The sequence below is a fragment of the Barbus barbus genome, assembly GCF_936440315.1.
Source record: "Barbus barbus genome assembly, chromosome: 26".
Classification (NCBI taxonomy): domain Eukaryota; kingdom Metazoa; phylum Chordata; class Actinopteri; order Cypriniformes; family Cyprinidae; genus Barbus; species Barbus barbus.
In genome coordinates, this window is record NC_136754.1 from 29,199,043 (window position 1) to 29,270,591 (window position 71,549).

Below are 71,549 nucleotides of genomic sequence, written 5' to 3' on the forward strand. Positions count from 1 at the left end.
TGTCCAGATGATGCTTCACTGTGTCATACCGTCTGCTCTGTTTATTTTTATCTCTTTGATGCTTATTTTACATGTTAAAATGTATGATGACCTTAGAGAGCCAATTAGTGGACATTTTACGCAATTTAGAAATCCCGGTCGACACTTTTTTTAAGGTCTGAAAAAGAGGACATGTCTGGGAAAACATATGAGCACCCTACCTTTACAGTACATAGTGTTCATATTCCCCGAGAGGAGAAAAGCATCAATATATAAAGGCTCTGGAAGAAACATCAGTATTATTGTCACCATATGTTTTAAAAATGCAACATTTGAACAAGATTGAGAAGCGACCTACAGCATCACTAACTGAGCATGGCCCTTAACAGCTTGCTTCGGGGAGACTGTCCTATCTAATACATGTTAAATCACTTTTTAGTCATCCATTTTTCAAGTAAATATATTTACACTTATTATTTGTAATTACGATTGAAAGATTTTACTAAATATTTGTTAATTAATAATGTTTTCAACTCAAAAGTAAATATGCACATAATGTAGTTATTTTCATAGTATATGTCTCGCAATTCTGACTTTTATATCAAGCAACTGAGAGTTATAAAGTCAGAACTGTGATATAAACTTGCAATTCTGACTTTTTTTTCTCACAATTCTGACTTTTTCTTACAATTTCAACTTGAATTCCAAATCGGAGTTCTGACTTTACAAAACACAATCGCAACTTCATATCATGCAGTTCTGAGAAAAAAAAGTCATATTAGCGAGATGTTACTAGAAACACAATCACAGTTGTGAGATAAAAAGTCACAATTGCCTTTCTATTTTTTATTCACTGGTGGAAACCAGCTTACATATATATTTCAAAAAGACCTCAGGATAAAATCAAATGTCGTGACCCCTTTAATAAAGTGGTTCCTGCACAATCAGACTGTGTACTGTTGATGCCTCCAGGAACAGGGTTGGGAAACACTGCTTTAGTCTCATTAGTCTGAGAATCTGGTCTATTCTCTGTGGATTTCTAAACCCAATCCAGCATTTGCCATTTGGGGATTTCAGCAGCAGCAGCTGCCTTCAAGGCACATGTTCTCAATCTGGATTTACAGTCGAACATAAAATTGTCCAAATTATGAAGAACATATGCAACAAAGTAACACTCGCTCCGATAGTGTAGTCCAGTAGTTTCCCAATTGGCAGCTGCTTTATGTTGATGTTCTTCTGTAGGTTCATTTCTATTTGAATTGCATGAACATTTAGCAATATTTGTTTCTTGGAAATTAATTTCACCAAATTGCTTCTTTGAAAAGTTGACCCTTGTCTGTTTAGTACAGTACTGTGTATATTTTAATTTTCCATGAGTCACCTGCATAGGCATGGTTTGGATGGATGATAAAAAACTGTGACCGTTTGAGAGTTTCAGCCCATGATTTCTTTAAGTAGGCATATAAGAAGACAGAGAAGCTGTATTATTAGTGGTAAAAAAAAGGTGCTCCAAAAATTGTGAGTTACTCATTCACACCGTTTTTTCTACAAAAGAGAAAGTAAGGCAGAAGCACAGACAGACATGATGCACACTGAACAGAGGATCCCGCGGGGGAACGACAGCATGCTGTAGAAACACAGAGGCTTGATCTCATTACTACTGAAGCGCACCGCATGACCTTAGCTCATAATCGCTCTTCCTGTCTGATACTGGCATTTCAACACAGAGTGAAGCGCTTACATATCAAGCTTAGCTCTTTATTATTACATAATACCAAGTTAAACACAATATTGCTAAGAAATGCATGCCTTATAATCACTTGAGATATGACTTTGAAACAAATCAGTTTATTTAGCAAATTTCATTCAAGTGAGTCCAGGAGCTTTTCAAAGGAGGCCTTTTTCCCCTAATGTGCCTATTAGTATATTTCAAATGCTTTTCTAGTTACATCCAGTGGTGAGATCAGTGCACCATGCAGTTTTCATGATGACTAGTTGTGCAATGCTTTGTAGAACATGATCTGATTTATGGCAAATCGTCTTTCTTTTTTTCTAATATGTGACCATAATACTGGCAAAAAGAGGGATACTTCAGGAAGCCAAACACAGACATCATATATGAACTTTCTTAATTATCTCTGTGATATTTCACATAATTTATTAAACTGCACACACTGAACCATATACTACAGCAAACTGATTTAGTTTAATGCTTCAAGCATTGCTACCCATGATTCAGTTTTAACGACTCAAAACCACCATGATGATTCAGATGATACAAAAACACAGGATGAATCAGAGTTTATGGTCCTTGGCCTGTCCAGAAAACATGACAGTGAATTAGGTCATGCACACAAAGACAAAATACCATCAGGATGACATACAACACTAAAATAATGCAACAGTAACACAACAAACTGCACATTACTGATAACACCTGGACCTTTGCCTGTGATTTTGTAGAAAGGAATGAATGAACCTGCCTGCACTGTTTGATCGAGTAGCTAATAATTGGATTTCTTTTGGTTTTCTCATTTCAATTATGATTATCTGTTATTTTTTTTGCATGAATTTTAAAGTAAAGCCTGGGTTCTTGTTTTGGCTCTTCACATGTTTCATTTCAGTACTGTTAATGCATCCTTCTTAATCATAATTGCAGTCAGTTACACTGGATATATTTGCTGATTATTTTTATTACTTTGTGAATATTAATAATAACAATAGCCTACTTCAGACTGGATTTGGGAATGGAAAGTGGTATGTTATCAATTATGCGTTGCATATTATTAATATGAATTTCTGACTGGAATCAATTCAGTTGCAGATATATAATATAATATATAATAAGAATTTTAATGAATTACATTTTCATTAGTCAAGCATATTTGAATACGAGTTATAAACCCATTATATAGATAATACTTGTAAGTGATAACTACGATAAGAATACATGTGTTGATAATGGTAATTAAATATATTAAAGATATCTGCAACTGCAACTCAATTTTGACTTTAATCAGTTATTAAATGTAATTATGACCTGTGAAAATGGAAATAGCAAGTGTCTTTGTAATTCTTTCAAAACTGAAATTGTTGAAATTGAGAGAAACCGAGTTGAATTATGACTAGTAATGCTGGATCAACTTATCATACGATAGGTACTGTTAATATGTAAGGTTAATATAATTACATAAAATCTGTTTTTGTTACAGTTAACCCACTCACCTCATTAGATCTGAAGGGGCATTCATATTATAGAATTGCAGTTAATTGTAATACTCTTATCATTCTTATAACATTATTATTATTTGCTATAAAAAACATTAAAAACACTGCCAGTTTTAATTATTTGTTCATGTTGTTAAACAATTATTACAAGTCAACAATATAAGAGCGACAACATTTTAAGACAAAGAGGTGTGCTTTGGGTTTCAGTATTGATAAGGTGTTTATTCAAAGAATTCGTCACCAAAGATCTATTAGTTATGTTCAGCGATATCAACATATCTATTGCTTGTTAAAGGGGTCATCGGATGCCCATTTTCCACAAGTTGATATGATTCTTTAGGGTCTTAATGAAAAGTCTATAACATACTTTAGTTAAAATTTCTCAATGGTAGTATAAAACAACACCCTTTTTACCCTGTCAAAAACAGCTCTGTTCACAGCGAGCCGTTTCGTTGCATGTCCCTTTAAATGCTAATGAGCTCTGCTGACCCCGCCCCTCTCTTCCGTGGGGTGACGAGCAGACTGTAAACTTCAGCTGCCAAACTTGCTAACTAATACATTATTTGGAAAGGCGATTTGCAAAATTCATAAAAAACGTATATTCGCTTCTTCTTGATGTGAATGATTCGCGCGAACGTAAACGCATTTAAGCAGATCAGGGGTGCATTCCCTTCAGAAACAAAGGCAATCCTCTGCGTCTTCAGCAGCTCAGATATCGGGAGTAAATGATGACTGCTATGTTCATTTTTACTTCCAACAACAAAACACCTCAATCGCTTAGGAGGCATTCTTGTCTACATCTGCTCTGGCGGTGAAACAATGGCGGTCAGACTGTTACAGCTCACTCTGGGCGGGTCTAAGGTAATACAGCCGTGTCAATTAACAATCTGAGAAGAGCTTGATTTGAAAAAGGGGATACTGTGTTGAGTACATACACTTGCCAACACACATTTCAGTTCAAAAACATGTAAAAGTGAATTTTGCATCCGATGACCCCTCTAAAACTAGAGCTTTCCAGGCTTTTTTTCCTCAGCGGACAGTGTATTGGTGTTACAGGTAATAACAGCGCTTTGATTGCTGATCATGCCATTCAGCATGAGCGATGATGGGGACCGTGACAGGTGCTGATGTGGAGGCATGGACATCTTATGATGGTACAGATCACTGTGAAATTGAACAAGCAGTGGAGGTTTGGTTGGTAGTTGGTAGGAAAAATCGGGGGCTGGGATGATGGGAATGTTGAAACTGCCTTAACTTGACATTTTATTAGTAGTTCTATTATTTAGAAAGGTTAAAAACAAGCATTCATACAAAATGGATCATACAGGTGAGAAATGCAAGCCGCAACTGTTAGAGCATCCAAACTTTCTTCTAAAAAAACAAAAACATGTTACCATGACAGCTAAAATCTCAGCATTTTTGGTGTTTTTTTAAGATAACGCTTCATCACAGGCTGATGTTGAAGAACTTAAGTTCAGTTTATTTCACAAATGAAAAAGAAAATGTGGAATCAATAACTTGACTTTAACAAGACATAATGATATGACATGATAAATTTGATCAAGCTGGTAACATTAAAAAAGATGAGCAGTGATAAAAGACACATGATATGAGGGAAACTAATGCTACAACAGAAGACAATCAAGACAGGAAAAGACCAATGAAGATTACAATATAAAATCCAAATAAAAGCACATGAAAAAATAAAGGCATGAATAAAAATTGAACCCACGTGACAGTCGGAAAGCAGATTACAATCCTGTAAATTTGTCCCGATGAAAAACGTAAGCAAGCATATTTGAAGTGTTTCTCTGGCAATAGCCATGCTTGTCAGCTCTGACCCAGATGAGAGGCAGTGCTTGAGCAGCAGATTGAGCGGTGTGGTGACCTAGTTAAACGGCATTCATCACATTAAATCAGTCTTTTGTCAGACGCAGGCATGGTCTTAATAAAACCACATTGTTCCAGAGTGACAGTCCAGGCCTTTTCCCTTCATTTGATGTGAAGATGGACATGCACATGATCCGATCTGCTGTGTCTGATCACATGCAGTGTCTTTACTAACCTTCATCACTTCTTTCAATGAAAGGTTGTTTATTAATGATGCATGACTTCACCAGCAGAAGCGCTCGAGTCTTTGAAGAGCAGACAACAATGTTCTTCATTTTAGTGCTCAGAATTGTTAGATCTTTAAAGGAATATTCTTTAACAACTACAACTTAAACTCAAACCAAAAGGACATGGGATAACATGCACTGATGAATTCTTCACAATAAGACTGTGTATGTTTTAAACATGTAACGCCTGACATATGAAATAATACATAAAAAAAATATATTTTATTGGAAAGGTTTCACTGAACCTTTAGATAAAGTATTTATAAAAATCTAAAAAAACCTAAAATACATGTGTTGAGTATCATATTTGATACATCAGGCTTTTATGGATCACATAGTGTGATATAGTGAGAAAATGGACAAGTCTTTATTTGAGGAAATATTTGGTAATGCAATGCAATGATGAGATGAACAAATAAACATCCCTCAAATGCCTGATGATCATATTTTAGACTTAAAGCATTTGTTTTCTAAAAAATTATGTCTGGATGATCAAGTAAGACAACGTTGCTTCAGTCTAGCAAGTGTTCATCTTGAAATATTACGAACAATATTAAAGATTTTACAGCATGATTTTATGAAGCACGAGCTGAAGCTGGACGTACACTAAAAGGCCTTTTGAAAAGTATAAACTATCAGATGACAAAAGGCTTGATAATTTAATCATTTGTTTATTGTTGATAATTGTTGATCAGTTATAGGCCTTATAAATTTGTGAATCAGATATGATCCAGTTGGCTTTATTGGGTGACTAAAGAAAATCAGTTGACTTGATTGTTCTTCTCTCAAATCAGAAATGAGATGTTTAGCTTAGTTGACAGGGAAAGGACTTTAATTTCATTACATGTGTAACAGAATCTGTACTGTCTGTGATAAACACCTCTTTTATTTCTCTCTCCTCACAGTGTCTCAGCCGAGCGCTGATAAAAAACAATGCTGCGAAACTATCCGAGGAACACTGTTAAACTTCACTACAGGAATACACAGAACAAATACAGACCATCTCACTAACTGGAGCAGTTCATTCTGTCTCAATACTGGACGTAACTCTCAATACGTCAGCGTTGTGAATGTGTCTCAGAAGACTAGAGGATCCTACAGGATAAGCATCCACATGCTACTGAGAGGAACAGAGACTCGGGAGGATGTCAACAGAGGCAGAACTTCAAGCAGATGTCAAACTCAGCGTCAAGAAGGAGTCCAGAAGACGAGGTCGGTCCACAAGATTTCTTTCTTTCTTTATTTTGCTGAAAGTGCGGATGGCACCAGCCTGAATGTCACTACATAACTAGTGCAATTCATATACAGCACAGTACTATTGTCATCTGCCATCTCTCACACTTCAAAATTAATTTGATTAAGGAACACAAACATGGCTGAGAGAATGTGCAGAGCTGATAAAGAAGCTGAAATATAATATTTGTCGAACAGTAATTCTCATACATCCATTTGTTATTTCATAGTTTGGTCCCACTTTATGTTAAATCTTCTGATTTCACATTATAGCTTTGGGCGATGCGCAAACTGACATTGAACTCATAATGTATTGATTATCATCTTGGCACCATGTTGATATCATTTTCCTGATTAAACTTGGCGAAGGAAGAGACACGTCAGCAGCACTGGTTCTGGCATGATGTGTAATTATAGAAATTAGATGAGCTTGTAACCAATCACAACATGCTAATACCCTTGTAGTTAATTATTATAGGCTAACTGTAGTGATCCAGGGTGAGCCATGCTTTGGAAGATGGATTTATGTACTCGCTCACTATTTAGATTTTGATCAGTTCAGACAAAAAAAAAAGTTACAGTGAAGCTTTAATAAAATTCACTTGAAGTATATGTTTTGGTAAGGGTAGTATGTGAAAATTAACTTGTGTGTATTTATAGTTTGTTTAGTATTTATTTGAGTATTTTTATTGTATTTTTCCACAAATCAGAATAGACATGTGATGCATTTTTAGGTTGATACACCATATATTTTATTAGTGTGGACAGAAGCTGACAGGTAATTTGCCCACAATAACCTAGGCTACAAACAGAAGTGCATTTGCAAAAACTAGAAACAGTTTTAGATTTAGTAAGCCATTATTCTCCATTTTCATGAACTTTATTCTAGCATTTAGGCTCAGCCATTTCACTAAAATAATTAGTCAATTGTTATGCATAAGTGAAAGTATGTCTAATTTTCTCTTCATCATCTCATCTCAAATGCTCATACTCAAAGAACTGATTCTCATACGCTTCTCACATTTTGTTGTAAATGTAAAAATCTAGTTCAGTATTTAGGTGAGATTTAGAAACGGTCAGTGATTTGGAGTAGGATATGTTTGACAATGACTGTAGGATTGTGTGTGTCATTGGGGAGAATATATAACTCTACCCTGCAATAACATCTTGCTTCATGCCTGATGAGAGAAATGCTGAAGTTCTCGATCACTTAATGAGTTTACTGTATGTATTGGTACAGGTACTGTATTTTGTACATTGGCATTTTTTCTTTGTTCAAATTGAAAAACATGTCCGCGTTTTGATGTTGTGTCTGATGAGAGATTCAGTATACCTGTGGTCTGCTCTCTCTGCCCATAAATGATAAATGAAATTGCCTCAACCTTGAATTTTTTCCATCTCCATAGCAACTGCTGCTTGCTGACAGAAATCCATGTGAAAAGTAATTCAAACACACAGCTGTCATGCGAGCAACACAAACACACACACACACAAACACACATGCATGAATGCACACACGCACACACACACACATGCATGAATGCACGCGCACACACACACACACACATACACACACGCATACGCATACACACATACACACACGCACACGCATACACATACAGTAACCTATGGCAGTTCCGGCTGAACATCAAAGTCGTAGTAAACGAGCCACAGCCCTTTGAAATAACAGCAACAGAAATATCAGTCTGGGTTGAGCACACTGAAACACTTTCATTATATTCACACTTTAAACATGTGATTGTTACAGACATGCCAGGCTCTGCCACCTCCCAATCACAACGATCACATTCACCTGAGTTCTAATCACACTCACCTGTCCCGCATCACGTCCCTCATTACCGCCTAGCATAAAGCCACACACCACCCAGCACTAGATGTCCGATCTCGTTCATGAGAAGAGGACTTCCAGAGCGCTCACAAGCCTTTGCACTATTGCTGTGATACTACTTACCTGTCATTGTGAATATTACCTGTTCCCAGGATCCTGTTCCAAGTTTGCTCCAAGATCTCCGTGTTCCTGTCTCAACGGCTGCGGTGTGGGTGTGTGGCCAACGTTCACTCCTGGATTCCCCGTGAGAACCTGCAAGTAACAGATCAAGAGAACCGCTGTCAATTCCTGGATATCAACCCCGGGTTCATCACCACTGCTTACCTCTCAGCCATTCAGTCATTCAATAAACTCACCTGAACCTGCTAACCGTTTTGTGTCCTCCGTTCTGTAACAGAAGATCGGACCATAACAGACTTCTCCACCATGAGTTCTTCAGACCCCTTCCAGGAATTGGTGGAGTTATTAAAACAAACCCTCACCTCCGCCGCATCATCTGCTCCAGCGATCGCTTCCGGCATCAGCGCTCCGTCGACGGTTGCCACCCCCATGGCCGAACCAGCGCCCTACTCAGGCTCGGCGGAGGAGTGCAATGGGTTCCTTTTGCAATGTTCCCTTTCGTTTGAACTTAAGCCTCACAATTACCTCCTCACCGTCCCTGGGATTGCGCCATAGACCTCCATCCGGGTGAGTCAGTGCCCCGCGGCCGCATCTATCCCCTTTCAATTCCTGAGCAGAAGGCCATGGAGGAGTACATTGAAGAGGCTCTCAAGCAAGGCTATATTCGCCCTTCCACGTCCCCTGCCTCATCGAGCTTCTTCTTCGTAGCCAAGAAGGACGGCGGGCTACGGCCCTGCATTGACTATCGAGCCCTTAACCAAATTACCGTTAAGTTCCGGTACCCACTTCCCCTCGTTCCTGCGGCTTTAGAACATCTCCGAGGTGCCACTGTCTTTACCAAGCTGGACCTCCGCAGCGCCTACAACCTGATCCGAATACGTGAGGGGGACGAATGGAAGACCGCGTTTGTGACACCCACTGGCCACTATGAGTACCTCGTCATGCCATATGGACTAGCTAACGCCCCCTCCGTATTCCAGGACTTTATGCACGAGGTGCTCCGGGAGTTTCTCCACAAGTTTGTATTGGTGTATATCGACGACATCCTTATCTACTCCCGGAGTATGGCCGAACATCGTCGCCACGTTGCGGAGGTCCTCCAACGCCTGAGGGAGTATAATCTGTTCCTCAAGGCAGAAAAATGCTCCTTTCATCTTCCCTCAGTGCAGTTTCTGGGCTACAACATCAGCAACAGTGGTATCCAGATGGACGAGGGGAAGGTGAGGGCGATTTGGGATTGGCCCACTCCTGATACCATCAAGGGACTCCAACGTTTCCTGGGGTTTGCAAACTTTTACCGCCGGTTCATTCAGAACTACAGCACCATCTCCAGCCCTCTCACCAACCTGCTCCAAGGAAAGCCTAAAGCCCTTATCTGGACCCCAGCAGCCACCCAAGCCTTCCGAGAATTAAAGGATGCATTCACCAAGGCCCCAGTCCTGATTCACCCAGACCCCAGGGAACCGTTCGTTGTAGAAGTCGATGCCTCCACGTCAGGAGTGGGCGCCGTCCTATCCCAACGGCAGGGGACACCATCTAGACTCCATCCATGTGCCTTCTTCTCCCGTAAGCTCAGCCCGGCGGAGCGCAACTATGACATCGGCAACAGGGAGCTTCTGGCCATCAAGCTAGCCCTAGAGGAGTGGAGACATTGGTTGGAGGGTGCCCAACATCCATTCACCGTCTATACCGACCACAAAAACCTTCAATATCTCAGGGAAGCAAAACGACTAAACCCCCGTCAGGCCCGGTGGGCACTCTTCTTCACGCGGTTCAACTTCTCCATCTCATACCGCCCTGGATCCAAGAACGTAAAGGCTGACGCCCTTTCACGCCAATTTGACACCCAGGAGGATAGCCTTGAAAACCCTGAACCCGTGCTCCCTAAGCAGATGTTCGTTTGCCCCATCCAATGGGATACCGACTCCGCTCCCTCCACCAATGTTCCCACGAATCCGCCGCCGGGCTGTCCCCCAGAGCTACAATACATCCCCAGGTCCCAACGCACTCAGCTAATTCACTCTGCTCACACATCTCTGGGCACTGGCCACCCAGGGGCCAACAACACCCTCTCGCTGCTTCGAGACCGCTTCTGGTGGCCCAACATGGCCAGGGATATTCGGAGGTTCGTTCAAGGTTGTGCAGATTGTGCCATGGCTAAGAACCCTCGCCGACTGCCAGCAGGCAAGCTCCTCCCTTTACCCGTTCCGAATCGCCCCTGGTCACACCTAGGAGTAGACTTCGTCACGGATCTGCCTCCATCCGACGGCAACACCTGTATTCTAGTCGTTGTCGACAGATTCTCCAAGGCCTGCCGGCTACTCCCGCTCAGAAATCTGCCCACCGCCTTAACTACAGCAGAATTATTGTTCAACCACGTCTTCCGTTACTTTGGTATCCCGGAAGACATTGTCTCAGATCGTGGACCCCAGTTTATTTCTCGAGTGTGGAGATCCTTTTTCAAACTCCTAGGTGTGGCCGTCAGTCTCTCATCGGGCTACCATCCCCAAACTAACGGGCAAACGGAACGGAAGATCCAGGAGGTGGCCCGTTTCCTCCGAACCTTCTGCCATGGCCACCAGAACTCCTGGAACCAGTTCATTGGCTGGGCCGAGTATGCCCAGAACTCCCTTCGCCAGCCTACCACTGGTTTAACCCCATTTCAGTGCATACTCGGTTATCAGCCACCAATGTTCCCCTGGTCAGGTGACCCCTCGGATGTGCCTTCTGTGGATTTCTGGTTCCGGGAGAGCGAGAGGGTCTGGGACGCCGCTCACCACCACCTTCAGCGGGCAGTGCGTAGGCGCAGAATGACCGCGGACCTTCGTAGATCAGAAGCCCCCGTTTACCATCCGGGTCAGAAGGTCTGGCTATCTACGAGGGACATCAGGATGCGCCTACCCTGCAAGAAACTAAGTCCCAGATTTGTTGGTCCCTTCCCCATTGTCAAACAACTTAACCCTGTCACCTATCAACTTCAGCTCCCTCCCCGGTACAAGATCCACCCTACCTTTCACGTCTCATTATTGAAGCCTTATCACCCCTCTGTTCCTCTCTCCACAGAGCCTGGCCCTCCGGCAGAGCCCCCTCTCCCATTGATCCTAGAGGAAGGAACCATCTACCAGATCAAGGAGATATTGGACTCCCGACGCCGAGGCGGTCATCTAGAATACCTCATCGACTGGGAGGGATACGGCCCAGAGGAGAGATCGTGGGTAACCCGAGATGATGTACTGGACCCGATCCTCCTTGAGGAGTTCCACTTCAACCATCCTGATCGCCCCGCACCCAGAGGTAGAGGCAGACCGCCACGGCGTCGGGGTCCTCGGCCCTCGGGAGCGGGCCGTGGAGAGGGGGGTAATGTTACAGACATGCCAGGCTCTGCCACCTCCCAATCACAACGATCACATTCACCTGAGTTCTAATCACACTCACCTGTCCCGCATCACGTCCCTCATTACCGCCTAGCATAAAGCCACACACCACCCAGCACTAGATGTCCGATCTCGTTCATGAGAAGAGGACTTCCAGAGCGCTCACAAGCCTTTGCACTATTGCTGTGATACTACTTACCTGTCATTGTGAATATTACCTGTTCCCAGGATCCTGTTCCAAGTTTGCTCCAAGATCTCCGTGTTCCTGTCTCAACGGCTGCGGTGTGGGTGTGTGGCCAACGTTCACTCCTGGATTCCCCGTGAGAACCTGCAAGTAACAGATCAAGAGAACCGCTGTCAATTCCTGGATATCAACCCCGGGTTCATCACCACTGCTTACCTCTCAGCCATTCAGTCATTCAATAAACTCACCTGAACCTGCTAACCGTTTTGTGTCCTCCGTTCTGTAACAGTGATACTAGATCAGAAAAGCCTGTTGACTGCAGTCCACCTCAAAAATTAGTGAAAAATGTCATTTTTGGTGTCATCATTGGTTTTTTCAACTGCTTACACACAAAATCTTTACTTGTCACACAATTTCTGAAACATTGACACTCAAACAGCAGAAGCACACAACAAATCTGCAAAACCATACACTAATTCTCAGCCTTTGACTTTGAAAACACATTTTTTTGCAAAACACAACACACAATTCTCTATGTAACACATAAAAGTCTAACAGGAATTAATATTATGGCAAAGGTGTTTGCAAATGTTTGCTTATGGGATGTGTTTGTGATATTTTGAATGCAGTGCTTCATTTTGCAAGAGATATGAGACATTTTGCATTTTGAGTGGAATTCTTGGATTTGTGCATAAAGTTTTGAAAAAAAAGAGGCAAATTTTGAAAATGTGTGTAAGCAGTTGAAAAAAAAATGTAAAAACGTATCAATTTACCTAACAATTTATATAATACACAAATACAACATATTTTAATATAACAAATTTTATCCAATGCTCCCTATAAATCACTACCACAAAACAAGATATTGGGCTGAATATTCCTGCTGCTCTTTTCCATGCAAAGAAAATACAAACAATTATTCTATTTGATTTTATTATTTTATTTTACTGTTTATATTATTACAAGACGTGTGTGTTTTATGTAAATCACTTTATAAATAAATATAAACAAATAAAAAAAAATTATAAATCTATATAAATAAAGCTTTACATACTTAATAAAGCAAAGGGCACCAGTTAGTGGATTCTACTTAGACTGTGGATCAGTTATCATTAATTAATATTTAATGATGGAACCTATTAATATTTATTTATGCAACCACCAGTCCATGGTCAGTTGGTGACCTCTTCATCCTCAGCAGATGCTCTCAAACCTGTCAGGCCTCCTTTTATCAAAGCAGAATATCCAAGTTTCACTTAGTGACAACAATCTCCCATTTATTGATTGACTGATTGATCTTTGCCTGCAAGGTCAGTGACTGCATTAGTGTTGGACTTTAATGTCACTTCCTGTTTCCTGTGTCTTTTGTAGTCAGTTTGGCCGTTTCTCAATATGCGTACTTGTCTGTTCTTGTGGACTTGTGAAACGTCATCAGTCGCTGCCCAAGTACTGTTCCAATTCAAAGTTCACATCTAGCCAAGTCCAGTTCAAATCCCCGGATGTGTTCTTGATCCGCCCTTTTACCGAGGATGCATCGAGAGGTGACTTGTGCGGACTTGATACGGGCCATAACCCAGAATTCAGTTCGTCCTCCCGTCCTCGAGAGTTCGTTCTTCTGAGTCGAACTTGGCAAGTCCAAACTCGAAAGGACGGAAGTCCAGACTCTGCGAACTTGGTATTGAGAAACGGCCTTTGTTCCTCCTTAATTTGTGTCCCCAGGTGTGTCTTGTTAAGCTTGTTGGCCAGTCAATGTTTGCTGGTAGTTTCATCTGCCTTCTTGTTCTCCGTGTTTAATAAACTTTTAATAAAGTCCTTACTCTTAGGTCCTCATCTTCTCCTGCATTCCTTCTTCCCCTTGTTACAATTAGTGGTATAATGGCTAATTTTGATTAACATTAATGTTCCTAAAGAATTCATATCAGACTCACAAAGCTATATTTCAACTGCTTACACACACAATATTTACTTGTCACACAATTTCTGAAACTTGACACTCAAACAGCAGAAGCACACACCAAATCTGCAAAACCAGACACTAATTCTCAGCCTTTGACTCAGTTTTCAATTTCATAAAACTATTTTTGGAAAACACAACACACAATTCTAACAGGAATTAACATTATGGTTTTTGCAAATGTTTGCTGTTGAGATGTGTTTGTGATATTTTGAATGCAGTGCTTCATGTGAGGTATTTTGCATTTTGTGTGTAATTCTTGGATTTGAAGTTTTAAAAATGTAAGCAGTTGAAAAAAACTGTAATACTGAAAATACATCAGACATTAGAAGTTGTTATAACTCCCAACTATGTACTATGTCTTTTTTTCTTTTTTTTCTACTATTTCAGTTTTTTAGTGTGTCAGCTTTAAAAAATAACTTAATTTCTCAAAGACTAAAACATTGATTTTAACAAAGTTTGCAAAAGCATAATTTTATATTTATACATCCTAACTCTCTTACCTTCTCTTTGGAACACTGTCGTCTGATTCATAATAAACCATACTGTATGTTCTGCATTAAATATGAGGCGTATCTGGTAATTTGTCTCTCGGGGGTTGAAAGGTCAATGGGTTTCTGTGTCAAGGCTCCAAAATCTAAACAGCCTCTTGACAGATTGGTGCGTCTGGAGACTCTCGTCCTCCTCCCCATATGCTGCCATCTGTCCTGCTCTCACAGAGCCGCTGAACATTTGCCGGCTCACACATGCTCCTCTAGGAGATTCACTGATCTACTTTCATTTCAACAGATCCAAAAGATTTACGTTGTCATCTGAGAATAGACCAAAATATTGAGCGAAGAAGTGGCTTTCAGCAGAGCATTTTCAGATGTCAAACCAGAACACATAAAGCTTTGTAATGAAACACAGGCTTTTTTATTGAAAACAATTTCAGTAAAATGGTCTTGTTAAAAAAAAAACAATATAATGATCTTAATGGGTCTAAAATAGGCTGTATTTTCTGTTTTTATTTATAGCAGAGATATGCCTGGCCATTTCTTCATGACATTCACCTGTATGCTTCATCTCTTGTTTAATTGATGGGTTTTAGTTTCAGTGCTGCACACATTTAGAAAATAAAACAGAAATATATATTAAATAGAAAAGAAAGAAATTCTTGCCTTGTTCTGGCTTGTTCAACCCTTCACATTGTATGAATCGGAAAATGGTGTATTATATAAATATTAATGAAAAAAAAACAATCTGTACATTTTACACAATTTAATAAGCATGACATTTTCATAGCGGCTTTCATATATAACCTAAGTCTATATAACCTAAGTCTCTTACCCCTGGTTTCACAGACAAAGCTTAAGCCTAGTCCTAGACTAAAATGTAAATCTGAGCTGTTTCAACTGAAAGAAACTTGCACTGACTGATTTTAAAATATATCAGCGCCTTTGTTTTGTGTTATGATGCACACCAGTAATGTTTTTTTCTAAGGCATGTTTATAAAAATTACTTAAACGTCCTGATTGAACTATGGCCAAATCCTGGCGTAGACTAAGTCTTCACTGAATCAGGTCACCATTATAAGCATTATAAGCAGTCTCACTCGTCTCTCTGTGGTGTTTGTTCAGGTCGGGATCGCAGCGAGCAGGCCCTGATTCAGCGCTTCAGGGGCGACGGCGTCAGTTACAAGGCCAAGCTGATTGGGATTGATGATGTGACGGCCACACGCGGAGACAAGCTGTGCCAGGACTCCATGATGAAGCTGAAGGTAAAGAGTCCTCAAAGAGCAGGAAGTGTGATTGCTTCAGTAAAGCTGTGTTAGGAAATCAAAGACAGCAGGACGATGCTTTGTCTTACACAGATTAAATACAAAGCTTCTGATGTTCTGCATTTGTTAGTCACGTTGGATAGAAGAAGAAACATCTGGTGAATGAATAAATGCAAATGCACATCTCATGGATGAAATATTCATTATATTGCTCTTAAAAGCATGAAATGGACATACGAAGAGTTCATATGCAAAAACAGATAACTTTGTTTTATACAATTTTCAAAAATCATGTTTTTTCATTGTGTATTCAAGTAATCTCAATCAAACTGCAGTTGGGTATCGCTGGTATTGGAAGCCACCCACAGTGCATTCAGAAAGTATTCAGACTCCTTTATTGTTTCACAAAGCAAAAAATAAATACATTTATTAAAGGGTCTGAACACTTTCCGAATGCATTGCATGTGTATATTGTAGTCAAGCTATTCAGTATTGCCTTGAGAAAGATATTAAGTTTTCAAACCTGCTTCAAGTGACCATGGAACGTGCTTAGAATTTCATTATAGAACAAAAGGCTAATAAAATGAGAACATCTGCTTCAAAGACTTCACCCAGCATGATGACTTTCTTTTTTGTCTTCAGAAGTCTGAGAAAATTAGCAAACTAGACACATCTTTCACATTTAGAAGTGCTTAAAAGTATCAGAAGTGACCTTACAAATGAGAAGAGTTGAGCAAACATCCTCTATGGCAACATATTGCTAATAAAGTGAGAATTTACCTTTACTGCAGACGTTTCTATTCATGCTTGCTTTTAATTCTTCTCTCCCTCCTTTATTCTCTGTGTATGCTACAGGGAATTGCTGCTTCAGCGCGGTCAAAAGGGAGCCACAAACAGAGGATTTTCTTAACTGTGTCTTTTGGTGGAATCCAGATTTATGATGAGAGATCAGGGGTAAGTGTATTCTGCAAGCGTGTAAATCCTAAATCTGTTTAACTGTGATCCTCGTTGTGCAGTTAAACACTGCTCTGATTGGATTTAAATGTTGCCAAAATGTTAAAATGCTCAAATTTTCTTGTCATGATTAGGATATTTAAGTTACAAAAATATTTCTACTAACTTTATTTTCACCCAGAGTGTTACATTTATTTTTTACATGCTAACCTTTTCTCTCGACGCTATAAGAACATTCATCAAGTAAAAATAACGTCCTGAGGACATTCAAAGAATGTTGTTTTTTTCCCTCAGCATTATGAGAACGTATATCAAATGTTAAAAATGTTGTAAGAATCTTCCATAAACATCATTACTTTAAGAATGTTTTTTCTTAACATTTATGTAATTTTGCACCAGCAAAGATGTTACATTTACATGACAACAATTGTCCTAAAAATGCCAGTAGTTGTGAAAATGAATGGCCAAAATGTATAAAAATGTTGTCCATTTTTATTGAAAACGATGTGGTGTGAACACCCTCTTAATTTAACTATAATTTTACTGCTGAAAAAAAAAAATTGAAGGTTGCTTTTCAGTAGCAAATATATTGACTTAAAGGGCTAGTTCACCCAAAAATTAGCCCATGTTTTACTCACCCTCAAGGTATCCTACATGTATATGACTTTCTTTCTTCAGACAAATCCAATCAGAGTTATATTAAAAATTGTCCTGGCTATTCCAGTCTTTTTAATTGCACTGGAGAGGTGTTTATTTTTTTTTTTCAGTAGTCCAAAAGAAGTCAAATAAAGTGCATTCATCCACAATAAAACATTCCTCACACGACTCCGGGGTGTAAATAAAGGCCTCCTGTAGCGAACTGATGTGTTTTTGTAAGAAAAATATGCATATTTAAAATGTTATAAACACTTTTCTCTCACTTCTGCTGACTGTCATATGCGGAAGCGTTCAATAGTCTTTTGGACTATTGAAAAAAAAAAAAAAAAACACCCGCCCAGTGCAATTAAAAAGATTGGAAGAGCCAGGACAATTTTTGATATTACTCCGATTGTATTCATCTGAAAGAAGAAAGTCATATATACCTAGGATGCCTTGAGGGTGAGAAAAACATGGCTAATTTTAATTTTTGAGTGAACTATCTCTTTAATTACACAAACTTCATTTCTAGGAAGGTTGGGACATTTTGGAAAATGCAAAAAAAAAAAAAAATAATCTCTTCAAAGGAAAAGGAAGTCTCCTCAACCTTTAGTTAACTGATGAAATTTCAAAGAGTTTTATTTATTATGTTATGCCTGCAACACACTTAAAAAAGCTGGGAAGGAAGGCATGTTTACCACGGTGTTACATCACCTTTCAGTTTAATTAGACTCGTTTGATTGAACTGATTGTTTCTCTCTAATTAGATTAGATTAGATTCAACTTTATTGTCATTGCACATGTAAGGTACAGGGCAACGAAATGCAGTTAGCATCTAACCAGAAGTGCAATTATACAGGATATACAGTGCCTACAATATGTTACATATGTACAGAATATACAGATAAGGCAGTAATATGGACATAATTTACACATTTTTAAACACTATCAGTATGATATACAGATGGGTGATATGAACATACTATACAGATGGATTATGCAGTAAATGTATGTACACAATGAGCAAAAACTATGAACATAATTACGAATTGATATGAATAAGCTATGCATTAAGATATATAAACACTAGTGCAATGAACACTGAAAGTGCATAGAAAATAAAAATGTCAGTACATAGTACTCAGTGTGTAGATGGATTTTTATTTATTTAAACCAATTTAGTGATGGGGAGGGGTGAAGAGTTTATAGTGGTGTGTGAGGGGGTATCATCGGGCAGAGTTCAGTAGGGAGAAAGCTGTAGGGAAAAAGCTGTTCCTGAGTCTGCTTGTCCTTGATCGGAGGCTCCTGAAGCGCCTCCCAGAAGGCAGTAAGTTAAACAGTCTATGGTCAGGGTGAGAGGAGTCCTTAAGAATGCCGCGAGCTCGACGTAAACAGCGTTTTCTCTGGATGTCCTCAATGGCAGGAAGTGGTGTCCCTTTGATGCGTTGGCCGGTTTTCACCACCCTCTGCAGTGCCTTGCGGTCAGCAACTGAGCAGTTCCCATACCAGACTGATACAGTTGGTCAGGATGCTTTCAATCGCACACCGGTAGAAGTTCACCAGAATGGCTGGAGACAAGTGGTTCTTCTTCAGTGTCCTAAGGAAGAAGAGGCGTTGGTGAGCCTTCTTGACTAGGCTGGATGTGTTGGTGGTCCAGGTCAGGTCCTCCGAGATGTGGGTTCCCAGGAACTTGAAGCTGGAGACACGTTCAACAACCATCCCGTTAATGTGGATGGGGTCATGTGTGCCACTTTTCTTCTTCCTGAATCCACAATAAGTTCTTTTGTCTTGCTGGTCACTAATTGTTGCAGTTTTGCAACTGCAATGTTTGCCCTTCCTTGCTTGATAAAAAAACTTAAGACATTCAACAACCCGTGTCCATTGTCATCTGACACTCCTCCTTTATGATGCACTATACATTTTCAGTTGGGACAGATCTGGACTGCAGGCAGGCAGTTTTTGCCAATAAGGATGTAAACAGACACCCCTTACGAAAATTAACCATGGTTTTACTACAAATAAAACCAAAAAAACATGGTTACTATAGTTAAACCATGGTAACCACAAATTAACCATGGTCTTGCAGCACTAACCATAGTTTAACCATGGTATTTGTAGTAAAACTGTGGTTATAAAGTCAATACACCAAGAAAACCATGGTTACTACAATTTTACTATAATAAAACCATGGTTAATTTGCATAAGGGACTGGCAAAAATTCAAATATAAGCACACTTTTTGCATGAAAAATGGTATAATATGACTGATTTTGACATACAGAATGGTGTGATCCACAGGTCTTACAGCACCACCACTCTGTACATGAAATCTCCTACATTGCCAAAGACACAAGGGACCATCGCGCCTTCGGCTACGTCTGCGGAAGAAAAGGCAACCACAAGTTTGTTGCAATCAAGACCAGCCATTCTGTTAGTGTTCATAGCTCTTAATATTGCTTAATTCCAACTGTTCTCATGCCAGTTAAATGCTATAACCTCAGTTATCCTCTTGTAGGCAGAGCCAGTCATACTGGACCTGCGTGACCTTTTCACCCTCGTCTATGACATCAAACAGAAGGAGGAGTCACAGAAAAAGGCTCAGAAAGACAAGCACTGTGAACAAGCCATCTACCAGGTAAGAGCCAAACAAGAGCAAGGCTTTCTTCAAAAAAAATTAATTGCCAGTAACTCTTTAGGGTCAAATTCTGCATGAGTTTCTGTTGTCCATATGCATCCTGCCAGACAGGGTGCCAGAAATGGCATATAAATCTCTCGTATGAAATAGAAATCACTGATAATGTAAGAGGGTGTTTTAAACAGCCCTTTCCTCTGCCACAATTGCTGTAAAACTTATTGAGCCCCTCTCAACGAGACTATCCTGACTCAAAAAGAATGTGAAAAGGGATTTTAATAATGAAATAGAATAGACTATTTAAAAAAAAAATCTCACAATTACTAAGTGCATTGCCTTTGTAGCATTAATATTAGGTTATTATAATAATTTTAGATAAGGACAGTCTGTTTCAAAAAGTCACGTTGATTGGCACATTTGACAAATAAACCTGCATTACATTGAGCTTCCTGTGACACAAAGAAAGCAGCTCCACTGAATATGCTAAAGGTACAATGAAATATTTTTATTTTTATATACTATATACCAACATGTGGTTGGGCTAATCAACATTACAAAAGACGCCAGTAAAACAACAACAGCAGCAGTGTCAGGAGTAAAGCGCATAGTGGTAACTTTTGACGTGATTGAAGTTCGAATCCACCTTTTGCCGAACTCGTTATTTTCCCTTTTCACATCACACATATTCAATTCAGTTCAAGTTTATTTGTATAGAGCTTTTCATGATACAAATCGTTGCAAAGCAGCTCTGCAGGAAATTAAGTTTCTCCAATATATTTAGTTGTACCTTATCAGTGGTGACTATGTCAAGTTGATGTACATATGACAAAAATGTATGGTACAAATTAGTTAATGATGTAATCAAACAGACGATGAACACTATTAACAGCAATGATAATATGCTGCAAACAAACTTATAGCAAAATTTTGTAGTTATGTATGTTATTTCAGGGTTAGCATCATCTGAGGTCCTCTGAGGGGTTGGTATCATCTCTTCTCAGGTGTTTGGTCATCTCAGATATTTTAAGGGTTGTAATTCCTAGTTACCATGGAATGTCAATCCCGTGGCAGAAACAGAGAAACAAATAGAGACACAATTAGCGTAGCTGATTAGCGTAGATAGAGGTCATGAATGCATGAACCAGCTTTTCTGCATCAGAAACAGGTAACATGTTTCGAAGCTTGGCAATGTTTCTAAGATGGAAGATTGCTGTTTTTGTAACATGGGAAATATGATTTTCAAAGTTGCTGTCTAGTATAACACCCAGATTTTTGACTGTAGAGGAAGTAACAGTACAATCCATTTAGTTGCTAATTGTAATCCTAGAGATTCTGTGTACTTTTTTTGGTCCAATAAGTAATATCTCTGTCTATCTTGGTCATGATTGGTCATCCAATATTTTAAATTTTTAACACACTCCGTTAGCTTAGATAATTAAGAAGTTTAATCTGGTTTTGTTAAGATATATAGTTGAGTATCATCAGCATTACATTGAAAACTAATCCCGTATTTTCTGATAATATTACCAAGGGGCACCATGTATATTGAAAATCACAGAGGACCTAGGACAGATCCTTGTGGCACTCCATACTTTACTGGTGATATCACATCTGAAAGGCATTAATGTTCAATAAAAATTAAGGAAATATTCGAAAAGTGGAAAATAAAGTGACTCACGGTTGTTTATGGAGTAGGGTTAGAGGTAGGTGTAGGGAGGACTTTTATATAATAATTTAATAAAAATGATAATTTACACTCAATACGTAATTATTGCACACTGTTATAATGTACTATAATACTGAGGTGTAGATATCTACCACTATTTGTAGTATAAGTAGCATCTAATACTACTTACACCTTTACTGACATTTTAAATAGTGTGAATAGAATATATCTGTCACGGTGCACACAGCAGGGAGGATCAAGGACACGCAGACGAGGAAGTAAACTCAAACAATAGACTTTAATGTCGACATCAGGACAAGGCAAGGCAGACTCACAGACAAGAAACACCGGGGGTAACGAGTAGACCAGATGGCATTACACTGAACAGACAGGACCATAAATACACAGGTAAATCATAGATAATTAACTCAAACACACCTGGAACAGAATAAACTACTAATCACATCAGACAAGGACAGGAAACAAACCAAATATGGGCATGGAAACACAGGGAGCACGACACAAAACACACACAACAGAGGTCTGACAATATCACTATTTGCACATAGTCACTGCCAATAATTATATTTATTGACCTTTGAGGGCTAGATTGAGGTTGTAGTTAGTTGATTATTTCACTCTATTGTTATTGTTTGTCACCGGTTGCAGTTCTTGCTGTTCTAACTTAGCATAAATTATGCATCTTTTAAACATTTTGCAATGAGTGTGTGTTTTAAAGTAGACACAATTAATTATATTTGGTGGTGATATCAAATTTCCAAATTTTGTATCAAAAAAACATTTATAATCGATGGTTTAAAATGTGTTAATATCATGGATATTGAGTCAAAATTAGCCTAGGTAATTTTCCTTTGTTTTTTGTATTAATATTATTCAAAGCTGTGCATCTGTAAGCTGCTCAGTAGCTTTTAGTTTCATAGTTGTAGTAACAACATTTTTTTATGTCCAGAAAATACATGGGATACTTCACGTATATCTTTGCTTTACATTATTGTCCTCTTTTCTGTTTTCAAACATAAGAGTTGTTCATTTGTGATGATTCTCGTTTTTTTCCCTTTATTAAAACACTACGAATAATGTTTTTCTTAATGGCTGACACAGACGATTCTGGAAGATGAGATTGATGATCCAGTGTATCAGGTGAGCGAACTCATTTACCACGAGCTTAACCTGATTTTATGAACAACTGACATTCTAGACTTGATTTTATTATCATTTAACTCCTCCATTTAAGTGTTGTTGATATTTTTTTGCAGTTGATGCTTACAGAACTTCTGTTAACCATTCAGTCATTGCCAGTGTATTGATATGCAGTCATGTTTTGTGGTTCTGTCTATATGATCTGTGGAGAGTCATAAACAGCCCAACTATATACTGGATGTTCTCTGATACAGTGGAGGGAAACAATTATTTGATCCCCTGCTGATTTTGTACGTTTGCCCACTGACAAAGAAATGATCAGTCTATAATTTGAATGGTAGGTTTATTTGAACAGTGAGAGACAGAATAACAACTAAAAAATCCAGAAAAACACATTTCAAAAAAGTTATAAATTCATATGCATTTTAATGGGTCAAATAAGTATTTGACCCCGTCGCAAAACTTGAATTGGTACTTGGTGGCAAAACCCTTGTTGGCAATCACAGAGGTCAGACGTTTCTTGTAGTTGGCCACCAGGTTTGCACACATCTCAGGAGGGATTTTGTCCCACTCCTCTTTGCAGATCCTCTCCAAGTCATTAAGGTTTCGAGGCTGACGTTTGGTAACTCGAACCTTCATCTCCCTCCACAGATTTTCTATGGGATTAAGGTTTGGAGACTGGCTAGGCCACTCCAGGACCTTAATGTGCTTCTTCTTGAGCCACTCCTTTGTTGCCTTGCCATGTGTTTTGGGTCATTGTCATGCTGGAATACCCATCCATGACCCATTTTCAATGCCCTGGCCCTGATGGTACATGGCCCTGTACATCGTCCCTTTGATGCGGTGCAGTTGTCCTGTCCCCTTAGCAGAAAAACACCCCCAAAGTATAATGTTTCCACCTCTATGTTTGTCGGTGGGGACGGTGTTCTTGGGGTCATAGGCAGCATTCCTCCTCCTCCAAACACGGCGAGTTGAGTTGATGCCAAAGAGCTGGAATTTGGTCTCATTTGACCACAACACTTTCACCCAGTTCTCCTCTGAATCATTGGCAAACTTCAGACGGGCCTGTACATGTGTTTACTTGAGCAGGGGGACCTTGCGGGCGCAGTGTGTTACCAATTGTTTTCTTGGTGACTATTGTCCCAGCTGCTTTGAGATCATTGACAAGATCCTCCCGTGTCGTTCTGGGCTGATTCCTCACCGTTCTCGTGATCATTGAAACTCCACGAGGTGAGATCTTGCATGGAGCCCCATTCTGAGGAAGATTCACAGTTATTTTGTGTTTCTTCCATTTGCGAATAATCGCACCAACTGTAGTCATCTTCTCAGCAAGATGCTTGGTATGGTTTTGTAGCTCATTCTTGTGTAGGTCTACAGTCTTGTCCCTGACATCATTGGACAGCTCTTTGGTCTTGGCCATGGTGAAGAGTTTGGAATCTGATTGATTGATTGCTTCTGTGGACAGGTGTCTTTTATACAGGTAACAAACTGAGATTAGGAGCACTCCCTTTAAAAGAGTGTTTCTAATCTCAGCTCCTTACCTGTATAAAAGACACCTGGGAGCCAGAAATCTTGCTGATTGATAGGGGATCAAATATTTGATTTCGCTCCTTAAAATGCAAATCAATTTATAACTTTTTTGAAATGCGTTTTTCTGGATTTTTTGTTTTTATACTCTCTCACTGTTCAAATAAACCTTAAAATTACAGACTGATCATTTCAGTGGGCAAATGTACAAAATCAGCAGGGGATCAAATTATTTAGTTCTCCACTGTACGATGAATCCAGTGCTCTCTCTCTCACACTGAATACAGACAACTTTAACCATCAGTTTAACACCCAGATTCATCTCTAACCAGAATCCCTATGATAGAAACTCTCAAAATGTCTTGCTTTAGTTTGGTTGAAGTAGCTTGGTTTAGTAGTTTTGAAGCTGTTGCACCATTTTGTGATGGGAAAAAAAGTGTTTTTACCTGTTGAAATAGTCATTTTAGTATTATTATAAATAAAATTTTTATTACATTATCAGATTTCATTGCTCATTCATAGCTCATGAGACGTATGCCGGCCATATGACCATATGACTCTAAAAGTTGTTGGATTGCTGTTCTTTCGCATTTACACAACAGTCTGTCATTGCAATGTCAATACCAGCCCAAACACATTTCACCCTGCAGGACTTGGATCACAGACAGGTCTAGATATTTAACCTGCTAAATGTCTCCTGGGCATAAGCAATGCGTTTGTGCTTCTCACAGATCGCATCTGTGAAAATTCACACTTGGCAATAGTTACTCATGTGAACAGGTCCTGATTTGCCTTCAGTTTCAGGCTTTTGTCACCGTTAACTGTTGTCATCAGGCAGGATTAATGGAGTTCTCAGTTCTGTATCAACTTGTACTCATATGTACACTACCGTTCACATTTTAGGATCAGTAAGATTTTTAATGTTTTTTTTGTTTTTTTAAATGGTGTCTTGTGCTTATCTAGGCTGCATTTATTTGATCCAAAATACAGTAAAAAACATAATATTGTGAAATATTATTACAGTTTAAAACAACTGTTTTCTAGTTGCATAATTTTAAAATGTAATTTATTCCGGTGATGCAAAGCAGAATTTTCAGCATCATTCCTCCAGTCTTCAGTGTCACACGATCCTTCAGAAATCATTCTAATATGCTGATTTATTTTCAATGTTGGAAACAGTTGTGCTGCTTCATATGTTTTTGGAACCTGTGATATTTTTTTAGGATTCTCTGATAAATAAAAGGTTAAAAAAGAACAGTATTTATAAAAAAAAGTCATCTTTTGTAAGAATATAAGTCTTTACTCTTAGTTAAAAAATAATAATAAATAAATGTTACATATCTTTGCTGAATAAAAGTATTAATTTCTTTTAAAAACAAAATGACCCCAAACATTTAAATTGTATTGTATGTTGTCACAAAATATTTCTACTTTGAATAATTCCTGTTCTTTTTAACTTTTTATCATTTTTAAGTATTACAATATAAATTGTTATTTTAAGTTATAATAATATTTCTCAATGTTACTGATATTACTGTATTTTTTTTGGTTTTTAATCCAATTAACATCTCATTGGATCAGGCTGGTGTTCCATCATGTTTTAAGACTGCTATTATAATACCAGTGCCCAAAAAATCCACAATAAAATGCTTCGATGATTATCGTCCGGTTGCACTCATGCCTATAATGATGACGTGCTTCGAGAGGCTGGTGAACGACCACATCATTCAATACGATTATCCCCCAGCAATTGGTAAGCAAACTGGGACCTTTGGGCCTTGGTACCCCCTTGTGTAACTGGCTACTGAACTTTTTAACAGACAGATCTCAGTTTTTGAGGGTTGGAAATCACACCTCCAGTGTCATCTCTCTGAGCACCGGCTCCCCTCAGGGCTGCGTCCTGAGCCCATTACTGTTTACTATGATGACCCATGACTGGTGGGTCATCATAGTAAGGCCGCATACAAGATTCATAATGAACAGGCCTATAGGGAGGAGGTGAGACAGTTTGTGGACTGGTGCAATACAAATAACTTGCTCCTGAATGTCGAAAAAACAAAAGAGATCATTGTTGATTTCAGGAAAAAGCAGCACAGGCACACACCACTTATCATTAATGCCACTGCGGTGGAAGTAGTCAGTAGTGTCACGTTTTTGTGGGTGTAGATCACAGATAGTTTGACATGGACCGTTAGCATCGCCTCTTTAGTGAAGAGAGCACAGCAACGTCTTTTTTGTCTGCGTCGGATTTTTCTATGAGCAGCACCAGATCTGTAAAATTTGCTTGCCATTAAATCAACTAACAACTGAGAAATGAATGAGATACCATTGCTGAGTTTCTATCCTGTGGAAACTAAAAGGGTCAATCTAGAGTTCTCACTGTTCTGGATAAAGATACACGATATTTAGCATTGCATTTTCTTAGTGTTGCCACTGTCTGATTGGTTCTACACAGGGCCTTTCTCATTTTCTTTTCCAACTCCTTGTAGTACATTGTGTTTGAAGCTGGACACGAGCCCCTCTGTGGTCACCAATCAGAGGAGAGCATTTACCAGGTACTTGCTTAAGCCACTCCCCTCTTCGCCCACATCTCTACAGTTACAGTATCAGAAAGAAACTGGAATCTAAAAATAGTTGTCCTATAATATTATCCCCCCGAATTAAACATGTAGTTCTCTGTGAGCTTAAAAATACAGTACTCAAGCATTTATAAATACCTACAATATATATTATGCAGTGCACATAGAATGAAATATTACTAAAGCGTAGCAGTAGTCTTGTGTTCTTAACTTGCTATAATTTATAGGTCCCCACAAGTCAGCAGAAAGACGGGATCTATGACGTTCCAAAACACCATCTTATGACTGTAGGTTCTCTCATGTCTCAACTTTCCCTCAAACAAACCTCTCAATGTTCTTCCCCTTTCTTGATTTAGAAAATGTAAAGCTCCCAAAGCAAATTGAAAGAGATCAATGTACTGAAAATATTTAGTTGTTGTTCGTGTTACGAATCTTTCATTATTATGTGACATTATACAAGGGAAATGAATGAGGGGAAAATCAAACAGAGATTTGTTTTGGGAGTTCACCTCTAGTATGAATGTACTGCATGGGTTTAGAAAAAGTTAATGTGACTATTGCAATGCATTAATGACAAGGATATTTATTTATTTTTTAAACCAAAAGAAATAAAGTTTGGCTTGAAAACATTATGGTGGACTTTTTCAGAGTGATGTCTACCTAAAATTCCCAGAGCTTATTATTTACAACAACCTAACAAAAAAAACATTGAAGATCGGCACTCATTGCAAAACCCCAGACAGACCTATAGAAGTCAAAACACAGCATTGCTTTCACCAGAATGAATCCATGTTAAATGATTGTTATCAGTCCATTTCACAGAGTGTTATTGCTTGTCTGTTCATTCAGTCGGAGCCTATCGAGCGCTTGGAGCTTTACTCACATAAATATCAGTGTCCCTGCTGCAATGTTTGCTCACACGTGCCAAACATTGATTTTGCCCGAATCTTTAAACATCTGAGTCTTCTGGTGTGATTTGCTAGCTTTGCTATAGAACATGACTGTTGTGTTGGCTTTCTTTGTTTTGCATACACAGTGGGTTCTGGATAAATGGTCATACATTTAGTTATCATCCATGTCATTGCTTGTACCTTTTGTTTTGTTTTATTAATGTTTGTCGCCTGATTCCCTTCACTTGTTAGTGTCATTGACATGTCATTATGTCTTCATCTGATAACCACTATAACGTGTAGTAGCCAAGTACTGTATTTCCACTATTGAAGCTTTATTTAATTGTTGGGCCCACTGATAGATCAATAACTATTCCACTGTGGGCTGCTTTGCTCTGTGAACACTGAGAAAAACAATCACTGATCTTGTTCAGATAATCTGTGTTGAGGAATGTCTTCCAGTATTATATCTTCTTTATCTTCCTCCCTGACTGTCTTGCAGAATATAAACCAGTTTGATCTTTTCGGTGACATGGCAACCCCTCCAGACATCCTTTCTGTAAGTAAACCTCGAGATGAACAATATATATATATATAAAACCAGAAATAGCCTGAATCCAATAATTGTTTTAAAGTAAATGTACTTGTTTTCTATCTGCTCTACTACAGGCCGAACTGGCCTTAAACCAAAAATATCCGCAGCCATTTGAAATTAGAGGCAACCACTGCATTTTAATCCCAAACAAAGGTGCTACACACATTTAGCAAGAGCTGTTTTTTTTTTTTGTTATTTAAATTAGATTGTATGTGTGTGTATATATATTCATTTTATTTTTTTTATTTATAGCAAAACCAGAATGGTCTGACTTTAGCTCTGTGAAATTATGCTGCATGAAACAGACCTGCACAAATCAATCACCTGAACATGTTTAAAGTAAAAAAAGCAAAAACCGTCCAAAACTGGGTCCAATTTATGTCCGGTCAAACGGTGCATCTCTAATTTTTATTATGATACAATAACTCATATCCAAAATGACATCCATGTGATCACAGATGCCAGCGTCGCCTGCTACCACACTGGATCCTGGAAGGAGGCGACGTCAGCACCGTCCCGAACTCTTCACTCATTTTAGCCCACCGGCTGTGCCCTCAGGTAACACACAGCAACAGCCTGAGAGTTTATCTTTTAATCAAAGTTCTGATTTTTACATAATTTTTAAAATGAATGCTATTAATAAAACTTATTCTCAACAATTTTTGCCGTTTCTCAGGCTATATGACCATGGGTGCTATCCAGGCTGCTCACTGGACCCAACAGTCATTTACTACCCAGGCTGCTCCAATGGCCTTCGGGGTTCAGGGACCATTGCAGGTGGCCCAGATGCTCCCTGGAGGCCAGCCTGTGATTTGGGGTCAGGCTAATCTCTTCCACTCTCCAGCCACGGGCCAACAGCAATGGGCGTTCGTACCAGCCCAGACAGTTGGCATGGGGGCGCATCCAATTCCAGCCGCAGTGCTTCAAGGTCTGGTTCCCATAGCTGCCATGCGCCCGCACTCCTGTGAACCACCCGAGACTTTGTCAAACATTATGAGCCCTCAGCACTGTGTAGAACCAACCCTACAGGAAAGTGGATCTAAGAACGCCCTAAACAAGGACCCCCAGGAGGAAACAATAGCTGTTCACATTTGCACAAGCAAACATGACACTGCACAGTCCTCTGGGAAACTGGAAATGGACTGCTGTGGTGAGCTTGATCTTTCACAGTTGAGATTGACTTCAGAGTCATCAATATCACCATCCCCAACTGATTCTTGTGAGTTTGACACACTACGACAAAAGATGGTTGAGGTTTAACATATGACAGGCATCATTCCCATTCTTTGATTCCCTTTCCATAGGTGCTACTCCTGGTCCGGAGCAGGAAACCATGTCCCCAGCAGCTGCCCCCTCAATAGAGCCATCGTCCCTGACTGCAAAAGACAGCTTAGTCAATGTGCCAGAAGCTTCGGTAATGGTTGTGTGTCATAGCTGTATGGATGTGATTTGTCCATTGCTAAAGTCTGTTTTGTGATTTGTCTATTGCTAAAGTCTATTCTCTATGTCTTACAGGAGGCATGTGCTCAAACTCTCGGCACTGATGAGATACCACCAGATGCTCAGAAAAACCTTCCAGACTCTTCACAGCTGGATGTCCAAAGAGAGATGTCTTCTGGGTTGGTTTTCTCTCTTTCTCACCCTCTTCTTCAAGATTGTATATCAGGGGTTTCCCAATTCTGCTCCTGGAGGGCCACTGTTTTGCAGAGTTTAGCTTCAGTCCTAATTAAACACTGTTGGGGAAGGTTGGAGCTAAACTCTTCAGGACACTGGCACCCCAGGAGCAAGACTGGAACCTATTCTACATCACACCATATGTTGTGTGTCACATGCTAAGACTTAGACTGCAGCAGTAGTACGAGTGTATGACAAGTGCTGGCTGGGGCTTCCCAACTCGTACACTCCTTTCTCTGTTCTTGTTGCTAAAGATCATTCATCAGTGAAGCCTGGAATAATCCCAAAGCTGCACCTCAGTTCAGTTCTGCTTGCAGGCCTTTTGCCAAAATACAATGCTCCAGAAACAGGCATCAGTGGTATGGTAGCAGTAGAGTGTGAAAGACTGGCACTAACATCCATGGGCGCAGACCAGGTGACTGAGTACCCACGATGTCCACAGAAAGAGCGTGAAAAGATAATTTAGTGTGTCAGATCTAAAATTCAGCTGCACTGGCAGCCTAACAAATGTAGTGCATCTAGTGTATTGCAGTGGCCAGAGGCCTGGTCACTCTGTGGAAAACCGTAAACCCAGAAGGCTAGGGTCTTATGGAAGTGGTCTATAGGCATATTGGGGTTTCTCTGATACTCCTTCACAGGCACATCATGGCAGAATTTTTTTCTAGCCGTCAGAAGGTCCGTCCTCCAAAGCCTCTCTGAGGATGTTGAGCAGCCCTCGTGGTCAGTGTCCATAGAGTAGCTCATACGGGGGAAAACCCACCAGAGGCTTTCAGGACCTACCATACCCTAAATAATATAAATAAATAAAAATAAAATTCCAGTCATTTGTCTCATTCTTTCAGGAAACTGAGCAATGAACTGCTCCAGGACTGGACCAGCAGACTGATAGTTTCCTTGATATTGTGTGCCTCTGCCAGTAACCACCGATGGCAGGCATCATCAAACTGCTAGGCCATTATAAATGGCTAACTGCTGTCCCCAGCTTGACTGACTGGAAATGCCATCTCAGGGTGTGGTTGACCTGCTGCAGGATGACCCGCTTAAGGTCGTCTTTATCCAGGAGGTTCTGCACAGGTAGCTGTTGGGCTGCTGCTTGACCTCCGGCCATCGGCCACCAAGGGAGTGACTTGCCTCTGCCGTCTCTTCAAACAGGTTCATACATGCCTCCGGTTCATCCTGTGGCCAAGTCTTGGTGAGTGGCCCATGAGGAACAATGAACACTGTGTCCGAAGCCCAGCCCTCCTAGCCTTTAGGAGCAGGCAGCAGTGCTCGTCTTGCTCTATCCTCGAGTCTATAAGGGCCTGTTGTGTTTGATGGAGACCGGGTACACTTTTAACCATCCCAGCAAGGTGTGAGGAGTCCATAGCAATGAACCTATCCCCCCATGTCACAGCATTGTAGCAAGGTCTAAATCAGGATTCCTCAAAGCTTTCCAATGCCCTGCAGAATTTAGCTCCAACCTTAATCAAACACACCTGAGCGAGCTCATCATGGTCTTCAGGATCCCTAGAAAATCACAGGTAAGTGAATTTGATCAAGGTTTGAGGTAAACTATGCAGGGCAGTGGCCCTCCAGGTCCAGATTTGAGGAACCCTTGTCTAAGTTGTGGGATGGAGAGGTCAGAGGTGATGAAAGAAATTCTACATTCTTTTATTGAACCCAAAGGAAAAACTGTACAAGGCACAATGAAATCAGCGTCTCAGCAGATCATGGCTAATATACTCTCTCCGCTTGTTACTAAGAGTGGAAACGGCTATTAGTTATCAGAAAATTTACCCATTTTCTCCACACTCATTGCCTTTAACAGACTCCACTCAGCCACAACCCTACTGTCACACATTGGCACCCGTTTCTCTTACGTCTGATACAGGGCTGTTGATGGCCATTAACTGAGAGCTGACCTTCTCTAAGGTGAAGTCCATATTTAGTATCTATTCACAACCACAATGCAGCTTTGGGTTTGGCCTGTTCTCAGCCTTGTTTCGTTCTTGTTATCTGTATCCAAAAGATTGGGTGAATTACTTTCTTTATCAGTAAGTAAGGACAAGCTCTTCATGGGTCTCCCTTTGGCCAAATCTGGCCTTCCTACCTAAGACACTTAATCCTGATACGATCAGTCAAGCAATTTACTTGAGCCCCTCACCTTCTGCTCAGTCTGAGCACTACACACCTATATTGAGCCTTTGCGACTCAATTGTTTCTGTGTTTTGATGAGAAAAAAATGCTAGTTGACCAGCTTCGAAACAGCTTGTGTCACTTTGGATAGCAGTTACTTTTGCATTTGCATACTCCATACTTGCATACGCCAGAACCATCACTTGTCACCCAGAGCACCCAGAGTGTTCCAGGCGAGAGGAAGTGGCTGGTTCATCTGGATGTATATAGGAAACAAACCCCTTAAAGTCAATCATCTGACTTTCTTTATATTTAGTATTGACGATAGCAGAATGGTACCTGCTACGGTAAGACCGTATTGACAGTCATCGTTCAGTCTCATAGACCTACAGTTCAGGAGGTGTTCAGAAACATTTTGGGTTGTGATATCATAAAATGGCGAATGCTGAGCTCATATTAATTTGGTTATGCATAAATAAACTAACATCTTTTGACAAAATCAAGTTCTCATTGCTCAGTAATTTACTGAAGCTGGCAAGAAAGGGGAAAAAGGCAAAAACTGGCAGATTTTGCTTATGATTCAGGCTTATGACAGACGTCACACTTTTGTCTCTCATGTCCATGAAATTCAGTATTTCTCAAATTTATTTATGAGCTATATTTATGATTTCATCCTTAGGAAGAATGAGCCTCAACATACAGAAGAGCACTGAGAGAATCCAGAAATCACAGTGATACTGATGGGACTTAAAGCTGTGTGAGCTCTGTGGGACATTTCACAAACTCTAATAACTGATAGAAAATAAATTCTATTTTAATAAATGAAGTGCACCTTTAGTTTGCGATGGACTTGAAAACTTGGACTTGTCTCCCTGTAGCCACTATCTAAGCCACTTCAGAAATGATTTTTGTAAAATAATAATAAACTGTCCCAGTATGAGAAATTGGACTAGTGAAATCAAAGTTTATCTGTGATGGACATTTGTTGGACTTGGGGATTGATTTCTGTTGTCATTTCTAATGGACAAGATCACCTGTGAAGCTGTGCAGTTGCATTCTACATTTGGAGAAGCCAAAACATTGGTTAGAATCATGCTACTTTTGTTTTTCTTGGAAGGAATTTTATTGAATGTTGATATTGTGATGAGCCTTTTCTTAAATAATTTTTTTTTAATGACCATCTGCATGGCTTTTCTTCTCTTTTTTTTTTTTTTTTTTTGAAAACTGACATGACAGACATTCTCTTTTAGATTTTTTACTATGACATGATTATTTAAAAAATAATTTTCAAATATATGTATTCTGATACTGTCAGTGTTATGTTTTTGAATGACAAAATGTGTTTGTTTTAAATCTCTGCTCTGGAGCTTTTGTTATAATATTTGCTTTACAGTGTTGCAAGCTCAGTGCAGTTCATAAGCAATACTGTATACGTATGTTTTCAGGATTGATGTTTGTTTAACTGGCACAGCCTCTGTGTGAATCTATCAGAATAGAAGGTCCATACCAAGGGCTACAACAGCGTTCACTGAATCAAGAAGTGTTGTAGTAGGTAAAACAGTTCAAAGACAATTACTGTCTGCATATCTTCGTTCGTTTTCTTGCAAAAATATCACTTTTTTGTACTGTAGTGATTTTCTCAAATGTGACCCTGGACCACAAAAGTGTCAATTTTTCGAAATTGAGATTTATACATCATCTGACAGCTGAACAAATAAGCTTTTCATTGATGTATGGTTTGTTATGATAGGACAATATTTGTCTGAGATACAACTATTTGAAAATCTGGAATCTGATGGTGCAAAAAAATCTAAATATTGAGAAAATCTCCTTTAAAGTTGTTCAAATTAAGTTCTTAGCAATGCATATTACTAATCAAAAATGAAGTTTTGATATATTTACGGTAATAAATTTACAAAATATCTTCATGGAACATGGTCTTTACTTAATATGCTAATGATTTTTGGCATAAAAGAAAAATCAATAATTTTGACCCATACAAATTTGATTTGGCTATTGCTGCAAATATAGCCCAGCGACCTAAGACTGCTTTTATGTTCCAGGGTCACAAATTATTATAATTTAAGAAAGACAAAGTGCCATTTTAATTTTTGTCCTGTTCTGTACTAATCAGACACTGTACTAAAGCATTTTAGTTTGCCTTATTTTGTCAACTAAAAAAAATATGTACCGATGTTTACAACCGTTTTGATGTCATTATTTTCGATTTTTTTATTTTTTTTTATTATTATTATTAAGGTATTATTAGCATCTTTTCTAACAACAGATTTTGCCAAATATGTTTTAGGATTCATCACACAGAATAACCAGTCATCATTATGAATGGCCTGCAGTAAAGATGTTTCTCTCTTCCAACATTGAGCACTTTTTCCTGTTGCAAAGGTTAAATGTTATGGCAACAAATTATATTCATTATCAGTCATAAATAAGTAGATGAAGACACTTATTCAGCAAATGCTTAATAAATTTCATTTTCTGTCTGAGAAAAAGGACTGTAATTATTTCACTTTGTGAGAAATTGTGAACAGAAATGCAAAAATGATTACAGCCCGTATATTTGAATGTCCAGTGTTTTTCTTCTGCTATATGCAATTTTCATGGTTGCACATGCAAACTAATTTCTTATCTCTGTGTACATACATAGTTAAAGCTAAACCATGTAACTTTTGGCCCTCTTGTGGTTGAAGCATAAAACTGCTAGATATTGAACAGGGTCCCTGCAAGCCTGGGAATTCTGTTGTAGGTCACATGACTTGACAAAATGCATTCATTTAGAAACATCCTGCAATGTTATCATACACTGGACCACTGCTGAGTCACACATATTGAGGAGTTTGAGATTTACATTTAGTCATTTAGCAGACGCTTTTATCCAAATGAGGACAATGGAAGCAGTCAGAATCAATAAAAGAGCAATGATATGCAAGTGCTATGACAAGTCTTAGTTTGCTTAACGCAGTACATGTAGCAAGGTTTTTTTTTATCATATAGTAAATAAAAAGAAAACAGTTAGAATAGAAAAAGAATAGAGCAAGCTAGTGTTAGAGGCAGTTAAGAAAACAAGGAGTTAATAGAGTGCGAGTCCAAAAGGGACAGTTTTTTTTTTTTTTTTTTTAAAGAATTGATTAGAATAGATTAAAACTACAAAAAAATTCAAATAAACACGTCATGCTTTCGGGAGGAGAGTTTAAGTGGTGCGTAGCCTAAGAACAAAATTAATGTATGAAGAGCTTGAGAAAAAACACTTTGTATTGAGAAAAGTATTTCAACAATCGTAAAAATAAATAGAAATGTCAACAAAGTCATTACTCAAGTCAGTAAATAAGATTATTAGTTCAACTGAAAGTCCAATGGTTATATTGCAACTCAAAACAAACATTTTCATTGATTTTTTGTGACTCACTTACGAGAAATACAGACTCCAAATAATACATCCTGGAAAAACCTGAATGCCTTTAGCCTTCATGAAAGACAAAAATTGCAAAATACATTACGTTATGTTTTTAAAATGCATCAATTATGTATTGGCTCAAATTAGTATTTCTATTGTATGTTGCAGTTTTTATTGCTAAATATTTGCTAAAGTATCAAAAATGAAGTATTTCATATTTCACATGTACACAGTTGAACTGCAGCCTCATCTGTTATTTCTGAAAGTGAATGAATAAGGCTGTTTTCACAGATGAGGGGAGGGCTTGCTGGGTCAGTTAGGGGTTTAAGGTCTAATACTGCATGTGGTATCTAGTCTACTATGCTATAGGTTTCCTGACACTATAATGCACAGTTTTCTACAAGCAAATTCAGCCTGCAGCAAAGCAATCCTTTGTCTCTGCATTATATGGTAAGTTGGAATATTTTATTTATAATATGTTGGAATATACTTTATGAGCATGAATGTGCAGCGTTTTATTGGTTTCCAGTGTTTTAGATCAATCTTCTGTTTTGATTGCTTCACTTTTTAATTGGTCAGTGCTCACCATTCAGAGAACTATTGTAGAATTCAGCTTTGTGATTTTAGTGTTTAGTGGTCTTTAGGTAAACTGGTCAAACTGTTATTAATAAACAAATTAAAAAAATCTGTTATTATAAAATACCACCTTTTCATGCAAACAAACTAAACATCATATATACAGTATAGCCTATATGTGTGTCATGTATTGTTCCTCAAGGTTTTTATCAGCATGCCGTGGGCTTTTTAAAGCCACAATTAAAAATGTAAAAAGTGCCATTAATGTTTAAGGAATATTGCACAAACATCCTTTTCAGTCAAAATATTTCACAAAATGTTTCAAAATATGAAGAAATAAATATACTGCGTAGACAATGTCTTGAATAGTTGACCAAACTGGTTGTTAAACTCTTCAGAACATTTTACTGTTAATGTAATGAAAACCAAATAATAAAATATTGTTCATATAATAAAGCTACAATACAATAAAATACAAATTTAAAAATGATCTATGAAAAGTCAAGTTAGTTTTCATAAAAGCTCAGATGCATCAGATGCCACCGGATTTGATTTTTGGATTGAATGCAATTAAATTCAGACATTTTCAAGTGTGACGTGCTTTAGGTCTCCCAAAGTATCCAAATATCTTTAAGCACCACTCTGTGCAATGTAAATTATTATAAGGGCCTGAATTCTGCAATTTGTTATAAATGACCTTACATGCTAAAAAGCATAAATCTGCTTGCAACAGTGCTGTAGTGCTCTGTCGTTCAGAAGACAGGACCGCTGAACAACCGCCTAAAGATCCAGTGGACTGTTCACAGTCTGAATGGTCCTCATGGACACGCTGTGACCCCTGCCTTAAGAAGAGGGTGAGAATGGGCTTCTGCATATTGTCTGATTGTCTGTCTGCTCATTAACACGTTTAAACATTTAAACATTTGCGACCCTGGAACACAAAACCAGTCTTAAGTGTCAATTTTTCGAGATTGAGATTTATACATCATCTGAAAGCTGAATAAATAAGCTCTTCATTAGGATAGGACAATATTTGGCTGAAAGACAACGATTTGAGAATCCGGAATCTGAGGGTGCAAAAAAATCTAAATATTGAGAAAATCGCCTTTAAAGTTGTTCAAATGAAGTTCTTAGCAATGCATATTACTACTCAAAAATTAAGTTTTAATATATTTATGGTAGGAAATTTACTAAATATCTTCATGGAACATGATCTTTACTTAATATCCTAATGATTTTTGGCATAAAAGAAAAATCGATAATTTTGACCCATACAATGTATTGTTGGCTATTCCTATAAATATACCCCAGCGACTTAAGACTGCTTTTGTGCTGCAGGGTCACAATTAATCTGTACAGCATAGCACATACTTTCAACATCATGTGACTGTGTCTTTATAAACATGTTTTTCTAAAAGTGAGAGATGAACCTTTTGAGTCTCACACACTTGTGTGTATCTTCAGTATCGCTATGCCACGCTGGTCCAGCCGTCTGAGTTTGGAGGAGATCCGTGTCATGATCAAGGCCGAGAGGAGGAAGCCTGCACCGCTCTGTCACGATACTCCTGCCAGAAACCCACTCCTCCATGCCAGGGCTTTCGCTGTACTGTCACAGGTGACCCTCACATCCCCATTAGTGCCTGAGCATCTCCAAAAACTACAAAAATAATGAAATGTCAAATTCCCTTATATATTAACTGTGCATTTTGGTCCAAAAACAATAAGTATTTGAACACAAATGTATGAAGGCAAAATGATAACATATCCACCTTTTTCCTACGCCCCTTGATGCTTCGCACGAATTATGAGAGTAACTTTCGTTAAACTGTAAACAATCAGCGAAAGGTTTGCTCTATGAGGGCAATAAGCATTTTGAAAAACTGGGACAATAAGGAGACATTATTCTATTCAACCTTCAACCATCAAATATTAAACTTGAGTTTAAAAAAGGATTAACATATGTGACCCTGGAGCACAAAAGCAGTCTTAAGTCGCTGGGGTATAATTGTAACAATAGCCAACAATACATGGTATGGGTCAAAACTATTGATTTGTTTTTTATGCCAAAAATCATTAGGATATTAAGTAAAGATCATGTTCCATGAAGATATTTTGTAAGTTTCCTACTGTAAATATATCAAAACTTAATTTTTGATTAGTAATATGCATTGCTAAGAACTTCATTTGAACAACTTTAAAGGCGATTTTCTCAATATTTTGATTTTTTTGCTCCCTCAGATTCCAGATTTTCAAATAGTTGCATCTCGGCCAAATATCGTCCTGTCCTAACAAACCATACATCAATGGAAAGCTTATTTGTTCAGCTTTCAGATTATGTCTGGTCACTCACTCAGATATGCCCTTATGACTGGTTTTGTGGTCCAGGGTCACATATTGTTTTCAACATACCATGAATAACAGGAATTATTTCTCCCACAACTGAAAATAGAATATAAAGGTAATTTACAGCTCGTTCAGTCAAACTGAGGGATCAGACTTATTTTTAGAGCTACATTGAAATGTCTTGATTCAATCTTTTTGCGTGGAACTTCACCGAATCGGAAGAGCATCCCATCATTTAAAACAGAGTAGAAGCATTTCATTAGATTCATTTCAGTGGACAATTTCCTTAGAAATTCAGGCAAAGTATTAATGAAACAGAAGCAATGTAAAGAAAAGGCTGTGTGTGGTGTAACAGGTCGCTGTGTGCTGGAGGCTCTGCGCTGTAACGGTGATGATGACTGTGGGGATGGCTCTGATGAACTGGGCTGTAATAAAGTGTACAAAGCCTGTAATCAGCCAACCGAGGAGTACTATGGAATCGAGACTCTTGCCAAAGGGTGCGTGTGTTTAATACTGACTTAATAACATATGGTAGTAAGGGCCTGCATTTCCATTAGTCCTGGTAATATCATGCTTCATTGCTTATGTTTTTATTCTTAGTGCATATAGTAGCTTTGTATGCAGTACTGATCATCTTAAATTGTTATATAAGTACATTTTTTAAAAAGTTTTAAAGTGCATTAGAAATCATGTTTTATCACTTGTCATGCTTTAGAGAATTACACTTATTTTGATATGCTGACTAACATACTAAAGCCATGTAAAATATTGATTATAATTGAAGTGTTGTTTGATACGGCATTTGAAGTTCACATATTTTAAAGGTACAAAATTTCAACTTTGCAAATGTTTAATGACAATTATATTTACATAGCATGCAAGTTTTAATAGAAATGACATTAAAAGACATTTTAGTTTACCATTAACGCTTGTCAGTACATTCAGCAGTACATTTTAATCATATCAAACACAATAGAAGTAATTTAAGTTCCTATCAACAGTATACTGACATTTGATTTTGATTTTTGCTTAATAATATGTGACTTAGTAGTAGATAACAGATAAAATAGATGGCATCATGCATAGGTTTTGAGAATGCATGACCTTTTCTGCAGCATAATAAAAGATTTGGCCTAGCGTTTGTTCAGTGTGTTAGGCTGATGATTCACATTACAGTACTTTATGCTTTTCCAAAATTCTCAGTTTTCATGCATGCTTATCATTTTTCATATTGCATTTCATGGTAACATTCATTAATTTAAGGATATTTTTGTTGTTCCTTTATTTGAGCCAAATGCAAAAACTGATTCTGTGCTATGGATCAGGTATTTGGAGATAATCTGTTCTTCATTCCCAGATTCAACATTTTGAGCGGTAAACTAGAAGCAGTGGTGCTCGATAACCGATACTATGCTGGCGGCTGCTTGCCTCATTTTATCCAAGATGTTCGCTACAGGAAGCCATATAATATACAGCAGTACACGATAGAGGTTTGTTGCATGTTTAAAAATGAAAGCTGCAGTACAGAAGATTAGTGTTTGGCACTTTTGAAGCATTGTGTTTCGAAGCACATATTAAACTGGCCAGGTCATGTGATTTCAGCAAACGAGGCTTTGTTGCTTCAAACTGTTTTTACAATTTGATGGTTCTTCACTAGAGGCATTGATCTGAACCTTGAACCATCCATCCATTGTCTAAAATATATTTATAACTCATCTTAGGTCAGTTTTATAATGTAGGTTGTGTATAATGAAACAGGTGTGTATAATGAAAATTGGAGAGTGTTGAAATGATGGATAGTTGATTGTTTCTAATTGGTCTAGATAACCACACCCTACCTAAAACACATAAAACAAGCACTACAATAAAAGAACACAAATTATTAGGGCGGTCACTATTATTTTGCTAACCAAGTAATTCGCAAATTAAAGGTGCAGTAGGAGATCTTGGAAAATGTTAACTTTAGCCTGATAGCTCTGAAAGCGAACGTCCCACCTTCCCTGCAATCGCCGTCCTAAGCCACGCCCCCTGAACGCATACGCTCATTACTACATCAGCGGTTCCCAATTCCAGTCCTAGCTAAACTTCAATGGATTTTCCCTGCTCAGGGAGTAGGGAGCAATGAACACTGTGTAGGGAGCATATCAATCAGAACACAGTTCATGCACGTAGCTCTCTTCTAAGGGGCTTGTTATCTGATTCAGGTGTGTTAACTATTCATTAATTTAAGGATATTTTTGTTGTCCCTTTATTTGAGCCAAATGCAAAAACTGATTCTGTGCTATGGATCAGGTATTTGGAGATCTGATTCAGGTGTGTTAACTAACCAAAAAATATGCAGAGCGGGGGGCACGAGGACTGGAATTGGGAACCGTTGGGCTACAACATGTCACTCCCCAGTGAGAAAACTTTATAGTACAGTTAGTAAAAGTACTACAATACCAGGAAGGAAGATCGGGTTGAGTCACCTGAGCAGCTAGAGTATCTTTTATACAGCATCTTTACTACTTCTCTTATACAAGTTACCATAGACTCTAGTAACAACTAAAGGCTGATTCAGAACTTTGGCTTCTGTTTTTAAACTATATGTATGAAATAGTTTTCTTTGTTGTTCGCAGACAAAAGGCTCTTATGATTTCACACTGGAGGTATATGAATCTTACAGTGAATACTTCAAGAGTGAAACAAAGGCAACTTTGTCCAAGACCAGCGTCTCATTTGGAGTTGCTTTTCCTAATACTTTTGAGTTCAGTTTTAAATATAATGACCACAAGTACAAGAAGTCAGCGACGAAGATGCGCAACTTTTCAGCGACGGTAAGTAGTTTTTCTGGGACTAAGGTGAAACTTAATTTGATAACTTAATTTGAACTTAATTTAATATAGTATACTTGCAATAGTTCCATTAGCACACTCAGATATACTTCAGTATGCCTTTAGTTGAACCTCAGCACTACTTCCACACAATTAAAGTGCATTAAGTACAAAATTAGTCGTTCCATTTTAGCAGACATGAAGTATACCAGTTTAGTGTACTAAACGTACAATTGCATGGTATTTTTATTAAGTACATAATTATGTAAATGTATTTGTAGTATTCTTAGCATGAAATAAATGTATTTCAAAGACATTTTAGTATATTTGTTTTTCACTAGGGAATAAATGGGAAAATAAAGTAACTTGCATTACCTATTTGAAATAATAACTCAGATATTTATTTGTAAATTTAAAAGAAACGTGTTACTTTACTAGTTACTTGAAAAAGTAATCTGATTGCGTAACTCACGTTACTTATAGTGCGTAATCCCCACCATTGCTTGCTTTAGCAGACACCATTATGAGAAAATAAGGAAATATTACTTCTTTCGCCACCAACATTTTTAATGGTTATTTTTTATGGGCTTTTATGCCTTTTATTAGGATATGACAGTAGTGAGATGACAGGAAAGCATTGGGTTGACATCGGAAAGCATCCTCGAGACAGGAATCAAACTCTGGTCGCCGTAAGGGCAGTTGTGCTGTGTGTCAGCACACTAACCATGAGGCTATCGGTGCCAACCCCGCCATTGTTTTAAAAAAGTTGCCAGAAATTTTCACAAAACTTTAAAAAAAAGTTAATTATGTTAATAAAAGAAGTCAGTGTTAAATTTGTGACCAGACTGTGAAACCAATCATGATTTTATTCTCTGTTGTCCTCAGAAAAAAAAATTTATCCGAGCTCACTCTGAACTTGAGGTAGTGCGCTATGCTTTAAAGACATCAAACCTGATGTTACACCCTGAATTCCTGTCCCGCTTGCAAGCCCTGCCACTGGAATACACATACGGAGAATATCGGCAGCTTTACAGTGACTATGGGACACATTTCATCAGAGAGGCGACTCTCGGTGGAGATTTTGAATATACTATTGTCCTCAATGATGAGACATTAGAGAAAAGTGGTAGGTAAAAGCATGTGATCAAAGCAAGGACAGCCATGTTATTCCAAAGGCTGAGCCTATACTGAATGCATTGTCTTTCATTATAGACTACAAGCTTGAAGAGATGAAGAAATGTGTACAAGTTGGGCTTAAAGTTGGAGCCCTAATTAAGGGGGTGTATGTGGGTGCAGGATTTTCAGTTGGTGGATGTAAAGGCCTGCTGGACGAGCTTGGAGGTAAGCAAAAGCCACAACTCAGAGGCTCAGATCGAAGAAATTATAAGGTGAAGTGTGCCATTGTTTGATGTTAAAATACTTTCTCCAACCTGTGCAGACCTCCAAATGTGCAGAGACTTCACCAGTGTTTAGAAAACCTGTTTGGAGACAACCATTAATTCTATTGCCTGCTTGTGGAGCACATTATCTTCTTAAATGTCACTAATGTTTATTTAAAGTCAGCATATGTGTTGGTTAGCCTCTTGATTTCGAAGAGGTGTGGCTTTGGAGAGTGATTTGCAGGGAGGGTGGGATCTTATGCTTTCAAAGTTAGCTTGCTCTTGATAGCCTCTCTGAAATCGCCTACCTTACCTTTAAAAATACTGTTTTGTCTGGCTATTCAGATTCCAGTAAAGCAAGGGAAATGGTGGAAGATGTGTTTATTGTGGTCAGAGGGGGTGACAGTGAAACAGTCTCACGTCTAGCTGCAAAACAGCTGCCAACTCCAGACATCATGCAGCTGTGGGGCGATGCTGTGTTCTACAATCCAGATTTTATTCGCAAGAAGGTAAAAGTTTTCACCCAGTATGTGTTTTCCTTTTTGTTTTTTCATATATATATATATGAAAAAAAAAATATATATATGGGGCGCCACAGATGCTCTGGCAACCAGCTCCTTCCATTCCTCCCTCTTCTCAGTTTTTCTCAAGATTAAATATTACATACGTTAATATTCTTCATTCTCCAAACCACTTGTCCTCTGTAGGGTTGCAGGACCTCTTTTATTGTGTGACTTAATTTTACTTTGTTTTTACAGATAGAACCACTCTATGAGTTGGTGCCATCCCAAGACCCAAATGCTAACATCCTGAAGAAAAACCTGAAGAGAGCTCTGTCAGAGTACCTGAAAGAAACCAGCTCCTGTCGCTGCTCGCCCTGTCTCAATAACGGCATGGCAGTGCTCAAAGGTGAGAATAATCAGAAAACACAATCTAAAAAAATAATAGTTATTTGTATTTGGAAAATTGAGAGTTCTAAAATGGTGTTTATAAACAAGATACAGTTCTACAAACAAGAGCATTTTAAATGAAAGCACACACTTATTAAGAAAAAAATAAAAAACTGAAAAAATCTCTTACTTTGATAAACGTTTTTAAATATCTAAATATCTCAAGTGTTGGAAGTTCCTTAAGAGATTTTTTTTCTTAGGCACAAGGTGTGTTTGTATTTGCCCAGCTGGTTTCAGAGGAGTGAGCTGTGAAATAACCAAACGAAAAGGTTTGTCTGTGTGGCCTAAAAATGCAGAAAGGATGCTTGTATTAGTAGTATGATCTTTTATTTCATCATTTGATAAATTAATGCTGTCATGGTCAATCAATGGAAATGATACAGTTTCGGTTTTAAAGTACTTAAAGTACTGTATGTGTGCATATACATATAGATATACATACTACATACATACATAGTACATGACATTGCATAGCATGAATATTGTTGGTTCTTATGAAAAATTGCATGTGATATTCTTCACTCTAAAGTCCCTTTTGACAAAAGCTTGTGCTAATATTGTCATGCATTTTCTTTTTTATTTTTTGGTATTATCCTAACATTTTCAGCATTGGCAGTAGATGGCAGTTGGAGCTGTTGGTCTTCATGGTCCACCTGCTCCCGAAAGACCCAGAAACGCACCCGCCAGTGTAACAATCCAGCGCCGCAGAACGGCGGAGTAGCATGCCCTGGGCCAGAAGAGGAATCAGCTGATTGCTTCTAAAATATCTGCCATTTATCAGTTTCACAAGTATCAGTAATAATGCAACAAATAATAGCATTGTTTTGAAATGGATAATGCATACTGACAAATATGGTGGGCATATGCACATAAACAGTTTTCTTTAACCAGAGCTGTAATAAATGGAAAAATAGATGGAAAAAAGTTGATTATTTGTTGATTATTAAACGTTGATGAAAAATGTTGAATAATGTTCATTATATTATTATATGAAAATATGTCCAGGTCAAATTACACCTTAAAACCAAAATAGATTATATAAGAAATTATATTTTAAACTATTATTATTATTCATTACTGTACTGTTTCCAGATGTTTTGCTTTGGGGAAAAATGTTGATAAAGTGATAGGTGTAAAGAGTACCAGCCATACGTAAGTAAAAGTTGAAATACCATAGGCTGATGATACACAGAGATTACAATCAAAGTGCACACATCCAGCAGGCCAAAAGCTCAATGTGAGTGCTCAACCACAAACAATGTCAGACAGGAAGAGCAACGTTGGCACACCACAGCTCTTAAAGTAGAATGATATTTATGTTCTCACCACAGGTGATGTTTCAAGCCTACAAGCTCTTCATCATACATGATATACGGGCAACGTTTTTGAGCAATGTTGCTTGGCACTTTCCCACTGAGAATGGGTAACGAATTTCTATCTGGATACTTTAAATCAGTCGTAGGCCCTGTGTCTCACCTGGTTGCGTGTTGATGCCAACATTAATCAAAGTTGCCCAACAATATTGCTCAAAAACTTGAAAAAATGATTTTAGTAAATTCTGTAGTTTTAGAATAGTGAAGTTGGTTTAGCATTATGAGTCTGCCTATACATATTTTTAGCCCTCTTGCTGACCATGATAGTCCAAGTCACATAGGTCATTCAGGCCCTTCTTTGTGTGACCAGTTCTCAGTGCAAGCTCATCCTGCTCAGAGAATAAAACAATATTGTTAGAAGGTCTAACTGTGAGAAATTATATCTTATCAATATGAAGAGTTCATTTGCAAAAACCGATAACTAAAATGTTAGTTATCGGTTATAACCGATAACTAAACTTTTTTTTTCAGAAATCACGTTTTTTATTGCGCATTCCAGGTAATATCAATCAAACTGCAATTGGGTTGTTTTGATTAAGTAATAATAACTTAAATACAGGTAATGTACAAAATTAAAGTTCACTGAAAGTATGTTTTTTTTTTTTTTAGATATTAAAAATTTGTTTTATAGCAACAGCAAATTATAGCTCCAACAGTCTTTTTTTTTTTTTTTTTTGCAAAAGCAGATTTCATGTTTTACAGTTTAAAAAAAACACTCGTTTAATCTTTGTAATCTCCTCAAATGACAATGTAGATGCCTGACAAACGTTGTTGTTGTGATCATAGATTTATGGATGTGATTACACGCAATACACAGAGCTTTTCCCTCACCATTGTAACACGCTGCTTTTGCAAGGCTCCGTGAAAACGTTTCAGCTTTTATTTTCCTTTTTCGCCCTGAAGAAGATATCACAGCTTCATCAAGTTTGTCTAAATTATCCATCCTTGATCACTTTTAGTCAGTTTTGACGAAACTCCTCTCAGCTAGTACGTCTTTTCAAAGTGAAAGTAGCCTTGTCACCTGACCTGAATACAGCGAGCCGACTCGCTGAAATGGACTTATCGGCTTCTGTTCAAAAACAACAAGGGCGCTTGTCGGCTTCTGCAGTAAAACGTGAACCCACGATGCCTTGAAAGTGGACAATACAGGCTTTTTTTGACAAAACATGTTTAAGGTTCAGATCGCGCTATATGTGGAGAATAATGTACAGCATTCAGCTCTTTTTTTTTAAAGTGGCGCTTATCTGTTTTTTTGCAAATTAACTCTTCATATGTTTCCTGATCTAGCTATAAAGCTCTAAACACTTCAACATTGAGGAAGCTGTGTGTGTCAGTGTCTTTTGTTACAGGAGTGAACCACTGGCATCCTGGAGTGCTGGAATGACCATATTAAGAACACTGGACATATAGAAAGGCTTTTCTGTTACCTGTATGGGTCATGTTGCTTCTAAACTCAGACTCCCTGCTGTCAAAATGATAATCAGTGGAGATATGCCAAGAAGTCCATGTCTAGAAATCTTCCAAGTTTATCTATGCTTTAATCAATCAGACTCATAAAACTTGAAGTAATGATAAAGTTTACTGATCTCTGTTAGAGTGTAATTGATGGGTGAGCAGAGTGGCCTATGAACTCTTTGAAGTTGACTTCTGCTGATGAAACTGCAAAATATTTTCTTCAGTAATGTTTTCCTTGATTGATTGGATCTCTCACTCTGGTCTTCATTCATCATAACTGATATTTTCTATACAGAAACCTTAATGGCCCATAGACTTCACTTTAAGGAAATATATTGGATATATATTACAAATACTTTGATTTTGGTGTGAGACAGACATACTGTTTTTTTTTTTTTTTGGGAAGCCTTGAAATCTCCCAATATACTAAATCCTTCAATTACATTGGGTAATGATGATCTTCATTACGTCCCACAATACTATCTTAAATTCCTAAACAGACAACCATGACCATTGGACCCACACTAAATACACTTAATATTTACCCACACAAAATGACAGTTATGTCTAGAATGACACTGTCCGCATGCTCTTTTGCAATACACAAAATAATTCACTGTCTTTTGTAAGAGTACCAAATAAAGGGACCAAAAGTAGTCATATGTTTATGTGCGCTACACCTGTATAAGGAACAGACCAACTTAAAGAAATTTCAGTTCCGTTTCAGTCTGTCACGTTCAATGCTATGTCAACACTGACGATAGGGATCGCACTTGGGAGCCCCAATCACCTCTGAGCATTAAAAGACATGTCCAATGACTTTTGGCGAGTGGAATCCCCCTACTCCCCCTACATACAGGTATAAATGATGGTGGCGTGCATCCACTCATTCAGATTTTTGCTTCGGAGTCGATTACTTCATGAGCAAGAGATTCCTCACATCAGCAGGTTTCCCTGCTGCATTTCGAACAGCATATTCAGTGGTATGTTCAGCCCTGTTCCTAGCACAACTATGTGCTGCGCTCATTCGGGGCTCCTGAAGAGGATGTGGATCACAGCATCAGAGAAGGACTTTTGTCTTCTGATGCTGAAGACCCAGCAATGGTGGCTACACACAGTCAGAAGCAGAGTTGATGGCCATGCTCCTCCGGGCCGCCAAGAGCATCGGGGCTGGAGGTCAATTCGCCTCCATCCCCCGAGCTCTCGAGGCTGGATGATTGGTGTCTGGGCACCGGACATGTCTCTCAGCCACGCTCCGCTCAGTACCTTTCTTCCTAGAGGTTCATGAAGAGCTCACTATAACATGGTAGGCTCCTTATGATGGTGGTGGCTGTCCAAAGCTTGTAAGCTGACCTCATGCCACAACCCTGAACTGCGCTGAATGCCGGGATACTTCTCGGCTCCTCAGCACAAACCTGGATGCACGCCACCCTCTTTTATACCCGTATGTACGGGGCGTGGCTTGGCATGCAAATTCTACTCGCCAATAGTCATTGCCCATTTCTTGTAATGCTCAGAGGTGATTGGGGCTCCCAAGTGTCACCCCTAACATCAGTGTTGATGCAACACTGCAACACTGACTTTTTCTTGCTTTAAAATCTCAATCACATTAGAAATCTCATTAGAAACCTCATTGCAATCAATCATGAGACATTTTTAAGTTAACTTTTCCTTAAAATGTTTTTTTTATTATTATTATTTATCTATGTGCTTTTCTGCCTTCATGTTGATATGACAGTATAGAGAGAGACAGCAATTGAAGGGGAACGAGGGGAACATGACCGGAAAAGGACCACAAGCCGGGACTTGAAATCAGGTCATCCAAAAAAAGTAACATATTTTAACTAAATTGAATAACATTAACTGGTAAAGGTAAACCCAAACCAGCAAACAGAAAGCAGAAAGAAGTGGCATTATGCTAGTATAAAATAACAGGACACTGTCAACATGAGTATATTTAGATTTTAGCAACGTTTCTTCTGATTACTGCTTCCGTGACAAGGCAGGCCACCATCTTTTGGCGGGGGGTTATTGCATTCCCGTTTTCGTGTCTTTGTTCCAGACACACATGGGGACCAGGAGCTCCAGCAGCTCCAGTCTCCATGTGTAGGACCTGTCAGAGGGAAAAAACCTTGCTTAACATACATGATCTGATCTTCAGAACTGAGCTTGATAGTGTATTTGAGGCTAACTATATCCTATCATTCATCATGTTCAGGAAACAAAATCCAGACACAAACAAAAGTTAAATCAGAAATTGCATATAACTTGGTTGCAAAACATAAGATACTGCACATTGTATTGGTGGAGAGATGAGTCTCCAAGCCCATTTGAACACTTGGGCCAAATACAGGAAATGCATCACGCAATTAATAAAAGCAAAGTGGTCAATTGCAAAGACCGTAAATGTGAGTATTTGGACAGACCCATTCTTTCCCAACCTCGAGATACGCCAACACACACATTTTTGACCTTTACTAATTAAACAAGATTGGGAAACCCAGGTTTAGGTCTAATCAGGTTCGAGTCATGTCCTGATCCCATGTCATTTACATTTCACCAGGTTAAAATCTAATAGCTCAAGCTTTATGCTTGATTTAGTTGTAACACCTTGAATTAAGTTGTAAACCCCCTCACTTGATTGTGCACTATTTTGGATAGACTATTGCTTATCTTGTCGTTATACTCTAGGTCTAGCTGTATGATATATCATAAACATGATAATGTTCCTTACTGCATGCTGCTATACATGTCATCCATTTCCATCTAATCATTCTTTTTGTTTTCACTCTTCTGATGGTTTTCAGCTTTCTCTTTCGGCAAACTGTATAATTGTATAGTGTATAGCGATATGACCCAGCATCTCACATACTATCAGAACACTCCAACACAGCCTCCATTCTTTGCAAAAGATGGATAAAAAGGCGCATGGCCGATTTGCAAGGGATTAAGATCAGACTAAAGGTAATCCTGTGCAAAAAGGGCTATAAACACAAACTTGTGATCTCATTACATCTCTATTAGGCTATGTTCACACTGATAGTGTTTGGGAGTGACAACTGGATTTACTTATAGGTGTGATTTTTGAAATGTCCTATTCACACAGCAGCTTACAATGGAGGCTCAAATACTGTCTGTATGAACATGCAAATGAAGTTATGCCTGTATTCCATTTGTGACTATTACCTGTTACAGTGACAGTGACTAAAGCAAATATCAAAGATGGCGACATCCAAAGCTGCAAAGTCTTATCACATTTGAGGCGACAAAAGGCCCTCCCTACTTTTTAAAAAGATTATAGATGTTCATTTAGAATAGAGTATTGCAGAGATTGCCTCTTCTGACATACTGCCAGTACTTAAGAGACATAAGAGTTACACTTTGGTAAAGTACATTACCTTTTCTTTCCGTCTCCTCACAGGCCTCACCTCTGTAACCATTTTTACATATACAACTGCAGTCTGTCCTGGAGAGCACAGGAATGCCATTATTCATACAGGGGGCGCAGAGACACGGGTTGAAGTTCTGCATGTACTCTTCCCATGCCATCTTCAGATGGGGCAGCTTTGTACGAAGCTGCTCGGCTGCTGTGCTTAAACGCACCAGCTCATATATCGGTGAAACCTGTGATAGAACCACAATGACCATTAATAAAACCATTAAAACCCTTGCAGGTTACACAAAGAAATAACAACGAATAGAATGTAGTTGATATGAAACATTACCAAAATAGAGTTTTGAAAGAAAAGCATTGCTGAAAAATGTGTAATTGTTTATTTTGAATAGTAAGTATGCATAGTGCCTTTCCCTTGCCTTAATTTAGGCTTTTTATTTTTTACATCTAAATGTAGCAGAGGCCAGCGGGTAAGTGCTGTGCAAGTTAAACCTCACTCCTCGATCTCAAGTGGCGCTCTAGCGGCTGACGCTAGAGGCCATGGCCTTTAGCCTCCTCGTTAGAGCGCCCACCTCCATGCCGGAGACCACGGTTCGAATCCTGCTCGGTGCGGGGCTAGTAGGACCGCAACATAAACAATGATCGACACATATACTTTGAGCATAACAAATATGCTAAACACCGAAACTCAATTGTGCACAAAAACCAGTAAGGTTCTAGCGTGTAACACACACATGTGTTTACCATATGCAATGCACTGTGCTTGTGTTTATATGTGACGTCATTAACAACAGTCTTATATCACTGAACAAACATGGTTCGAACAGATGGATGTGTGATAGTTCGAACAGAACTATCTTGTTATTCTATCTTATTTTCAATTTTTAATACTGTTTTAAATCCATCTGTTAGTCATATCCCAAATCCTTCCAATGCCCTCTGCGAATCCTTCTTGAGCTTTTTCATTGACAAAATTTCAAAACTAAGGCGATACTTCCTTATGTCGGCTCTTGTGTATCTACACAGCCGTTGGCCTCATGGGAGGTTTTTGATCCTATTTCGACAGGCGACTCTGGTACTCCTAGACTTATCTGCAGCCTTTGATATTGTCGATCACACATTGCTTTTATTACAATCCCATGTATAAAAGGTTCAGTCCTTAACTGGTTTTAAAACCATTAGGATTGGCAATTTTATCTCCTCTGCTGCTCCGCTCATATCTGGGCTTCCCCAGGGCTCTATTTTGTCACCATTGCTTTTTTTCTCTCTACTTGCTTCCTTTAGGTTCGATTTTGAGAAAGAATGGAGTATTGCAATCTGTCTGTTTTTAATGCAAGTTGTGTACATAACCTGTTCTTACTGATAGTCGTTAACATCTAATAACATTAGATAAACATGCATGTATCCTCCGTCGCTGCATGTTTTTTTCCAGCTTCATTCACTTTCTAAAATAAAAAATTTTCTGTCTGAAACATCTCTTGAGACGGTTATCCACACTTTTATCACTTCGTGTTTGTACTATTGCAATTCTGTTTTTCGGTATTTCCAAGTAGCTCGGCGTGAATTGGTTCAAAATGCTGCAGCTAAATTTCTTAAAATTGGGTGCAAATATGACTACGGCACCACCCTCATTTTATAAGTCCTCCATTGGCTTCCGGTCCACTTCAGGATTGACTTAAAAATTCTTCTATTTGTGTATAAATGCATACAAAATCTTGCCCCAAAATACCGGTCTGACTTACTATGTCCCTATAACCCTCCTAGAAGTTTAAGATCTGGCAACCTTAATTTATTGGCAATCCCTTGCTCAAGGCTGAAACGCATAGGGGATCGAGCCTTTCGTTGGTGGGTCCTCGACTATGGAATAGCTTGCAAGTACAATCTAGAATGGCCCCCTCTACTTAATTTTTACTTAATTCATATGCCCTGATATGCCCAAAACTTCATGTTTAATATGTCACAGAAAAACAAATGCATTCATCAAGTCAAATCATGGGCTTAAATAAGACTTCATCCAAGTGCAACACTATGCATAGTGTTGATTATCACTCTTTTAACAGTACAATGTATATGAAATAACTAAAGTATGAAACATCTACATGACAAGTACTGTAAAGTTAGCCAGGCACCTCAAACTCAATTAGCACAGGGTTGTATTTGAGACTCTTTCCCCAGTCCTGATAACTTTTGGCATCTTTGATAGCCAAACTTCCAGTGCTGGAGCCAGTGTTTCCACCCTTCACAAAGCCCACCACATCCTCAATAGCACTGCTGGACTGATCGCCAACTGTTGAAAATTAAAATAAAATAATATTAAAAAAAGAGGTTTACTGTAAAACCAAAATAACTGAAAATGCATGGTGCTCCAAGTTGCTTACTCGCTATCTTTATTCCAACTTTTCCACATAATTTTATTTTTGTTGAAATTGTTGTATGCTTTTCGACTGTCAGTCCCAAAGATTGACCAAGGCACGATCCCATTTGTAACCCAGTCATTTCTAATAGTGAAAAGAATGTGGTAAAGAAGTTAGTTTTTCTTTCGTAAACAGAGTTAGTAAAATACAGTTCAGTCATTTATTTGATACACTGTCCATTTTGTTTTGCTCGTAAATATACTTTTCATACCATTTCTTTGCATGGCATTCTTGTTCACAACAGCAACATAATCCAGGACTCCACCCATGGTACCCTCTGTGACATAGTGTGTGCCATATTCATTGAAAAACTGGGAATATGCACCAAAATCATACTGATCAGGCAGATCACCCAGAGCCCAGAGCATGTCCTCGTCCAGAGTCAAGTCTCTGCTTCTCATCTTAAACTGAGCTGTTTGTACTGTTGACAACAGCCTGACAAAGCCCACCTCCTAAACATGCAAAGATTAAAATGACTGAAATGATGCCGTTTCCAAGGCATTATCCAGACTATATAGTTAGGTCAGAAAAAGTCATGCAGTCATGCAGTTGGGGGCTCGAGCCCCTGCCCTTTTTCAAAATTATTCAAAAGTGCCCCTCTCGGACAAATAGCAATGATATTGTGGTCAATAAAACAAAATTCATTTGAATTCTAATTAACGCTCAAAAGTCAGAAAATTCCTGTTTATTTTTACATATCTGCCAATCTGAGGCATTGCTATGCCTGTGTTTTCGGAAATATTTCGAGCCATATATGGTTCTTTCAGTGAGTGCATATGGGTCGACGGAAGGAAAAAATAAACCAAACAATATTTTAAACATTTTTCATCAATAATCAAAGCTAGTGTGTCGATTTAATTAAAAATCCATATTACATATTTTAGAATATTACAGAATTCACCAGTGCCCATTAGTCATGCAGCTACACCAACCAATCATGATCTGGCACAAGAAGTTCAAAATGCATTGGACTATATGAAGTGGAGCGATATTCATAAATGGGTTGAAAATTACATGGGACCGACGAGCTTATTTGTGGAGCGATCTGGATCTGCGATTTGTCTAATTTTATAAATCAAATTACATCGCTGGGAAAATGTATGTTAAATGACTACAAAACAGTGCAGTGCCAAAAGTTTGAGCCCCTGCCCCTGAGGAACTCTCTGCACGTCACTGCTCTTGACTGAATAACGTTTGTAACTTTAATTCATCTATATTTCATTTATACTGTGAAATGTTGTTTTAGATTTTATTATTCAATTTCTGTACCTGAATACTACTAGACCAGGGTCAGAAATGAACTGATTTCCAGTGGCATTTTTACATTTGTGAACGCAGTTTTTATAATTACCTTATTATTATAATCTGCATACTATGTTGTCTTTAATGTCAAGTGCTTGCATTTACTCAGTTACTTTAATCAATATTTGACTGGTCTCTGTGTGAATGTCCACAAAACTGGATGACTTCTGAGTGTATATAAACCATAGGCTATTTTAGAAAAGAATATTTAGAAGACTCAATCAATTATGAATAAGCTATTGCTATTGTGTAATTAAATAATATGTAATCATGTAATCAATAAAAAGTAACTGTAGTCTGATTACGAGTATTTTAAAATGTAATGTAATCTAATTACAAGTACTTTATTTTTGGAATCTGATTATATAATCCAGATTATATTATTTTTTCCTTTTTATGTTAAGTAGATATATATTAGCCAAAATGTATTACTTTACCTTATTAGTGTATTGTGATATGTTGCGTAGAAACTTGAATTCAGCACTACCTTCCCGACCAATTTCCAGGAAACTGACTCTCATTGACACACCAGCGTTAGAGGATACTTCTCTCTGCCTTGCCTTGAGAAAGCTAACAGCATCCTCATAATAATCTGATGCTTCCTCGGTAGTCGCTTGTGCCTGGCAGGGACAATAACACAGTCAGTGGGTGCTTCTCTCTTAGAAGGCTGCGTCCTAGACTGTGTTCTTCCTAAACCAGTCCTTCTTAACATTAAATGCTAGAATGAAGGAGCCAAGTGAGTCAACTTGTGTCATAAAGGATTCCACCTTTACAGCTATGGCAGAAAAATACTATTAAAATTCATTTTGGTCAAATGGAAAGCACAAAACAAAAGTTGACTTTTCAGATTCAGGTGTCCTTTGATTATGATGTGGCAGCCCAGATATGCAGAGGTTCTTACCACATATGAATCCGCCATTAAAACCCCCAAAACAACACAGAGTTTAAATCAGGAAAACTGAACACAATACAGCCTCAACCAACTTGGTGCCCTTAATGCATAAAATACAGCAATAAAACATGAACCATTCAGTACGTTGTCTCTCCTTCGATTGATTGCACTATCCCTAAAGCAATATATGCCAAAATAGCAGTGTTTATTTATTTATTCTGAAAGGTTGCATTTCACTCAATAAAGCTAAGTTTCAGATAAAATATGTACCCCGTTTTTTTCTTTTAAGCCCTGAAAAGCACCCTCTTCTATTCTTTTCAGAATCCACATGCCATATTCTTCATGCTTTATCACAATATGGAATAATTTATAAAGTTATTTTATTAATGTTTTCGAAAGAAGGCTCTTCTGCTCGCCAAGGCTGCATGTATTTGATGACAAATAGAGTAAAAATTGTGAAATATTATTACAATTTAAATGTAATGTTTTATTTGAATATATTTTTAATGTAATTTATTCCTGTGATGCAAAGCTGTATTTTCAGCATCATTACTCCAGTTTTCAGTGTCTCATGATCCTTCAGATATCATTCTGTTGATTTCCATATTAAAAGTTGCATAAAAAACAAGCATTTCTTCTTATTATCAATATTTAACAGAAGCAATAATTAGTAATAATTGCTAATTGAAAATTAAGCACCAAACCTTTAAATCTTTTTCTTTCATCTTTCTTTATTTCTCTCTTTTCTTTCTTTCTTTCTTTCTTTCTTTCTTTCTTTCTTTCTTTCTTTCATCTTTCTGTTCTTTTTTCCTTTCTTTATTTCTCTCTTTCATCTTTTTCTTTCTTTCTTTCTTTCTTTCTTTCTTTCTTTCTTTTCTTTTTCTTTCTTTCTTTCTTTCTTTCTCTTTCATCGTTCTTTCTTTCTTCTTTATTTCCCTCTGAATATAAGGAACAGGTTCACATTTAAGTGATTAATCCCTCCAACAATGTTTTCATCAAGGTGGATGTACAGTGCTCTTTGGGTTTGAGATTGAGTTGTAAAATAATATAGAAACAATACAATTCTTGAAGGTTTTACGGTAAATGCTTCAAATTCCATTATTTAAAAGCACTATTATTTGCAGCACAATAGCACAGTGTCTCATATCACATAAATGACACCATCTCCTCAGAAGAGCCCTCGGGATAAACATAATACACATAAAATGCATATATGAATGGGAAAGAGACAGAAATTAAGTTATTTTGTGTGATATTAAAGTACCAAAGATATGAGGGCATACCATTATTTGATATGAGAGGAAGTTGTGAGGTTTCCGGTAATATTTTTCAGCATCATCATAACTGAGGTGTTCACAGAAAGGATCGTACGTGAGTTTCCTCCACTCTCCATTATAGATGTACTCACAAACGCCTCCAAAGTATGTTGGGTCCAGAACACGATTCATAAAATCACCAGATAAAGCATTATATCTGAGGGAATAAAACAAACTCATTTCAAGATTTGGATACATCATGTAGTATAACATATATTGAGATATAAAGATACCACACATGTGATTGAGTGGATGTTTTCTGGATGTGAAACCAATTCATTTGGTCTTGTACAGTATGTCAGTTACTGATTTAGTTTTCCACCAGAATTACTGATATTTAGCAGTAAGCACCCAAAAAATCAGTCTTCTACGTCTTACCCTTGAGTGGCTTTTTCAGCTCCTGGTATAGTCAACATGCCGGTACATTTGGTTTCTCTTCTGTTTATCACTTCACAGTCAGTCTCATCTTTCTGAGTTACACAGTCTATTTCATCATTGCATCGGAGCTGCTGTCCAACACAGCGTCCTGTGAGAACACATGCGGTATGAAAAGACATACAGACAAACATGTAGAAAGAAACGCAGGCACAAATATCGACCTTTGGGCCCACATGCAAACATGTCCCCACAGTGGTTGTCTTGTGGTTGACACTCGCCCTCTTCTGGACATTGTCTTTCATCCCACTGACTGTGCACACACTTCTGACCACCGAACTGAGACGCTCGTTCCAAGTACTGGAAACGAATCTGTCAAACATCAATAACATCACATCATAAATATTTATTTTAAGCTATCACCAGCTTATATGTGTGTTAACAGTTGCAACAAATATACTGGACAGTTAAACGTGATTTCATTAAAATGGCATTAAAATGGCATTAAAATGCTTTTTGCATATCACCAGAAATTAGAGCTGCTCTACATTTGCAGCAAATGTCTAAAATTATATATAAATTATATATAATTATATATGTAAAAATAAAATAAAAAATGCATATATGCTTATATATCAGAAGCATATATATATATATATATATATATATATATATATATATATATATACACACACACACACACACACACACACACACACACACACACACACCAATATGTAATAAATAAACAAATATTTTATTGCTGTCAAGTGATTAATCACGATTAATCGCATCCAAAATAAAAGTTTGTTTACATTATGTGTGTGTACTGTGTATATTTATTATGTATATATAAATACACACACATACAGTATATATTTTGAAAATATTTACATGTTTATGCATTTATATATTCTTATATTTATATATAATATATAAACTTAACATTATTCTTAAATATATACATGCATGTCTGTCTATTTATATATATATATACATAATAAATATACACAGTACACACTCATATGTTATGTAAACAAAAACTTTTATTTTGGAAGCGATTAATCGCGATTAATCACTTGACAGCACTAAAATATTTACAATTACCCTCTGCTGTAATGGCAGATATATAACTTCATTTTTACCATACTTTTTTGTGGTAAAAAACAAATATAATAATAATTTAGTTTAATAGTTCATGAAGGGTTAACAATGAAGTTGGCTGCTCTCTAGCACATTTTAATCAAGATTTTCTTTCCAGAATTAACAAATGTATCATTGCAATAGACACAAACAGAGACTTTCTTTTCCATATGTGTTGGAATCTTTGAGTTTTATATGACTTTAAAGAGTTTTTACCTTCCTATCTCGACATGAATCACACGGTGACCACTGTGTCCAGCTCTTGAGTTTACAGTCAACAGGAGCAGGGGTATCAGCTCCTCTGGTGTGTCTGGAAGATGCATTAGCCCTGACGAGACACAATATAGTAACATGGTACAACACGAAAAGCTTCTGAAATGAAGTATATAGTACCTGTTGCTTGATGATTGTAGGAAGTCATCAGTAAATCTGGCAGAAATATGGTGACTGAAACATGATAAAACAATTCCAAACGCACAAATAGAAAACACAAATCTGCACATTGCTGAAATTAGTTGGTTTGAGACTTAGGTCCAGTCTACAAATTGTTTTTCAGCATTATTAATGATTGACAGGGTTTTTGAGGGAAAAAACTCACTTTTGCCCAGAATGCTCCACCTCCAGGCAAATACATGACTTACAAGAAACCTTATCAACTTTATCATGAACAAATACAGACTTGCATTGAATTAAAATAAATGACTGGAGTAATTATCACCAGTTTGCAACTGCCTGTTTCACTTTGCACACACTGCATACTGTAAAAAAATAAAAAATCATAAAAAAAAAAGAGAGAGAGAATTACCAGAAAATGAATACTTCAATCATAAAACACAACACGATTCAGTGTGCAATTAAAAATCCGGTTAAAATACCTTTGAGAATTGCTTCATATCGGTTCATTGGACCGTATTACGTTTCTTATATGAAATATGTCATGTTTAATTGAGACTTTTAACTATAAATACATAACAGAACTAAATAAAATCATACTCTGTGGAAGTCTTGGCTCATGAATATTAATTAGGTTGAGTGTCGCCCGATAGTCCTGATTGGACAACATAAAGCAGAAAGATTTAAAGACAAGACTGGGCGCCAGTAGCGGGTAAATAACGTAATCCTGGTGATATATTATATTATATAATCATGAAGGTTATTTTATTTGTCCGGAACTGGCGCCCGCTCTTTAACGTCTCTATTCTATCCAATCAGATAGGAGCATCGATCGACGCACACGCAACGTAATTAATATTCATGAGCCATGCCTTCAGCAGTCTAGGATTGATTGACGACCTGGTTTAATCAATCAATAAGAACAATGTTCCGCTGTCTGGAGCTTTTTTGAAGATATTATGTAATATTTATGTGATTAGCGCTTGGCCAAGGAGAATCTAAAGGAACATGGAAGAGGTAAACAATCTGTTTGGGATAAACAACAAACTCCTACTAATAAAGACGCCGGACATGTACTGTTTTGCCAAATAGAGTTAGTTTTCTACGTGTATTTTGCTTATATGTACTTGTTTTATATTTAAATATATGTTTTTGTACAATAATCATGCATTTAAATGCCTAACTATTTGAATACTGCACTAAATTGTGTTAGTATGAGCTTAACTGTATATCTGTCATTAACTGATTGTATGTTGGTTACAGGAGGCCTGCACCAATTTCAAATCCATAAGGGCAAAGTTTCAAGAAGAGATCCAGGTGAGGTACAGACCTGTGGTTCATGAGAAACCCAAACGCCTCCCAACATCTGCCATAAGCCGCTCTGGTCTGATCACCATGAGCCTTTGCTCAGCTGTGGAGACCAAGACCACCGGTCAAACCCAATTCATTTTGAGAGAAGACCAGAAAACACCCTCAGGAAAACGCCCTGTATCATTCCCAAGCACAACATCTGAAGATGGGCAGAACAGGCCGTCACTTAAAAAGCGGCATTTGCCCCTCGTGTTGCCGCATGATTCTTCTGCACCTGCTTCAAAGGGCATCACCTCACCTCGGAAATGCATCATGAATCCAACTCCTACACCTTTCAGCTCGACCAGAGTTTCACTGTGCACTAAAGAAATGGGTAAAAATGGTCTGGGGCTTTTGAAAAACAGTGGTACTTTTAATGCTCCGAGGGAAGAGTCCACCCTAAAGACTGCAAGAACAGAAGCTGGGGAGGTCCAACAGATGAGGGTGTCAAATGCTGGATTGCTAGATCATTCAGCTCCTTCACCAAATGATTCGCTGACAGATTCATCTTCTGGAAGTGTAACTCATTTCTTTGACCAGCATGTCCTGAGCACGCTAGAGAAAGCCAAGAGAAAGCTCTGTCAGAGGAACCTGTTGGTGTGTGGCAGACCAAGGGGCTTCTACTCCAGTAAAGCTCAAGTGCAGCACACAGAAAGTCCATGTTCCTCTACTGCATCTGAAAGCTGTCACCCAGAGGCTTCGCCATTGAAGGTTAATGGAATATCACACAGTAAGTTGCATAACTGAGGAATCTTTTACGTGGATGCATATGAATGTTTGCAGTTGTAAGTTGCATGACAAAGAGTTACTTCAATGTAAGACTGAGGAATTTGTCTTTATTTTTTATACCTGTTCTTGTACTTTAGGCACCATCTCTGTAATGAAGCTTGGTGGAGTCATGCGGCCTAAAAAAGCATGCAAACCTCTTCCTGATCTGGCATCTTTAGGTCCTACACCCTCAAAGCCACCTAGACCCCCACGTGTGGATCTGAGCAAATATAAAACTGGATTTCATGTCTGTGAAGCACTTACTATTGGTTTGTAGAAGTTCTCTTCTTTTCTTTTTATTATTGTTCCTTGATTTTTGCTCATATATCAATGTATCTCAGTACTAGACTGAATACTGTGTCCGTGAGATTAATTATCTGCAGTAAGAGACCTGAAATGGTTGAAAAAGCTGAGATTTAACATAGAGAGGTGTTTATGTTCATGACATGTATTCTTTTCATGTATTCATATATTCTTTATCAGCAAGGCTGCATTAATTTGATGAACAAACATTAATAATTTTAATCTTGTTCTTTGTTACATCTTTCTTTCTAGAATCTGTACCCGAGCCTGAGATTGCAGCCACTGCTAATGCATCACTTGAGGACGCAAGCGTACCTCCCCCTGAATTCCCAGATTTTGACATTTCTGCACCAGAAGCCACAGACAGTAATGCCATAAATCTGGCGGCCCTGGATTTAGAGGCCACTGAGTTTCCAGGGTTTGATTCGTTGCCTCCACCACTGCCAAATGAAGACAATGGCCTGCATTTACAGGCTGTGTTGGGCCAGCATTGTCCAGGTCATTCTGGTCCAAAGAGCATGCAGTCAGAAGACACTCTCTGTCAGTCCTCAGAAGAAATGAGAAATGAAGGGACTTCAGAATCAGTGGCGTCTGACCTGGAAATGAATGGATCACACACTACCTTCAACCTGAGCAGTGAACACCCGCTTCCATCAGAGCAAATGTAAAAGCACAAGTTTAATTTGTCTAATGTAGGATATTCCAGAAATAGTTATCATGAATAGTACGACTCTAGTGTCTCTCAATATAGTTTTGTCATTTTCATTATACTGCAATCAAGACTCGCTGCCAACAAATGTAATGTTTTTCCTCAGGTCTTCTCAACAAAAGTGTCTCCATGAAAGCTTTGATAATGTTTATGAGGATGTGGAAACAGTCCCCAGGTTTTCTTTCGCTCAAAGCTCTTATAAGTGTAAAGGAGCTCCTAAGAGTGAGTATTATGCCAACATTAATTTTGAATGCAAATGATTTGTAGAAGATTAGATTTTGTTTTCCGTTTCAGATCCATATGCAGATAACAGCCTTGTGGTGAGTGATTATTTCTTAGAATTGGCATTTATTAAATTACAGATATAGTTTAGTTGGCATTATTATGATTTACAGGTCAATATTATGTTTTATATATTATGTAAGATGCCTTCGTTATACCATGTATGCTGGAAATTGATTTTAAAAGGTGATTGATATGAATTGAAAAAGGGTCCTTGAATTTGTTCAGAAAAGTGGAAATGCTTTGAACTTTTTGATCATTGATGAAGTTCTAATGTGCCTTCGGCAATGTTAATAATTAGTCTCAACACTAAATGTAGTTGTATTGATCTCTTAATTTGTTTGACAGAAAGAAGAAACATGGAGGAATATATGGCATGTCACTCAATGGTCTGTCAGCATTTATTTCACTCTACTGTTGTTTGTGAAATGCAGTCCACAGCTTACGAAATTAATAAATATGTTTTATTAACTATGTATCCCTTTACATTTTGAAGGTATAATGCAGCTGAAGATCAAAATGGCCAACATGATAGGTATTATGTTTTGTTACGTTATAGCTCTATAATGATATGTCATATATGTCAGCTTGACAAGCTTATTTGCAAGAAATGTGTGATTCTTTCAGAAAGAAGCAGCCGAGCCCTGAACATCATGAGGATAAAGAGCAGAAGAAGAAAGAGAAGCAGCGTCTGGAGAAGGAGAAGAAAGAACAGAAAGAGAAGGATAAAAAGAGAAATGAAATGCACAAGAAATTTAAAGTGAAGTCAAATGCATAGATTAAAGGCACACTTGATCTACTCTGTGGATGTCCGCAAGACACGCATCTAATGCAGTGACATGCGTTCAAGTGAATGTAGTTTCTGATTTGTTTCTCAATAGATCACTGGACTGGAAGAGCCCATGTATCATGCCAGAGTGCTGGCGGACGGCAAACTGCGAAAGTACGACCTGCCCGTCAAAAGTGGGGATCTCATCAGCATCATCCGAACAGTCAACTGCCCCAAGGGCAAATGGCTAGCCAGAGACACCAACAACAGATGTGAGGCTCTCCTGACAAACTCTTAGTCGTGCAGGATCTGAATGCATGTTCTTTCCGGCACCACTCTTTGATAATGTTAAAAAGGGCAAAACCATAAAGAGACATCAGCAAATGAATGTATTGCTATTTTCCATCTATTTGGGATGCAGATAATACAATTCCATGTTTTTTTTTTTTTTTTTCAAAACATGACTCTTATTTTTGATTTTAATGTTTGTATCTCCCAGGATACGTCGTCCCTTTTAGGGTTGAAATACACCTGGCCACTTTTGTCCAAAAACTCCTAATTTCTGACTTCACCTGAGAAAATCTCTTGCATGAGTTCATTTAAAATCACTCTTGTTGCTGATACAGCTTCACTTGTCTCACTGATGTGTGACCCTGGAGCAAAAAAGCAGTCATGAGTAGCACAGGCATATTTGTAGCAATAGCCAACAATATGAGTCAAAATTATAGATTTTTCTTTTATGCCAAAAATCATTAGGATATTAAGTAAAGATTATGTTCAATGATGATATTTTGTAAATTTCCTACCATAAATATATTACAACTTCATTTTTGATTAGTAATATGCATTGCTAAGAACTTAATTTGGTCAACTTTAAAGGCGATTTTCTCAATATTTAGATTTTTTTTTGCATCCTCAGATTCCAGATTTTCAAATAGTTGTATCTCAGTCAAATATTGTCCTAACAAACCATACATCAATGGAAATTATTTATTCAGCTTTCAGATGATGTATAAATCTCAATTTCTAAAAATTGACCCTCATGACTGGTTTTGTGGTCCAGGGTCACTTGTAGGGAGGCAAATGTCTTGATTCTGTGTTTGTGTTTATAGATGGCTACATATCTGTGATGAACATGGAGTTGAACATTAAGGAGATGCTTGAGCTCGGAAAAAAGGTATCACAGGCCGCTGGACGAGGCCAAACCGATGGAGATAACCTTAGTGTCAGCAGCAGGTAAATACAGCACGTTCATACCTAGACAAACATGCATTGGATTTAGTTCACACTGCAGGTCTTAATGCTCAGATTGGATTTTTTGCTGAAATCTGACTTTTTTGCACTGTTCACATTGTCATTTAAATGTGACTGCCATCAGTCTCATGTGTTAACCGTATACGGCCCTGAAGTGACCCGTATGCGCAGAAGAAGATGTGACGTCAGACGCAGCGCACTGTGTTTGCCGAAATAAAAACGGATTTGTGCTGTTCAGACTGTCATAAGAAAATCAGATATGAGTCACATTTGGGCAAAAAGTCAGATTTGGGCCACTTTAGCCTGCAGTGTGAATTAAGTCTTATATGCGTTAAATTAACAAGGTAGATCTACGCAGTGAAAGTGTACGGTTAACCCATTCTCTTTGTTGATTGAAGACCATATGTGCTGCTGCATTCTGGATCATCTGCAGAGGCTTAGTTACAGTGGCTGGAAGGACAGCCAATAATACAAATTAATAAATAATAATAAATATAGCTGCATGCAGCACTTGCTGCAGTTTTTGAAGCACATAGCAGGATTTTAGGAAGAGTGTTGTTGAAGCCATATTAAAAACAACTTAAAATTGCTTTTAACTAATGGCAAGCGCCGTCACCAAACCGGTGTAGTGTTGTCAAACATAGCTACAATGACACAAAGTTTTAGTTCATTTGAATGTTGTGTGAAAATCTGTCCATGCGAAGCGCTCAGGCTGTGTGAACTGGAAGCAATCAAGACTGACTTTATAATAGATTACAGAACAAAATAAATTGTTCAAATACTTTCACTGTTAATTTTCAAATTAGTTTAGTACATATTTAAGTAAATAGTGTATTTTATTGTAGCACTGTTGTGATTTTATTATTTTCCATTGTTTAATAGTGTAAGATCCACGATCGGCCACCCTGTTTTCTAAGATATGCACATCATATACAGTATGAATATAGCTTTTAATACTCAACTTTACGGATGGCTTCCCAAAACAGAAGTATCATTACATCTCATGATAAAATGGAAAGCTCAGACAAGTAACATGTCTTCTATAGTCACTAGACTCAAATCAGACACTGCACTGCTGCAATCCATAACAGTTTTACACAATGTGGCTCCTATATCATATAACAGGATTTGTAGAGCACAAGTGCAACTTTTGAGTGAGTAACAATGACCCATGGATCTAAATGTCAAATGGTTTGATCTTTGCAGGTCCTCTCAGCAGAATCCTGTGCTTACGAGTAGCTGTAAGTTTTCTTTTTCTTTTTTTTTTCTTTATACAGTCGAGATCCAAAATACTGCCACCCTTGCACTTTATTTAAACATACAATGAAAGAAAAATAAAACTGCCATTGCCAAAACAAAAAGCCACTCTAGAGTTAATATAAGGTATAACCATCCAGTGATCTCTGTACTGGCAGTTTGTGTAAACCGCTCCAGTTATTGCATATTAGATGGGTATCTGCTCATAACTGCTGTTTTCAGATTTCTCCATCTGTTTTAATGGGTTTTAGACTCACTTCAGAACAGTGCGTTGTGTCTTGAACCTTTCCTGGGTGCTTTTTGAAGTGTGTTTAGGTCCTGAAAGACCCATGACTTTAGATGGAGGCCCTGCTTTCTGAATCTGGGTATGAATTTGCCTCCTTCATGATTCCTTTCACACACTGAAAGCATCCTGTGGCAGCAAAGCAACCCTAAAACTTGACAGTCTGGGCCGGTTTGGGATTTTCCATCAAATTAATATTTCAGATTCTTTTCTTTGTTCAACTGTGCAGCGAAGACAGATACATGGATATCAAAATATGTTATTTCACTTTCTGGATTAAATTGTGTATTATTTGAAAAAAGTGCATTGGCGCCAGTGTTTTGGACTGCCACTGCAAATGTCTGTCAATGCATTATCAAATGTGTTCATCCAGTCACTGATGACAGCGAGGAGTGGATGTATGAAGATGACACGTTGTCACTGTCTGCTGAGAATGTGTAAGCCTGAACTGTGTTTCATAAAGTTAATTTGAGCTGTTGTACACGGATCTCTAGAGTTGTCTTTCTCTTTCTAGGAGTCAGATCAAAGCTGCCTCTATGCCTGAGATGTGTGAGTATGCCTGTTCTCGTTCTCAGTGTTGAGAATTAGTTTTGTGCGGTGTTGTTGTTAATCGTGCTTCCTCAGTTGATAGCAACTCTTCTGCTCATCATCCTTTCGGTGACTGGAGTATTGAAGAGATCCAGACGCAGTGAGTAGTTTGACGCTTCAGATAAACACAGCTGTACGAGCATCACGTCCAGTGTTGGATGACAATTCAAAGAAATATTCAGTACTAACAAAGAAATTTTTATGTAATCTGTTCTTGACTTTCATTGAACATTTGCAACTTTGTCGGCAGCGCTGATGATATGTGATTTAAAGTAACTTTTTGTCCCATCGATTCCTTGCTGATGATAAACGTGTTTATATGGGTCATTTGTTATGCTGTACCTTATGAGCTCTTGTCATTTCCGCTGACCCCTAAACCTTTTTATCCTTGCATAACAACCTAAAACCCAATAATGCATAACACCTAGCTCTAACAGATAAGGGGACTGCCAGAGTTTACAAGGGAGATTAACACAGAAAACTATGAAAATGTGTGTGTTATTGGATTTTTACATTTTTAAATTGTATATCTCCACAAAAAGAACTGATATAAAGCCTCTATTGTAGGGAAGCATATGTGTAGCAAAATTCAGTTTGAAATGTAATGTGTAAAATGGCAATGTATTTCTGTATTTACATTTTACCATACATATGTGCAACATTTAGTGCAAAATGAAAATTAAATTAATTAAAATTTGCCATTTTCTACGCTAGTTTTAATATGCAAATTCAAAACCTATTTTAAAGCTTAATGAGTTGAAAAATTAAAATGTATTACCCAAATTGATTCGATATTTTTAACATGTCCAAGCAAAAACTGTAGCAAAGTCAAGTCTGCTTTATTGTCAATTCTTCCATATACGGCGCATACATACAGAGAATTGAAATTGCGTTACTCTCAGACCCTCGGTGCATACAGTTAACAATAAACACTGACAGTAGACGTTCAAATACAGATAAATACAGTTTAAACCATTAAAAATGATCATTTAAATGCTGTTTTTCCTAAATGCATTTAGACTTAAGGGTAGGACACTTGGGATTGCTTTTCATCGTGAGACCGTGGGATAATACATTTTGGGTAATACATTTTCATTTTAATTTAGCAACTTATAAAGCTTTAAAATGTTTTTAATTTGCATATTAAAACTAGTGTAGAAAATGGCAAATTTAAATATAATTTTAATTTTGCACTAAATGTTGCACATGTGTATGGGAAAATGTCAATTTAAATGCATTGCCGTTTTACATACTGCTTTTCAAATTGAATTTAGCTACACGTATGCTTCCATGCTTTTAGGTCTTTTTCTAGGATCTTGTCTATATCCAGTGCTATAACTTATATTCTTTTGTTATTTTCATATTATTATATTCCCCTACTCCATATGGAAATGGTATATTGTTTTTTAAAGCCACATTTTGTCATGTCTATTCAATGTTTTACTTATCATGATTAATCAAATGTAGCAGACATCTAAAATCTAAATTAAAATAGAATTAACAGTGATATATTTTTAGCTTGTATATACAATTCTCATACTCTTCTGTCTCGGTGTAAAATCTCCATCCTATCTTATTTATTAATCATTAAATCAAGTTTTTTTTATCATTTAAAGGAACAGCAAAGCCTACCTTGTGTGATCATGTCTTTTCTTTAATTATCCCTGTGTTGGTGACAGAGAGGCAGAACACTTCCAGTTTGCAGACATTGATCTTCTGCCTCCTCCAGCTCTTTACGCTGACTCTCTGTGAGCCGGTGGTATGTTTGATGTTTGCAGGATCATTAGTCAATGTCAGAAATTGGAACCAGCGATGCATGCTCTGAACTGTTTTTTTATTTTTCTCTCCACAGTGACTTCGATTGCGTTCCTCTATCATTACCAAGGACATCCACACAAGTGTTGTTTGGAAAATATCTATCTAGCACTGGCCTTCAAATCCGATTTAATTCTCAAATGCAAAGAAAAAAATGCTAAAAATGACAACTTACTGTAGCGTTTTGATGAAAGTGATCTTTTCAAGTTAGATTGAGGACGAGTAACACAACGGCAGCTTAGAGGTTTTCATGAAACGGGAATGTGGCACTTATATGAACTATTAAATCGCAAAATTGAAGTCGTTTTCAATAATTGAGAGTAACTGTAATTTTGCATGCTATCTACACAATACACCTTGAAGTTGCTTTTGTCTTTGTGTGGAAATGTTGGTGGTTTGATTACATGCATGTTTAATAATGAAAACACAACTTAAATGGAATAAATGGATGTGTATACAGCTGTGAGTCTGACCACTTTTCTCCATTACATGACAGCTGTAATCAACCTCTGATAAAACTGTGTACATTATGAAATATATGTACATCACTGACACAGTTTTATCATGTAATTCTCTCAAAACTATGCTGCCACATTAAGGCACAATATTATTAGGTAATCCATGATATATCTAAATTCAAATAATTCATTTATCTATATAGTTAAATGTGTATAAAAGTGTATAAACTGAAAAAAAAAATGCATGAATACCTATAACTCTTATTACTACTAATGCAATGAATATCAAGTTGACACATTTGTAGCTAAATTGTATGAAAATAAATTACAAATTGCCTGTTGGGTCGTTTATTTATGAATATTTTTTTAAAGAATAGATTTTTGACATTCACATTTCCGCTTTATGCATTATTTATTTTTTAAGCGCTTTAAAATAAATAAATAAAATCGCTAAGCCACGCCTCTTTGGGGTCGCTCACCGGAAGTCGGTCCGCACTTCCGTCAGAAACACGGAACAGTATTGTGAATAAATGAATGCGCTGTAGCTGCAGATGAAACTGTATTTTAAAGTTTTATATTTCGAGGTGAGTTCGCTGTATACCGAGACGTTTATATACTTTATCACAAACTCTGTGATTGCTCTAAGAGCTGTTCAAATGTGTTTGTTAATGGCAGGGGATCCATCTGCAGCGCTGAATAAATCACTGAGACGGCAGCTAAACATCTTAATAATGTTATAATTCTGCTCATTTTACTCTTTATTTGACTGATTTTCTGTTTGAAGGCGATTAAGGTGTTTGTGTTGGTATTTGCTCTTCATGAGTAGCTTTCATTCATTTTGACAATCACTTAAAATACGATGTATTACGTTATTGTACGCATTTTAATGTATGTTAAGACTGATTTTATTCTTATTCTTATTGTGTTTACACTTTATTTTGATGTTGACAATAAGTAACTTTGCACCTACATGTCAATAAACTCTCATTAGTCGAGTATTAGTAGACTGATTAATATCTGCTAGCTCTTTGTGATGGTCTCTCAGCTAATAATAATAATTAGGCAAAGCAATAAGTTATGTGCCTTAAACAGTTAATCGCATCCAAAATAAAAGTTTTTGTTTACATTATATTTGCGTGTGTACTGTGTATATTTATGTATATATAAATACATATATTTAAGATTTTTTAAATATTTTAATATAAACTAATACAGTTGAAGTCAAAAGTTTAAATACACCTTGCAGAATCTGCAAAATGTTAATTATTTTACCAAGTAATAGCATTTCTGCTAACGCTAGCTAGCTCACTGATGCTCCAGAAGGAAAAGCCATGCATTAAGAGCCTATTTTTTTTTCATTTTGTACTGCCCTTCAGAAGCTACAGAAGTTATTTACATGTTTTCCAGAAGACAAATTAAGTTAAATTTATCTTCAAATTCAAAAAGTTTTCATGCCCCGGCTCTTCTGGAGCATCAGTGAGTGTTGAATCTTCTGTAATAGTTACATATGAGTCCCTCAGTTGTCCTCAGTGTGGAAAGATGGATCTCAAAATCATACAGTCATTGTTGGAAAGGGTTCAAATGGGAGCTGAAGGATTTTTCTGAAGAACAGCAGGCAGTTTAACTGTTCAGTACAAACAAGGGACTCATGGACAACTATCACTAAACAAAAAACACAGCTGGGGATCAAATTCAGGAAACAACACAGTATTAAGAATCACGCGTAGATGCAAACTTTTGAACGGGGTAATTTTTATAAATTCAACTATTTTCTCTTGTGGACTATATACATATATATGTGAAATATCTCATTCAGGTCAGTACTAAATAAACAATAACATGCATTTTGTATAATCTCTCTTATTTTGGTAAAATAATCAACATTTTGCAGATTCTGAAAGGTGTATGTAAAGTTTTATATTAATATATTTATATATAATATAAATAAATACATGTACATATTTTCAGAATATATACTGTATGTGTGTGTATTTATATATACATCAGTGTTTCCCACAGGATTTTGTGAGACTTGTGGCGGCCGGTGACATCATATTAATTTGCATATATATGACGTAATTTCGTCAAGTTTGCGTTCAGACGAGTTTTGGCACTTCAAGATGTTCTGCTCTATGGACTGTCACATACTGTAATACAGCTGAATGCCCAATAAAGCTGTTCATATGTGTGGGAAACACTGTACATAATAAATGTACACACACACATTATGTAAATAAAACCTTTTTTCTTATTTTGGATGCAATTAATGGCTATTATTCGTTTAACAGCACTATGCTCAACCAGTGAAAGTTATTATACAGTGTTTCCATATTTTTAAGATGAAAATGTTTAATTGATTAGGTCTATTGAAGCAGAGCAGTACCGGTAGGTTATCACCATGGGTCTGTTGTCTGACCCAAATCGCAGAAAAGCCCTGACCAATCTCCTGACCCGCCTCAACACACCCATATGGTAGGGGTTTCTCCTTTAAAATCACAGCTTCTGCAGCCTTGTGTGAACCTGACACACTATGGCATCCTTATCTGTTTCTCTGCTTGTGTTAATTTCTCTTCTTCAGTATTGTGTGCTACCTGGCGGCTATAGTGTGGTTCATGGGTCTGGCGTTTGAGCCCTTCACTCTGCGCACGTACATGTCGGAGAACGCCATGGGCTCCACCATGGTGGAGGAGCGCTTCTCCTCCGGGGAGCGAGCGCTGTCCCTCGCCAAGGAGTTCGACGCTCACAAAAGAAAGGCGGGGTGAGCAGAGCAAGTCGTTGCAGTCTCTGAGTGCCTGCTGTGTAAAGTCTGGAGGAAGTCAGAAATGATCCTGATTTGTCTCTCCAGTGGGATGCCGGTGGAGTGGTTAGTTAAGAGCATGCAGGCCAGAGGACTGGAGGTGTTCACTCAGAGCTTCTCCCGTAAGCTGCCCTTCCCTGACGAGAACAAAGAAAGATACGTGAGTCCCTGTGCTGTCAGTCTGTGTTATTACAGTCACTTTACAATCACTAGAGACCCCCCCACATGATTGTAAAGTGCTTTTTTGGTGTACAGCAATACACAATAAAAGCGCTATATAAAATGCATAACAACTGTAATGACTGTAAGCCATTTTTTGGAATGCTTTTGCATTTGCATAAATAATTTAATATATGTAGGCTTTTAGGCAAAATGCAAGACTGAAGCATGCTTTAACTCTTAAAGACCTAGAACATTTGTGCTTTTCTTTGTTTTTCAAACCTGTTCTAGCAGTCAGCATCAAGTGGCATATATCATTATAAACAGGAGAACTTGAAGTTTTATTCTAGCTGATTTAACGCTCCAGTTTTTACATTTGTTTTCTTTAAGAATGGATGAATTTGCCAGAATTTTAAGAAAAACGGGAGCAACAATTTAGTGTTATTTTTTTATTACTGTGAGTACTGGAATTTTTTTTCTTTAGAAAGTTATACTTCCAAATGAATTGTTTTCTACATCTAACATTCCCTAAGCAAGTTATAGCTATTTATTTCTATATTATTTATTATTCTTTCAGTGAATAACAGGACTATTTTATTTACTGACAATATAGATGTGTCCAAAGCAGTTCTGGGAGTGAATTAAATAGAATGATTTAATAACAAAACACTGAAGCATATTCAAATGATTCAGTCAAAAGATTCATGGCAATTAATCGCATCCAAAATAAATGTTTTTGTTTACATAATATATGTGTGTGTACTGTGTATATTTATTATGAATATACACACACACATGCAGTATATAGTTTGAAAATATTTACGTGTGTATATATTTATATTATATTACAGATAAATATATTTAATATATAAACAACCTATTTTTCTTAAATATGTACTGTATGTGTGTGTATGTATATACATAGCACACAACGTTTATTTTGGATGAGATGAATCGCATTTAATCATTTGACAGCACAAATAAATATATATATATAATATA

The 71,549-nt window shown here is 37.7% G+C and overlaps 5 protein-coding genes across 6 annotated transcripts in view; 4 read left to right on the forward strand and 1 right to left on the reverse strand.

Annotated features, from left to right (window-relative positions):
- Positions 1-6,229: 6,229 nt before the first annotated feature.
- Positions 6,230-34,730, forward strand: LOC306845545 (disabled homolog 1-like). Its single transcript, XM_079378416.1, has 14 exons — positions 6,230-6,536; positions 15,658-15,797; positions 16,653-16,751; positions 19,685-19,816; positions 19,902-20,021; positions 22,807-22,845; positions 26,862-26,927; positions 27,179-27,238; positions 28,344-28,400; positions 28,895-28,994; positions 29,113-29,655; positions 29,741-29,850; positions 29,952-30,055; positions 32,905-34,730. Exons 1-14 carry the CDS (start codon positions 6,470-6,472, stop codon positions 32,936-32,938), a joined length of 1,671 nt encoding a protein of 556 aa, XP_079234542.1. The 5' UTR covers positions 6,230-6,469; the 3' UTR covers positions 32,939-34,730.
- Positions 34,731-35,928: 1,198 nt separating this feature from the next.
- Positions 35,929-44,663, forward strand: LOC306845560 (complement component C8 beta chain-like). The gene is made up of 12 exons (XM_079378430.1): positions 35,929-36,087; positions 36,947-37,067; positions 37,678-37,828; positions 38,912-39,053; positions 39,914-40,046; positions 41,175-41,372; positions 42,255-42,495; positions 42,582-42,710; positions 43,094-43,257; positions 43,507-43,657; positions 43,899-43,967; positions 44,306-44,663. Exons 1-12 carry the CDS (start codon positions 36,023-36,025, stop codon positions 44,458-44,460), a joined length of 1,719 nt encoding a protein of 572 aa, XP_079234556.1. The 5' UTR covers positions 35,929-36,022; the 3' UTR covers positions 44,461-44,663.
- Positions 44,664-48,184: 3,521 nt separating this feature from the next.
- LOC306846169 (complement component C8 alpha chain-like) lies at positions 48,185-57,910 on the reverse strand. Of its 2 annotated transcripts, none has more exons than XM_079379314.1 (11): positions 57,756-57,910; positions 57,579-57,672; positions 56,444-56,591; positions 56,223-56,370; positions 55,812-56,001; positions 54,074-54,256; positions 52,546-52,786; positions 52,299-52,418; positions 52,050-52,207; positions 49,925-50,150; positions 48,185-48,639 (listed from the first exon to the last, which is right to left on the reverse strand). In XM_079379314.1, exons 1-11 carry the CDS (start codon positions 57,863-57,865, stop codon positions 48,491-48,493), a joined length of 1,767 nt encoding a protein of 588 aa, XP_079235440.1. In that variant the 5' UTR covers positions 57,866-57,910; the 3' UTR covers positions 48,185-48,490. The 2 variants fall into 2 exon arrangements, with proteins under 2 accessions (XP_079235440.1, XP_079235439.1); XM_079379313.1 differs by having other exon boundaries at positions 57,579-57,690.
- A 702-nt stretch (positions 57,911-58,612) lies between these two features.
- Positions 58,613-67,591, forward strand: LOC306845672 (uncharacterized protein). Its single transcript, XM_079378599.1, has 17 exons — positions 58,613-58,772; positions 59,019-59,835; positions 59,972-60,142; positions 60,429-60,840; positions 60,992-61,107; positions 61,180-61,205; positions 61,516-61,556; positions 61,664-61,702; positions 61,795-61,927; positions 62,049-62,208; positions 63,049-63,172; positions 64,397-64,431; positions 65,104-65,167; positions 65,245-65,279; positions 65,355-65,418; positions 66,998-67,077; positions 67,171-67,591. The coding sequence occupies exons 1-16, from the start codon at positions 58,764-58,766 to the stop codon at positions 67,068-67,070; spliced, it is 2,319 nt and encodes a 772-aa protein (XP_079234725.1). The 5' UTR covers positions 58,613-58,763; the 3' UTR covers positions 67,071-67,077; positions 67,171-67,591.
- Positions 67,592-68,043: 452 nt separating this feature from the next.
- The window catches only part of LOC306846255 (glycosylphosphatidylinositol anchor attachment 1 protein-like), a 14,083-nt gene continuing 10,577 nt past the window's right edge, over positions 68,044-71,549 (forward strand). Inside the window, exons 1-4 of the mRNA XM_079379494.1 lie at positions 68,044-68,175; positions 69,953-70,063; positions 70,170-70,349; positions 70,437-70,548. Of these exons, the coding sequence (XP_079235620.1) occupies positions 69,990-70,063; positions 70,170-70,349; positions 70,437-70,548 (366 nt within the window). The 5' untranslated portion in view covers positions 68,044-68,175; positions 69,953-69,989. The remainder of the gene's footprint in view (positions 68,176-69,952; positions 70,064-70,169; positions 70,350-70,436; positions 70,549-71,549) is intronic.

What these genes read in the sequence shown, in the direction of transcription:
- LOC306845672 (XM_079378599.1), top strand. An exon ending in GTGTAAAGGAGCTCCTAAGA is followed by an intron (nt 61,108 to 61,179) that starts GTGAGTATTATG and finishes TTTCCGTTTCAG; the next exon opens with ATCCATATGCAGATAACAGC. An exon ending in AAATGCACAAGAAATTTAAA is followed by an intron (nt 61,928 to 62,048) that starts GTGAAGTCAAAT and finishes GTTTCTCAATAG; the next exon opens with ATCACTGGACTGGAAGAGCC.
- LOC306845560 (XM_079378430.1), top strand. Translation starts at nt 36,023, where the DNA reads ATGCACAGTTTTCTACAAGCAAATTCAGCCTGCAGCAAAGCAATCCTT. An exon ending in CTTTGTCTCTGCATTATATG is followed by an intron (nt 36,088 to 36,946) that starts GTAAGTTGGAAT and finishes TGCTTGCAACAG; the next exon opens with TGCTGTAGTGCTCTGTCGTT. An exon ending in CAGATTTTATTCGCAAGAAG is followed by an intron (nt 43,258 to 43,506) that starts GTAAAAGTTTTC and finishes TTGTTTTTACAG; the next exon opens with ATAGAACCACTCTATGAGTT.
- LOC306845545 (XM_079378416.1), top strand. Translation starts at nt 6,470, where the DNA reads ATGTCAACAGAGGCAGAACTTCAAGCAGATGTCAAACTCAGCGTCAAG. An exon ending in TTTATGATGAGAGATCAGGG is followed by an intron (nt 16,752 to 19,684) that starts GTAAGTGTATTC and finishes TGTGATCCACAG; the next exon opens with GTCTTACAGCACCACCACTC. An exon ending in CAAAACACCATCTTATGACT is followed by an intron (nt 27,239 to 28,343) that starts GTAGGTTCTCTC and finishes ACTGTCTTGCAG; the next exon opens with AATATAAACCAGTTTGATCT.
- LOC306846169 (XM_079379313.1), bottom strand. Translation starts at nt 57,865, where the DNA reads ATGTGCAGATTTGTGTTTTCTATTTGTGCGTTTGGAATTGTTTTATCA. An exon ending in TCCTCTCATATCAAATAATG is followed by an intron (nt 54,257 to 55,811) that starts GTATGCCCTCAT and finishes TGTCCCTGCCAG; the next exon opens with GCACAAGCGACTACCGAGGA. An exon ending in CTGTGCTAATTGAGTTTGAG is followed by an intron (nt 50,151 to 52,049) that starts GTGCCTGGCTAA and finishes GTTCTATCACAG; the next exon opens with GTTTCACCGATATATGAGCT.